The following is a 72,089-nucleotide window of genomic DNA, read 5'->3' as shown; positions in this document are numbered from 1 at the left end:
AAAAAGAGGATCAACAAAGGGAGTTTTCTTAATTTCCTTGCAACTTAATTTGTGTTAATTACCTCTTAATTACGATTTAGACGGTGAGTGTGTCTTCAAGGGCTCAAAGTTTCCAAGAAGCCTCACCTAGGGCCGACTAGTATAGAATTCTTAATTAGCAATTGTTAATTGTTTGTAATTGTCTTTTCTTTTGCTTAGTTAGTGACGCTTTGCATGATTATTTTGTTAAGTTTGTGATAAACCGTCTAGCTTTGTTGATTAGTTAGCATACATTGTTTTCTTGCATTGAAAAAAAAAAGTTTTGATTTCTCAACTTAATTGTGTTCTAAGTAGTTTATTAAGAGGAAGTTTTGTGTGAAGACATTGAGGGATAGTTTTTGGCTAAGGCAAAGGCTTGGTACTTAAGTAGTCCTTTGTGACTCACCTCCTTTACCTGGAAAACTACCTTCTTTGACTTTCCTAAATTTTCTTAAGGTAAAACACTTATATACACAAAAACTTTAGCCATGTCTTCTCCTCCTCGCTCTCCAAAGTCTAATGAAAGTGAAGTCAAATCTATAAAATCTCTTTTAAAAGAAGTTTCACAAGTTGTACAAATGATTTCTTTTAGACAATTGGAGAATGAGAATAAAATCAATGAATTGGCTAACGCCCAAAAGGAGAAATCCCAAAAATCACAAAAATCAAAGAAAACTCATACTCATGCATCTAGGAGTAATGAGTCTCTAGGGGAGGGAAGCCTTAGAATTAATGACTATTACTAACCACCCCCTAGAAGGAATAGGCAAAGGGAGCAAGAGGGGCCAAGGGAAACTAGAGTAGACCTACCTCATTTTCATGGTAAGGAAAATGTAGAAATCTATCTAGATTGGGAGATGAAGGTAGAACAACTCTTTGCTTGCCATAGGGTAAGTGAGGAACGTAAGGTACCCTTAGCCGCCCTTAGCTTCCAAGGGAACGCCATGTATTGGTGGACCTCTCTCGAAAGAGAAAGGCATCTTCATAGGGAACCTCCCATTACATATTGGAATGACCTTAGGGGAGCCCTAAGACGCCGACACATACCTTCCTACTACCATAGGGAGTTGATGGACAAGCTCCAAAGACTCCAACAAAAAAACATGAGTGTGGAAGAGTATAGACAAAAAATGGAGCTCTACATGATGAGAGCCTCCATTAGAGAAGAGGAGGATACCAAAATAGCTAGGTTCCTTAGTGTCCTATCACTTGAGATAAGAGATAGAATGGAGCTCTTACCTTACCAAGACTTGAATGATTTGGTTCAACTTTGCATTAAAGTTGAGCAACAAATTTTACGCAAAACATCAAGTCAAAAGGTGAGCCCTTACTCTAACTTTTATTCCAAGAAAGAATTTAGAAGGGAGGGTAGTACATCAAAAGAAAAACCAAAAGAACCTACCAAACCTTTTACCAAAGAAAACTCCACCCCACCCATCCGAGCTAGAGATGTCAAGTGTTTCAAGTGCTATGGTAGAGGGCATGTGCAAGCACAATGTCCAAACCAAAGGACTTTGTTTCTTAAAGGTGTAGACGAGTACACTAGTGGCGAGGATGAGCCTAGTGAGAGAGAGGAGGGGGGAGAGGATGAGAGGGTAGCTCCACTAGAGGGAGAATTGCTTATGATTAGGAGAACCCTCAACAATCACCCTAGCACATCCATGGAAACACAAAGAGAGAACATATTTCACACAAGATGCAATGTTTTAGAAAACATATGCTCTCTCATTGTGGATAGTGGATCTAGTTGCAATTGTTGTAGTGCTAGGATGGTGGAGAAGCTTAAGCTACAAGTAGTTCCTCACCCAAAACCTTATAAACTTCAATGGCTTAATGAAAATGGGGAACTACATGTAGACAAGCAAGTGGAAATCAAGTTTTCCATAGGGAACTACAAAGATAAGGTTTTATGTGATGTAGTACCTATGGAAGCTTGTCATATCTTATTAGGGAGACCATGGCAATTTGATAAGAAAACCTTGCATGATGGTCTCACTAACGAGATTTCCTTCACCCACAAGTATAAAGAGTTTGTACTTAGTTCTTTACCACATTCTCAAGTGGTAAAAGACCAAATAAAAATGAAGCAAAAGAGGGATGAGGAAAACAAAAAAAAAGAGCGCTAGAAAAAGAGAAAATTCTTAGGGATAGGAAGGCGTGGGAGAAGAGTGTTCCATCCCACAAGGTTGGTCAACAAGAAAAGCCTCTTGAAAACGTTTTTGAAAATTTGCTTCTTGTTGAACAACCAAGCCTTTTCTTTTGTAAAGGAGCACTTACATGCACTGCCACAAGTAGTGAACTTATGAATTTACCTCCTCAAATAGAAAACCTTTTAAGTGAATTTGAAGATCTATTCTCTAATGAGGGTCTCATTGGGCTTCCTCCCCTTAGAGGTATAGAACATCAAATTGACTTCATTCCGGGGGCAAGCCTACCAAATAGGCCTGCTTATAGAACCAACCCCGAGGAGACAAAGGAGATAGAATCACAAGTTCAAGACTTGTTGGAGAAGGGTTGGGTTCAAAAGAGCCTAAGCCCTTGTGCTGTACCTGTCTTGTTGGTGCCCAAAAAGGATGGAAAATGGCGCATGTGTTGTGATTGTCGAGCAATCAACAACATCACCATCAAGTATAGGCATCCAATCCTAAGGCTTGACGATATGCTTGATGAATTACATGGGTCAACTCTATTATCCAAATATGACCTTAAAAGTGGATATCACCAAATTCGAATCAAGGAGGGTGATGAGTGGAAAACCGCTTTTAAGACCAAATTTGGATTATATGAGTGGTTGGTGATGCCCTTTGGGCTTACTAATGCCCCAAGTACATTCATGAGGCTTATGAATCACACCTTGAGAGATTGTATAGGTAAATATGTAGTAGTTTATTTTGATGATATCTTAGTGTATAGTGAATCCCTAGAAGACCATCTAAGTCACCTTAGGGAAGTTCTTCTAGTGCTTAGGAAAAATAGTCTTTTTGCAAATAGGGATAAGTGTACCTTTTGTGTAGATAGTGTAGTTTTCTTAGGCTTCATAGTAAACAAAAAGGGGGTGCATGTAGATCCCGAGAAAATCAAAGCCATCCACGAGTGGCCCACTCCACAAAATGTAAGTGATGTAAGAAGTTTTCATGGGTTAGCTAGCTTCTATAGAAGGTTTGTGCCTAATTTTTCTAGTCTAGCTTCTCCTTTGAATGAACTTGTTAAAAAAGATGTTGCATTTTGTTGGAAAGAAAAGCATGAGCAAGCCTTCCAAAGGCTAAAAGCTCAACTCACCAATGCACCAATTCTATCTCTCCCAAATTTTTCCAAAACTTTTGAGATAGAGTGTGATGCATCGGGGGTAGGCATAGGTGCGGTATTGTTGCAAGGTGGACACCCCATTGCTTATTTTAGTGAAAAACTCCATGGTGCCACCCTCAACTACCCCACCTATGACAAAGAGCTCTATGCTCTTGTGCGAGCCCTAAAGACTTGGGAACACTACCTTGTGTCCAAAGAATTTGTCATCCATAGTGATCACGAGTCTTTAAAATATTTGAAGGGCCAACACAAGCTCAACAAGAGACATGCTAAATGGATGGAATTTCTTGAACAATTTCCTTATGTAATCAAATACAAGAAAGGAAGCACCAATATAGTGGCCGATGCTCTTTCAAGATGGCATACACTCTTTTCAAAATTGGGTGCCCAAATTCTTGGATTTGACCACATAAGAGAGCTTTACCAAGAAGATTAAGAACTCTCATCCATCTATGCCCAATGTCTACATAGAGCACAAGGAGGTTACTATGTGTCCGAGGGATATCTTTTTAAAGAGGGAAAACTTTGCATTCCCCAAGGAACACATAGGAAACTCCTTGTCAAAGAATCACATGAGGGGGGACTCATGGGCCATTTTGGAGTTGATAAGACTCTAGACCTTTTAAAAGAAAAATTTTGTTGGCCACACATGAGGAAAGATGTCCAAAGACATTGTTCTAGATGCATCTCATGGCCTCTACACCTCTTTGCTGATTGCAAATGCTCCTTGGGAAGACATTAGCATGGATTTCATTTTAGGACTTCCTAGGACTGCAAGAGGCCATGACTCTATCTTTGTGGTAGTGGACCGTTTTAGCAAAATGTCCCATTTTATTCCATGCCACAAGGTAGATGATGCTCAAAATATTTCTAGACTCTTCTTTAGAGAAGTGGTGAGACTTCATGGTCTCCCTAGGAGTATAGTATCCGATAGAGATCCCAAGTTTATCAGCCACTTTTGGAAAACTCTTTGGGGGCAAACTTGGAACAAGACTACAATTTTCAACTTCTTGTCATCCTCAAACGGATGGTCAAACCGAAGTAGTCAATAGATCTCTTGGGACTATGCTTAGGGCTATCATGAAGGGCAACCATAAATCTTGGGATGAGTATCTTCCCCACATTGAATTTGCTTACAATCGAGTAGTTCACAAGACTACTAATGCTTCTCCTTTTGAAGTAGTATATGGTTTTAATCCTCTCACACCCATGGATTTGATACCTCTTCCTAATCCACAAGATTTTGTGCATAAGGAAGGAGTAATCAAAGCCGACTTTGTAAAGAAAATGCATGAGAAGATTAAACTCCAAATACAACAACAAAATGAGAAGTACACAAAATACAACATTAAAGGGAAGAAAGAAATAATTTTTGAGGAAGGAGACTTAGTTTGGCTTCACCTTCGCAAAGATAGATTTCCAACTCAAAGGAAGTCCAAACTAAGTCCCCGAGGTGATGGACCCTTTCAAGTCCTCAAGCGAGTCAATAACAATGCATATAAAGTGGATCTACCTCTTGAATATGGAGTTCATGACACTTTTAATGTAATTGATCTTTCACCATTTGTAGGTACCAATGACGATGACGAGTTGGATTTGAGGACAAATCCTTTCCAAGGGGGAGGGGATGATGGAGGAGGGCCAAGCACATCCCACCATGAAAGCCAAGACCCAAAGCTAGACCATGATGAACATCTAGACTCAAGGAAGGAGCGTCTAGGACGTGAAGAGGGGAGGCTACACATGGAGCGTCTAGGGGAAGGCCTAGACCGTCTAGGCCCAATTACAAGATCAATGGCTAAGCACATTCACACCCAATTGAATGAAGCCACAGATGGAAGAGAGAAAGCCTTGTACATGTTACATGGAGGCCCATTAGGGGTGCTTAGTAATTAGAGTAGTGTAGAAAGCATAATTGAGTGAACATTCTAGAATCTCTTTTGTTTTGGCCGGTCATGAGCACATGGCACATGTGCTTGGTGATTTGCATTTCATTTGGTTTTCATTTCATTAGATATTAGCTTAGCTTCTACGACCATTTAGCTTATAAATAGGAAGGCCTACACCTTGTATTTGCAAGTTTATTGTGAGTAAAGTTATGCTGCCATTTTGTGGCAAGCTTTGCTTCTCCCTAGAACTCTAGGCTCTAAACTTCACATCCTTCACCTTTCCTTGGGCTGGCCGAACCTCCCAATATTCATACACACCATGCACCTTCAAGATCAACATCACTTTTAGGAGGATCTTGCACACACACATCCATTGCTTCCGCATCATCTCTTACATGATTCAAGAAGACCTACATGAAATTTGCCATCAAATATGGTTTGCCAATTAAATTCACTCTTGCCCTCACGAAGTAAGGTCGAGAACGGTGTGGCTCACCAGTGTTACTAACAAGGCATGCCTGTCGACCTAAAGAGGGCAGGGACGAGATCAGCAGGGATACCTTTCCCTTATCTTGCAAGAGGAAGATAAAAAACAGTAGGAGGTGTTTTCCTCATCCTCGTACGACAAAGATTAGGCCGGTTAAGGATTTGCGCACATGTCACCAGTGCCTTAAAGACAATAAAGGTCGAGAGAAGTTAAAGCAGATGGAGTTAAGCGCGCTACCTAAGAGGTGAATCTATGTCGAATACGCTGTTAGTCGAAGTTAATGCAAGCAAAGCAGCTAAGACAAAAAGATTAAAGAAAGAACATATGTTCATATATATATATATATATATATATATATATATATATATTCAAGGTACTACCTGTTCATCAAGAAGTTAAGATTACAGAAAGAAGCTACTCTCTGGGCACGAGTTGTCCATCAACAACCCGCTTCGACTTCGCAAAAGGGGAAAGATCCACCTCAGGATTCATGCAGGCAAACTGAGCTATGGAATCTTGCAACCCCTGGCCATAAGTATCAGCGGCGTCGTTGGTGAGCTCTTCTTCTGTTTTCTTGAAGAGTTCAACCTTCTCAGCAAGTTCCCCCTCCACCTGGCCCAGTTGAACCTCGCGTTGGGTGGCCCTCTCCTCCACCTTGGCCATCTTGGCCTGCACCTCCTTTACCTTCTCCTCTAGTTCAATCACTTTGTTGTAGAGAGGTAGGATCTTCAACTCAAACTGAAGAGCCTCCTGGGACTTCTCGAAGAGAAGCCTCTTAGCTTCTTTCTCAGATTGTCGAAGGCTCATCAGCTCTTTGTTGAAGGCGGCTTCGCGTGTGGAGGAGACGTTGGTCAGGAGAGCCAACTCTTCCCTCAGCTTCGCCATCCCAGCCTACAAGTCTTGCACCTTGGACAGGGAGAGGTTGGATGCGATAAAGTACTCCCCGAGGCCTTGCGCCACACAACTTTGGGTGGGGTCCTCACTTAAGCTGTCCACCACCTATTGGTTTTGAAAGCATTTAAGAGCTTATTGGAGGATGGCTGGGAGCTCAGCGGTAGGAGGTGCTTGGTGATCTTCAGGAGCGCTCTCCCCCCTGCCTTTATGCACGATAAGGTCGCGAGGGGAGGAGGCACTTGGAGGGTTGTTTCTTAAGGATGGCGCATAGCCATCGAATGCTGAATGCGTTGGCGCCTCGACATCGCCCACCCTTTGCCTCTTAAAGACGAGGCCTAAGTGTTAGAAAAGATGGCTTTAAACTAGAGGGGGGTGAATTGTTTAAAGAGGGTATCACAAACTTTTCAAAGCTAGAATGAATTTATTTCAGAAACCAATTGATTCAGCAATTCAGTTAGCCAAAACAGCAAGCAAAAACTGTAATACTAGAAAAAACAATCGGTTGTTTCTTCGAAACAATCGGTTGTTTATATCAGCAAACAACAAACAAACTGAAATTAAAGAGTTAGGGATAGAGAGATTGTACACAGTTGTTTATACTGGTTCACTCCAAACCAGAGCTACATCCAGTCTTCTCAGAAACCATGAGGATATCCACTAAGCAACCACACCTTGATCACTTACACAACAACCAAGAGAATGACCTTGAAAACCACAAGAAACACACTCTCCTTGGCCAACACTAAGATTGTTGATCTTGAACATCTCAAGAACACACAACCAATCTCAGCAAAACACACAAACGAATTGTTCAACAGTTTACAAAGATTACACTTCTTACAGATGAATATCGGAAATCAATACAAGTAGAATCCTATTCCAGCACCTTTGATCAATCTCTCAACTCTTAAGCATTCTCAGAACTCTTTGAAAAACTCTTAGTTAAAAAACTTTGTCTCAAGATTCTTAATCCTTAAAAACAGTTTTTCAGAATATATTCAAGAATATAGTTTGTTATCAAATCTTAACAAACTCTTAATTGCATTTAAAATAGATTGGTCAAAGCATTTAATGACTGGAGCATATTCAATTAAAGCATTTAAAGCTCAGTCAAAGAAAACAGTTTTTCTGTTATGGTTTCCTCAAATCAATCGATTGTTTTGTTACTTAACAGATTTCACCATTTAAAAATAGTTTTCAAACTTTCTCAAAACACCTAAGTATAAACATCGGTTATTTCGACAAAACAATCGGTTGTTTCAACTTAGTTTGAAAAACATTTTACTTTGATATAGATTGAGATGCTAATTGCTTGAGATTTAATCTAAGGGTGGATTACAATATTAAACTACCCTAGAACAAAGCTTAAACCATCACAGCAACACACAGCAAAGCAGAGACTTCAACATCCTTCAAAGGATTTGGATTCTTCAAAACATTGAACACCACTTGGTTCAACAATCTGCCCCTATTTGATGAAGACAAATCCCTGATGCTTGTGTTGTACCTGATTAAAGCTGAAGCAGTTCCTGCAATAGAACTTTGAGCAATATATTGAACTTCTGATATTCTGTTAGCATACAGATAAACATTTAAAGCTTAAAACAGTTAATATCAGAAACAAAATACATGTTACTCAAACTGTTTTTAACAAAATGAAAAACAGAGATATTTAAACAAACTGGAAACACAAACACAGCATATATCTCCCCCTATTTGTCTTCACAAATAGACAAAGATAAGAGGTAAAACAAGATATTGTTTCCATTACATCAGAATAAACTAGAAACAGCAGAAGGAAAGAAATTTTAAAACCAGAAAAGAACAGCCCAAAAACAATCGATTGTTTTGTTGACCAATCGGTTGTTTTTCCTTCATTCTTCTTCATCAGCAAACTGAAGATCAAAGATTTGATTCTGGACAGCTTTAATCTGTTCGTCCAGAGTCATAAACCTTGTATCCATGTTGTCAAACCTTGTATCAATCCTCTGAAAGTTACTAACACACAGATCATGAAGGCTTCTTTGATTTTCAGCAAAGCTATCTAGCCTATCCATCATTTGTCTTTCAAAAGATGACATGGTTGACATTCTTTCTCTTTGATATCCATTAGCAGCACTAGGCCCTGCATCTTGAAAATCTCCAGCTGGATCTTCATGTTGAACATCCATATCAGCAGGTTCATCTTGTTCAAGATGAGCAGCACCACTTGATGAGGCACCATGATCACCATCCTTACTTATCCACTTTCCACCTACTTTTGTAAAGCCCATCTTGCTGAGTGATCCACTGTTCAACTCTTGAGTTGACTTGACCAGCTCAGAAGTTTCATCTTCAAGATTAACTTCAAAAAAGAGTAGAAACTTAGATATTAAAACAGCATAAGGATAATGGTAATCGCTTAACCTCATGGCTTTTTGCATATGTTCTTTGATTATGTGAATCCAATTGATCTTCACTTTCTTGGTGATGCAGAAGATGTAAACCAGATCTTCTTCAGTCAGTACATAGTGATTACTCCCCCTTGGAGTTAGAATCCAAGTTACAATGAGAGCAAGCAATCTCTCATCAAGCTTCAAACCTCCAACCGAGCATGTGCTAACTTAAGATTGATTGTTCTTCAAGCAACTTTTGTAGAACTGGATTTTGTTGAAATCTTCCACCACACCAAGGTTTCCCTTGTTGATTCTCATACCAGAGAACTTAAGTCCAGCAACAGCAGCCCAAACCTCATAAGTTATCTCCATCTCCACACCTTTCACATGAGAGACTAGGTTGTTTCCCTCAAACTTCAAGTTGGTGTACAATACCCTCACCAAATTTGGATATATGTTCCCTTTTAGCTCCAAAAATTTTATGAGTGATTGGTCCTTGAGAAGCCTCCTCACTTTGTCAAGCTTTTGACTTTTCAGCCAATCAAAGCACACAACCTTGGGGTTGTTTATCTTCTTGACACTTGTTTCATACCTATACTTCTCAATGAGATCGGTGTCACCAGAAAACCAGCTTTCAAGCCTTCCTCCAGACCTTACAGCTCTGGTTTTGACTCTTTTAGAGGTGGGAGGGGTTGATTCCATGATAGCAGAGACGAAAACTCACTTCACAGAATTTTTGCAAGAGATAGTGCAAGAGATATTGCAAGAGATGTTGCAATTGGTTGTTCTTTATGGAAGAAATCTGCACCTGATTTTATAGTAGAAAGAGAATCAATTGAATTTAATTTTATTAAATGGTTACCTAATTTTCAGAGAGAGGACTTGACTCTGTTCTGCACTGAAAATGTCAGAAAAAGCTGAAAATCACATGGTCTTCACATGTGATCTTTGACTAGTCATTAAGGCTCTTGAATTTCCAAGATTTTGGAATATATTCCTTTATGACTGTTGTAACTTCTTTCTGATCATGCTCAGCTTTCAACACAGATCCTTTGACCAAGATTCTCCCTTTGAAATTGATCTGCAACGGATAGAATTTCAAAAAGCAATTAAATCAATTTCTTCACAGTGCTGTCAGACTCAAAACAATCGGTTGTTTTTCTGCAGCAGTTAAAAACTTGATTTTGAAATTTTTTAACCATAAACAGAAACAGATTAAAGCACATGACATTGATTAAAAGAAAATTAATCATAAGAAAGAACTTTGAAACAGAAATTGAGAACAAATAAAGGAAGGTCTTATGCTTGTGTTTTTTCTTCAATGAGCCAATTGCTTGTTGATCAAGAAAACTTCTTTTCACTGTTTTGACCTTTTTCATAGCATTGATACAGCTTCAATGACTGCCTTTTTCTTCAACAGCTTGATCAGATGGCTCAGTTCTTCTTTTTCTCTTCATTTTTCCTGCATAAACAAATTCAAGTTGCAAGATTTGGTCCCCTTACAAATTTGGGTCCTTTTGACTTTTCTTTGTTGTTAGAAACATCACATCCCTTAGGAATCCATTTCATAAGACCTTTAGGAACACAATATTTTCTAATTTTACAGAATCTAACAGAGTGGCCTTTCTTCATGCAGTAAAAGCATGTAACAACCGGTTGTTTCGTCTTAACAATCGATTGTTTTTCTGATTTTCTTAGAAAACTTTTTGAAAATCTATCTTGCTTGTTCTGTGGATTGAAGCCTAAACCAGCCTTTCCAAAAACACAGCTTTGAGATGCCAAGACATTCTCAAAGTTTGATTTCCCTTTTGAAAGCTTGTCCACATTTTCAACAAGATAGTGAACCTTTTTCTCAAGATTTTCACAATTTGTGCAAATGAGAGTATCACACTTGCAAGAGGCATTTTTAAAAAGATTTTCCAGTTTTTCAAAATCACTTTTTGCTTTTCTCAGATCCTCTTCAAGTGATTTAACTTTCTTTTCAAGCCCACTGTTAAGATCTTTCAATCGATTGTTAGAAAGAACCAATCTATTAGCTTCATCATGTGTTTCTTGAAAAGCTTCAAGTAATTCACTATAGTTTTGTTCATTTAAGGAAGCACATGAACTTACCTCACTTGAACTGCAAGAATCATCATCATCCTTAGCTACTAAGCATATGTTGGCTTTTTCATCTTCACTTGATGAAGAACTTGATGATGACACCTCATTTTCATCCCAAGCAATGTAGGCTCTTTTTGTCTTGCCTTTCTTCTCCTTGTAGCTTGTCTTTTTCTCTTTGCTCTTATTGGGACAATCTGCCTTTATGTGACCTTGCTCACCACAACCAAAACAAGTATAGTTATTTGAATTAAATTCATTGGGTTTCTTGTTTTCATACCTATCCTTGTTGTTGTCTTTGTTGTGGTTTCTCTTTAGAAATTTGCTGAATTTTCTTGACAGCAAACTAAGATTTTCCTCATCACTATCATCACTTGAATCTTGCTTTCCCTTATGTTTGGATGCTTTCAAGGCTATGCTCCTTGTGTGCTTATCTTCACTTTCTTGAACATTGATTCTATTCATCTCTAGCTCATGTTCCCTAAGCTTTACAAACAAAGAAGCAACACTTAATGATGTTAGATCTTTGGATTCAGAAATGGCAGTTACCTTTGGTTGCCATGCTCTATCAAGACATTTCAAGATCTTGATATTCAGCTCTTCTTTGTCAAACATCTTGTCTAGGCTCATAAGGTGGTTGATGAAGTGTGTAAACCATTTCTGCACTTCAGCTATGGTTTCTCCTTTAAGCATTCTAAACATCTCATACTCTTGGATGAGAGCATGCTTTCTAGCTCTTTTCACCTCATTTGTTCCTTCATGAGTGACTTCCAAAGTATCCCACATTTTTTTGATGATTTGCATTGTGAGACCCTGAAAAACTCATTAGAATTTAAAGCAGAGGTTATAATATTTTTGGCAATGCAATCAAATTTGGCCTTTTTACTTTCTGCATCAGTCCATTGAGACCATGGCTTCTCAATGACAGAACCATCTTTTTCAAACTTTGGGATAAAAGGGCCATTTTCAATTGCATCCCAAATTCCTTTGTCAAGAGATTCCATAAATATTTTCATTCTAACTTTCCAAAACTGGTAATTCAAACCACAAAACAAGGGTGGTCTGTTTATTGAGGCACCTTCCCCAAACAGTAGTCTATCAGCCATTTTAAAAGATTTTAGGATCAACTTGAAAGACTTACAAGAACCAAGCTCTTGATGCCAATTGTTAGAAAAGATGGCTTTAAACTAGAGGGGGGGGTGAATTGTTTAAAGGGGTTTTCGCAAATTTTTCAAAGCTAGAATGAATTTATTTCAGAAACCAATTGATTCAACAATTCAGTTAGCTAAAACAGCAAGTAAAAACTGTAATACTAGAAAAAACAATCGGTTGTTTCTTCGAAACAATCGGTTGTTTATATCAGCAAACAACAAACAAACTGAAATTAAAGAGTTAGGGATAGAGAGATTGTACACAGTTGTTTATACTGGTTCACTCCAAACCAGAGCTACATCCAGTCTTCTCAGAAACCATGAGGATATCCACTAAGCAACCACACCTTGATCACTTACACAACAACCAAGAGAATGACCTTGAAAACCTCAAGAAACACACTCTCCTTGGCCAACACTAAGATTGCTGATCTTGAACACCTCAAGAACACACAACCAATCTCAGCAAAACACACAAACGAATTGTTCAGCTGTTTACAAAGATTACACTTGTTACAGATGAATATTTGAAATCAATACAAGTAGAATCCTATTCCAACACCTTTGATCAATCTCTCAACTCTTAAGCATTCTCAGAACTCTTTGAAAAACTCTTAGTTAAAAAACTTTGTCTCAAGATTCTTAATCCTTAAAAACAGTTTTTCAGAATATATTCAAGAATATAGTTTGTTATCAAATCTTAACAAACTCTTAATTGCATTTAAAATAGATTGGTCAAAGCATTTAATGACTGGAGCATATTCAATTAAAGCATTTAAAGCTCAGTCAAAGAAAACAATTTTTCTGTTATGGTTTCAAAACAAACAATCGATTGTTTCCTCGAATCAATCGGTTGTTTTGTTACTTAACAGATTTCACCATTTAAAAACAGTTTTCAAACTTTCTCAAAACACCTAAGTATAAACATCGGTTGTTTCGACAAAACAATTGGTTGTTTCAACTTAGTTTGAAAAACATTTTACTTTGACAAAGATTGAGATGCTAATTGCTTGAGATTTAATCTAAGGGTGGATTACAATATTAAACTACCCCAAAACAAAGCTTAAACCAGCACAACAACACACAACAAAGCAGAGGTTTCAACATCCTTCAAAGGATTTGGATTCTTGAAAACATTGAACACCACTTGGTTCAACACTAAGGAGGTATCCTCATCTTCTGTACCAACGAACACCATCACCCCTTTTAGCCTATCGCCATTAGGGGCTGGGTCAGATGAGTTGGGGGCAGAGGTGGCAGGGGGAGGAGGGTTTGAAGTACTCGCGCTAGCAGCAGCAGCCCTACGCTTGGCAAGCAGCTCGACTAGATTTTTCTTCTTCTTCTCGTTAAGGGCCATATGTTTGCATAGAAACAACAAAGGATAAGAAACTAAACAACATGCAATTGGCAGCCAATATGAAGCAAAAATAAGAATAGTACCAATATAGATCTTAAGAGCTTTGGCACAAAATTCGAGCTTGATCAGCTTAGCGGTGTCAAACACCACTCCTAAGCCCGAAAGGAGTTGGCACATCTCACGATCTTGCGGAGTTAGGTCCTCCAGACTCCTTGTATTTTTTTAGTCTAGGCTTCTCCACTCAATAGAGGGGAAATCCATCTAGAAGGGTGGGGTCGTGGATGCTGCAACAAATCTTCAAGAACTTCTTCTTGAAGCCCTTGTATGACTGCTGGAAAAGGGTAAGGAGGACTCTCTGATAAAAGAGGCCCCAACACCAAAATGTCACTTTGAGGCAACCACTAGAGTTATGGTCAAAGAGGGGTCAAGAGGACGTATTCTACATGTCATAAACTCTAGTGTAGAATAGTTTTTACATTTTTTGTCAAATGTAGCATAGTTTAATTCTTTTGTATTTTTGTTGAAACATGCAAAGTGGCACCTAGAAGGCTAACCTAAGTTTAATTAGAATTTACTACTTCTAATTAAACTAAGGTGATGTGAAAGGCACTTTACTTTAGAATTGGATCAATGTTCTAAATTCAAGAACTCACCAAAACTAAGCACCAACCAAGACTCATATGGAAGTCCATGTATTGTCAAATTGAATCAAAACAAAAGGAAAGAAGAACAAGAATTAAAACTGGACAGAATTTAAAAGCTAGCTACTGAACCAAAACAGAATTAAGAACACAATGCTGGAAACACAAAATTAAACGGTAGAAAAAGGAGTAAACTCTAGGAATCAAAACTACCGAATGGAAAATTGAAGAAAAGGGAAGAAGAACACTTATAGAAGAAGATGCTTGCTGGATTTTGAGAATTGGAAGAAGCCATTCACGCCACTTGGAACCTTGAACCAAGATAAGTGATGGAGTGCCACCACTTGAAGCTCACCATAGCTCACAAGATAAGGCAAAGAAGAGGAAGACTCAAAACTCACAAATTCTCTCCAAAATTGAGTATAGTCTCTCTACTATAAAATTCCAATCTGAATTGTGAAGGACCTAAGCCCTCCTTTTATAGGAGTAAGGGCTGGTCATTTACATAGCTTATTCCCTAAGCTACCCAAAAAACTCCTAAGATCACACCCCCTTACTAAGCTCACTCCCCAAGCTTCTAGAATTTGCTAAGCTAAAGCCTAAAGATGCTTTTACAAAAGAGGTGTCTCATGTTTCCCTCTAAGCACCTTTCTAAACATTATTCTATATTATTTACAATTTAAAAGAAACTATAAAGAGAGATATTTAATATGAAGCCTATTATTTGAGAGTTTGTAGACTTCTTTATCTTTAGGCTTGATCTTCTCTTTGACTTCTTTTAATTTGTGAGAAGACTAGAAGGAAGAACTTCAAATGTGTAGGTGAAAATCCTCTTCCTTCATTAATAAAATCCTCTCCTAGTGGATATCCATCATACTCCCCGAGTTGGAGAGAATTCGTCCACGAATTCAGTACTCCTGCATAAAACAAAGTCAGTTTGCTATTATATAAGAGAAGACAAGAAGAAATGGGCAAACATGACTTATCACTTTGAAATGTTGGGAGTTCAGAAAAAGATGGTCTATACACAGACCATGTTGGAAAAGATTGTTTAGGAATGATATTATTTGGTAAAATAGGAAATATGAAAAAATCATCCTTAACATTCTTTATCCAATATGGTGTGGAAGTAGGAACCTTAGGTAATGAAAATGACAAAGAAGAAGAAGACCTTGTAGGCGTAGCACGAGTCAACAAAAGTGATTGAGTTGAGAAGGTATTAAGACTCGGTTTATCATGTACTTCAATTTCCTTTTCATTTTCTTTTTGAGTTTCTTTGGGATTGGTCCTATATGCTAGACGATGTGGTAAAGAAACCCTGGGCATTAAGTCTATTTGGTGTTCAATCCCTCTTAAAGGTGGTAAGCCTTTAGGAGGATCTTGAATCACATCTTCACAGTCCTTTACCAAATTGTCCAAACATGTGGGACTATCCTTAGCCGACTCACAGTCAATAGTCCTAGGAATAGCTAAAAAAATAGGCTTTTGAGTAACTATTACCCTTTTAACTTGTTGTGTGGACATGAGAAGGCTTCTCTTGGAATTTTTTATATCATTTTCTTTCTCTCTTTTTTCTCTCATTTTAACTTGGTCCTCATGTACTTCCTTTGGAGAGAGAGACTTAAGAGTGACTTTGTGTCCATGGAAGTGAAAAGACATTTTGTTGGTAAAGCCATCATGAAAAACTTTTCTATCAAATTGCCATGGCCTACCTAAAAGAATATGTGTGGCTTCCATTGGGACAACATCACACAAGACCTCATCTTTATATTTACCAATAGAAAATGTAATGAGGACTTGCTTGTTAACAACTATCTCACCCACCGCACTCAACCATTGTAACTTGTAGGGCTTGGCATGAGAGATGGTAGGCAATCCAAGTTTGTCTACCACTCTTGTGCTTGCCACATTCGCACAACTCCCCCCATCCACAATCAAAGAGCATACTCTATCACTAATAAGACACCTTGAATGAAAAATATTTTCTCTTTGAGTTTCATCAAAAGGTTTTAAAACTTGTCCAAGCATGCGTCTTATTACTAATAGGTCACCCTCATGTGGGCTTTCACTTTCACTCTCACTTGGGGATCTAGAAGGTGAGGAATGTCTAGAAGATTCGGACCCATGCTCACTACTATCTACCCCATCATGCATATACATAGCTCGTTTAGAAGGGCAATTAGAAGCAATATGTCCATAGCTTAAGCATTTAAAACACTTCTTACTAGACGATTTAGGTGGTGATTTAGGCCTAGAATTGGAAGTGGAAGGCTTAGACTCTCTAGGTTTGAAAGTAGAGTCCTTAGAAGGGATATTTGAAAAAGAGTTATTTTTATTTTTCCAAGAAGAGTGGTAGTAGTTATCCTTAGAAGAATTTTTGAAAGCATTTTTCCTTGCAAGTTGATTTTCAATTTTGCTAGCAAGGTGCACCACATTTTCCAAAGAAGAATATTCTTGTAACTCTACCACGTCTTGAATGTCCCTTCGAAGGCCACTCACAAACCTAGCTATCTTAGCTTCCTCACTCTCATCCATATTAAGTCGAATTAAAAGCGTGTCTAGTTGTTTAAAGTAATCATCCACACTTAGCGTGCCTTGATGAAACCGTTGGAGTTTCAACATTAGGTCTTTCCTAAAGTGTGGGGGTACGAATCTAGCGCGTAAACATGCTTTCAAATCGTTCCAAGAGACCACGGGAGGCCTCTTGTGTAGGTCAATGTCCATGAGGTATTGATGCCACCATTGCATGGCATAGTCCAAAAATTCTAAAGAAGCTAACTTAACCCTATGCTCATCCCTAACCCCATTTACATCAAAAATTTGGTCAACCTTAGCCTCCCATCCTAAGTATACATTGGGATCACTATCACCACTAAAACTAGGAAGTTTTACATTTGGAGAACAAGGGCCAGCCACATGTTGGCGCCTCTCTTCATGGTGATGATGTCTTGGCCTTGGATTATCTTCATAATAACCATGGGAGTGCCTTGAAGAATGCCGACTAGGAGGAGGAGTTCTTCTCTCACGGTTTTGATGCATTTCTTCTCGGTTTAACTCCAAACTTTGGAGCCGTGCTTCCATCTTCCTTATCACCTCAAGATAGTGAGCATTGGATTGCTTGGCATTCTTTAAGTCTTCATAAAGGGCTGCCTTTTGTGGTGAGCACGGTTTGGAGGACTCTCCACTAGAGAAATGAGCCATGAGCAGAAAATACACAAAAACAGCAAACAAAAACAGTGAAAGAAACTTGTTAAACAATTAAAAACAGTGAGATATAGGTTGCTGGAAAATGCCCAAGAAAGCACTCAAACCACTCCAAGAAAATATTTTGTCCTCAACCAAGCCTTGCTTGTGAATTGGAGTAGCTTCAAGTGAAATATGTTACAGCAAACCAACTTACTTAAGAACAAGTCTCCACACAACTTTAAGAAGAACAAAAAGACAAGCAAGAAAAAGGTGTAAACAATAAAAGCTAAACCAAAAACAGAGAGTAATGTATGACAAACTAGAAAGAATATGAATGAAAGACAATCAAGAAAAATAAGGAACTCAATGAATAAAGAAGGCACACAAAAAGAGTCCTAAAGAAAAGTGCTAGAGTAGATTAAAGAAAACAGAAAACAGCTACTGGAATTTTATTTTTTTTTAAAAGCAAACTGTGCTATGTTTACAGATTTAACTGTACCGATTGAAAGCGAACTGGAATGTGAAAAATTAACCACAGAAACTTCAATGTCTTAACTCAAAAATGGCACTGGAATGAGGTAAAAACAGTAAGCCAATTGAGAGAAATAAATTTTTCAAAATTGCTGCCCAATTACCGTATTCTTTTCGGCAGTATTGTACACTTTTCGTATTTTATTTATCATTTTTTGTGTACTTGGAATTTTTGAGTGATTCTTTTTTCTATGCTTTTGTAACACTTTGAAGTATGTAAATCCAAATTTTCAGAAATTTCCTATGAGCCAATTAATTGCAGTAAATTGAAAACAGTAGCACGTTTGTAAGAAAACAGAGGAGCCTATTTAGGAATGAAAAACAGTATGATGAACTAGCAAAGACATAATGGAAATTGTGTAAAGGAACTTGTATAGAATGAAAATACAAGCATGAACTCAAATCTAAAAAGGAAAATGCACAAAGGATCAAGCAATAAACTCAAAAAACAGAAAGTAAACCAAAGCAAGAAACAATTAAAGCAATAAAAGTACTACTAGAAGTAATGACAATTATGGAATAACATGACTAAGACAAAACTTGACATGATTACAAAATTAAAAGACATATAACAAGATATAACCACAAGTGAAAGGAAGCTTAAGGTCAGCTCTAGGAAGGAGAATGCCATTCCAAAAGAGCAGCCATACTCATATGAACAATGAGTGCTAAAGTCCTTTTCACAAACACATGGTGTAACAAAAGAAAACAGCAAGAAAACTCAAAATAAATCCTAAAACAGAATGGTAAACAACTTGAATTAAAGAGCTCTTGAAAGTGAAGTGCAATACAACTCAAGAATTAAGCAAAAACAAGCCTAGACTCTAGATACCACATGATGTGAATGTAACTACAAGAACACATGATTCTTGACATTCTTAGGAACAACTTGAGCTGGATTTGAAAGGCACTTTACTTTAGAATTGGATCAATGTTCTAAATTCAAGAACTCACCAAAACTAAGCACCAACCAAGACTCATATGGAAGTCCATGTATTGTCAAATTGAATCAAAACAAAAGGAAAGAAGAACAAGAATTAAAACTGGACAGAATTTAAAAGCTAGCTACTGAACCAAAACAGAATTAAGAACACAATGCTGGAAACACAAAATTAAACGGTAGAAAAAGGAGTAAACTCTAGGAATCAAAACTACCGAATGGAAAATTGAAGAAAAGGGAAGAAGAACACTTATAGAAGAAGATGCTTGCTGGATTTTGAGAATTGGAAGAAGCCATTCACGCCACTTGGAACCTTGAACCAAGATAAGTGATGGAGTGCCACCACTTGAAGCTCACCATAGCTCACAAGATAAGGCAAAGAAGAGGAAGACTCAAAACTCACAAATTCTCTCCAAAATTGAGTATAGTCTCTCTACTATAAAATTCCAATCTGAATTGTGAAGGACCTAAGCCCTCCTTTTATAGGAGTAAGGGCTGGTCATTTACATAGCTTATTCCCTAAGCTACCCAAAAAACTCCTAAGATCACACCCCCTTACTAAGCTCACTCCCCAAGCTTCTAGAATTTGCTAAGCTAAAGCCTAAAGATGCTTTTACAAAAGAGGTGTCTCATGTTTCCCTCTAAGCACCTTTCTAAACATTATTCTATATTATTTACAATTTAAAAGAAACTATAAAGAGAGATATTTAATATGAAGCCTATTATTTGAGAGTTTGTAGACTTCTTTATCTTTAGGCTTGATCTTCTCTTTGACTTCTTTTAATTTGTGAGAAGACTAGAAGGAAGAACTTCAAATGTGTAGGTGAAAATCCTCTTCCTTCATTAATAAAATCCTCTCCTAGTGGATATCCATCATAAGGTCCGGCCCACATCTAGACCTAAATGGGCGTAAGTTCTAGATCATCTTGCACATGGAAGGATTCTAGAACTTACCTCACATGTGCTGAATTTTGGAGCCACCTTCCCATGTGCCAACATTTGAATTTCCCTCCAATTCTCTTTTCATTTTCAGCCCGCTCTTGCTATATATAGAGGAGTTTGAGTCATGTAAATTCAAGATTAATTCATTAGTGAAATGCTGCCAATTTTATGCCATTCTCACTCTTTGCCTAAACTCTCTTAGGATTAGGCTATTAATCTTCCGAAACTTCACCTTCAAGAAGAGTAGGCCTCACCTCTCTCAAACCACACTTCTCATGCACCTCCAAGGCTATCATCACTCCTAGGAGAGCCTTGTTCCGCCAACAATCCATGGAGCTTCCGCAAATCACCTTCAAAACCGAAAATAGGAAGGCACAAATCTATCATTTGGTATCATGAGCATATGTTCTACAAGAGCTAAGTGTTTTCTCTCATTTTTATGTTTGTGTTCTTCTTATTTCCGTGTTGTTCTTCATTTCTTCATGTTGTCTTGCTGTTTTTTGCTTTTTAATTTGATTTAGTTGTTGTTTGAAGCAATTCAATCAGTGCAAAATGTTCAAATTGTTCTTGAGCGTCTTATTTTCATATTTTGTGTAGGAATCTATATCTAATTGTGTTGCTTTTTTTATTTTAGGTTGTTTGAGTCTTGTTTGAAATTTTCTTTGGTTCATATGATTTGTCTTGAGTAATTTTAATTTCTGAATCCTATTATGTTTTGTCTAAGTCATGTTTCTCCTAATTTGTCATCAAATCCTTGTAGTCCTGAATTTGTTGATAATTTTGGTTTCTTGATTTGATTTGAGTCCAGATTTATATTTCTGTGTTTGATTGATCCTTTGGTGCATTTTTCTTTTAGTTTGAGTTCGTATTTGTATGCTAGTTCCATAAGAATTCATATACATCTACTCCATTGTGTTTTTGAAGTTTCTTATTCTGTTTTTAAATTCCAGAATTAGGACTCTTCTGTTTTTCAAATTTTGCACTGGCTGTTTTTTTGTTATGAAATTTTAATACGTTGGAGAAAATTTCTGAAAATCTGGATTAATACAGTTTGATGTGTTAGAAAATCAAGAAAAAAAAAGAATCAGATGAAAAGAAAAAATAGAGAAAAAATGATAAATAAAATAAAAAAAAGAGTGCATTCTGGCGCCAAAATATACGGTAGTTGGACAGTGATTTTAAACAAATTATCACAATTATTTGGTGCATGTTTTTGGTGTGATTCCAGCGCCAAAAGTTTTCTAAGACATTGAATCGTTTGTGGTTAAATTTTCAGAAGCAAATTCAAAATAGCCAGATCAGCATAAATATTTTAAGTCACGCTTTCTGAACCTTAATTTTCCAGTAGTGCTGTTTTGGTTTTTTCAAATCAATTCTAGTGCCTTTCTTTAGGTTCCTTTTGTGTGCCATCCTTTATTGAGTGCCTATTTTTATTTGCTTGTCCAATATCATTCTAAACTCTTTCTAAGTTGTGTCACATAATTCAAATCCATTTGTTGTGGTACTGTTTTAAAATTTAATTTCTTTCTTGCTTTCTTTTCTTGACCTCTAAATTGTTGGTGGATAAAATTCAATTGGTGCTTGATAAGTGGAATTGACTTTGTGGTGAGTCTATCTCTACTTAGTAGGTACTGTTTTGGAGAATTTAATTGTCTATTCATAAGAGGTTAAGGCAAGGAGCTGCAGCAAATACAAATACAAATACATACACTTTGTAGAACACATCAAGGAAGATCAACCACAAGCCAAGGAGTGCATCGTTTAGGAAATCTGAATTTTATTTTGTGTAATTCAATTTCTTTGTATTTCTTTGAGTTATAATTACATTCAACCTTGATTAATTAGTGGATTAATTACGTGTAGACGGTGAGTGTGTCTTCCATGGTTCCAAGTGTCTAGAAGCCTCACCTTAGGAATCGTCTAGTTTAAAGCTTTGTAGTTAGCAATCTTTAATTTGTGCTTAGTTAATTGCTTTACTTTAATTACTTGTTTTGTATTGTCAAACTTGATTTGCATTGTTTAATTGCTTTGCATTGTTTTCCTTTGCATAAAAATTGTCTTTTCATTCCTAATTGTGATTTAAGTAAATTACTTAGAAAAATAATTGTGTGAAGTCTTGAGGGATAGGTTTTGGCAAAGAAAGACTTGGTACTTAAGAGATCCTAGTGATCCACCTCTCTTTCCTGGATAGCTACCTTCATTACTTTCCTTTTCTTTCTTGAGGTAAAATACTTTTAAACACAAAGCTTTAGTCATGTCAACTCACTCTTCAAAATCTAGTGAAAGTGATATAAAGTCCATTAAAACTCTTTTAAAACAATTAGCCAAGGACTTTCAATCATTCTCATATAAACAATTGGAGCATGATGCCCAAATCAAGGAGTTGAGAATGACTAAAGAAAAAGATGAGATTTCTCAAAAACAAAAAAATACGTTCTCATGCATCTAGTTCTTAAGATCATGATTCTTTTGGGGAGGAAAGCCTTAGGATAAATGAGTATTATCAACCACCCCCTAGAAGCACTAGAAGAGATAGAAGAGAACAAGAGGGCCCAAGAGAGGTTAGGGTAGACCTACCCAATTTCCATGGAAAAGAAAACGTAGAAGTATATTTAGATTGGGAAATGAAGGTAGAACAATTATTTGCTTGCCATAAAGTGAGTGAAGAAAGAAAAGTACCCCTAGCCACTCTTAGTTTCCAAGGAAACACTATGTATTGGTGGACATCTTTAGAAAGAGATAGGCGTCTTCATAGGGAGCCTCCCATAGAGTATTGGAATGACCTTAGGGGAGCCCTAAGGCGCCGCCATATACCCTCCTACTATAATAGGGAGTTGATGGACAAGCTCCAAAGACTCCAACAAAGAACAATGAGTGTAGAGGAGTATAGGCAAAAGATGAAGCTTTATATGATGAGAGCCTCCATTAGGGAGAATGAGTCCACCACCACAGCTAGATTCTTAAGTGGGCTAAATCTTGAGATAAGAGATAGGGTTGAACTTCTACCTTATCAAGACTTGAATGACTTGGTTCAACTTTGTATCAAAGTTGAACAACAAAATTTAAGGAAAACTTCAAGTCAAAGGGTAGGTTCATATCCTAGCTCCTATCCCAAGAGAGATTTCAAAAGGGAGGGTAGTACATCCAAAGAAAAACCAAAAGAGACTACCAAACCCTTAGGCAAATATACCCTCACTCCACCCATTCACACTAGGCATGTTAAATGTTTTAAATGCTTTGGAAGAGGACATGTGCAAGCACAATGTCCAAACCAAAGAACCTTGTTTTTGAAAGGAATAAATGAATATACTAATTGTGAAGACGAACCTAGTGAGAAAGAAGAAGAAGGGGAAGATGATGAGATAGTGTATCCTTTAGAGGGGGAATTATTGATGATTAGAAGAACCCTCAACAATCAACCTAGTGCAACCATGGAAACACAAAAAGAGAACATCTTTCACACAAGATGCAAAGTTTTAGAAAACATATGTCCTTTCATTGTGGATAGTGGCTCATGCTGCAATTTTTGTAGCACTAGGATGGTTGAAAAATTAAATCTATAAGTAGTTCCTTACCCTAAACCATACAAGCTTCAATGGATAAATGAAGATGGGGAACTAGCTGTAGATAAACAAGTGAAAGTCAAGTTCTTTATAGGTAACTACAAAGACAATGTTTTATGTGATGTAGTACCTATGGAAGCTTGCCACATGTTATTAGGTAAACCATGGCAATTTGATAAGAAAACCTTGCACAATGGTCTAACCAACGAGATTTCCTTCACCCACAAGAAAAATAAGTTTGTACTTAATCCTTTACCACATTCCCAAGTGGTAAGAGATCAAATACAAATGAAACAAAAGAGGGATGAAGAGAAAAGAAAAATTAAAATAGAAAAAGAGAGAACCCTTAAGGAACAAAAGGCGTGGGAGAAGAGTGTTCCTTCCTACAAGGTCATTCAACAAGGCAATCTATCTAAAAATACCTTTGAAAATATGTTTCTTGTTGAACAACCTAGCCTTATCTTTTGTAAAGAAACACTTGCAAGCCTAGTGAAAAAGGAATCCTTAGAGGAGGATTGCATAGACAAAACGGTAGTAAATTATTTTGAATATATACTAAGATATCACCAACAAGTGAAGGTCAAATTATCTATAGGCATCTACAAAGATAAATTTTTATGTGAGGTAGTGTCTAAAGAAAATTGTTATGTCTTATTGAGACAACCATTGCAAACCGTTAAAATTTCCATGATCAATGGTTGTACCAACGAGACTACCTTCACAAATAAAAGAGAAATTCTTCATGAAGGAGAACTCATGGGCCAATTTAGAGTTGATAAAATTCTAGAGCTTTTAAAAAAAAAATTCTTTAGGTCACCCATGAGAAACGATGTTCAAAAGACATTACCTGATGTGAATGCAATAACAAGAATACATGATTCTTTGACATTCTTAGGAGCAACTTGAGTTTGTTATGAAATAACACTTTACTTAGAATTGGATCAATGTTCTAATTCAAGAACTCACCAAGACTTTGCACCAAACCAAAGCTCATATGGAAGTCCATATATTGTCAAATGGAATCAAACAACAAGAATTGAAGAACAACAAATGGAAACCGAACAGAATTTGAAAAGAATGCTACTGCACCGAACAGAATTAGAAACTAAGCTAGAAAACACAAATTTAATCGGTGAAAATGAAAGGAAACACTAAGCATTAAGCAACTATAGAATGAAATTGACAAGGAATGAAAGGAAGAACACTTATGGAGTGAAGCTTGCTGGATTGAGACTTGGAAAATGTAGTCACGCCACTTGGAGCCTTGTACCAAGATAAGTGATAGAATGCCGCCACTTGAAGCTCACCATTGGCACACAAGATAAGGCAAAGGAAGAAGAAGACACAAGACTCACAATTTCTCTCTAAATTTGAGTATAGTCTCTCTACTTCTAATTTCCAAATCTTATTTGTACAAGGGCAGCACCTTTATTTATAGCCTATAAGGTACTGAAATGCAAAGCCAAATGTGCCCCAAATGACACTCAAATTCGGCGCCAACTAGTGCATGAAGGAAGTGTGACTTTCCTTCCTAGTTTGGCACCTCCTAACTCCTATCTACACTCCCCCTAGCATCCCTTACTACTTACACACCTATTTATTACATCCGCACCCCTACTCTATAAAAGAAATAAGAAGAGTCATCCTTTGATACTCTTGTCCCAAAGCTCTTGCCATGCTCCTAGTGATTCGTTGGGCTTGGGCCCCTTGTTGGGCTTGGGCTTCATGGGCTTGAGCCTCCTCTACTTGGTTTCCATCATACTCCCCGAGTTGGAGAGAATTCGTCCACGAATTTGGGAACCTGCAGCAAAAGGAGTGAGATCAGTAATATTGAAAGAATTACTTCCAAGATAAGTAGTAGGCATATCTAACTCATAGGCATATCATTAATCCTCTTGATGACTTGGAAAGGGCCATCACCACGAGGCATAAGTTTGGACTTCCTTAGAGAAGGAAATCTATCCTTTCTCAAATGAAGCCAAACCCAATCGGCGGGCTCAAAGATTAATGCCTTTCTCCTTTGGTTGGCAGTGTCAGCATACTTACCAACTTTCTTCTCAATTTGTAACTTGATGCGGTTATGCAAATCCTTAATAAAAGAAGCCTTTTCAAAACCGTCCTTGCATAGAACCTCATCAAGTACAGGAATGGGAAGAAGATCTAGAGGTGTGATTAAACCCATAAACAACCTCAAAAGGAGAATGGTTAGTGGTGGAATTTACTACCCTATTATAAGCAAACTCAACATGAGGTAGTAAATCCTCCCAAGCCCTTGGATTCCCGAAAATAAAGCATCGCAATAATTGATCCAAAGTTCTATTAACCACTTCAGTTTGACCATCAGTTTGAGGGTGACAAGTAGTAGAAAACAGAAGTTTTGTGCCAAGTTTCCCCATAAGGTCCTCCAAAAGTGACTTAAGAACTTAGAATCCCTATCGGATACTATACTTCTAGGAAGTCCATGTAAACGAACAACTTCCTTGAAGAAGAGATTTGCAATATGGCATGCATCATCCACTTTGTGGCATGGAATAAAATGAGCCATTTTAGAAAAACGGTCCACTACCACAAAGATGGAATCCTTACCCTTCGATGTCTTGGGCAGTCCTAAGATAAAATCCATAGAAATATCAATCCAAGACATTGTAGGGATAGGAAGAGGGGTATATAAACCATGGGGTTGGACCTTAGATTTAGCCTTCCTACATGCTATACATTTATCACAGAAGGTATGTACGGATTTGCGCATGTGAGGCCAAAAGAAATGTTCATGCAATGTGTCTAAAGTCTTAGCTACCCCAAAATGTCCCATAAGCCCACCCTCATGAGCCTCTCTAACAAGAGATTGTCTTATGGATCCTTGGGGAACACAAAGTCTTTTCCCTTTGAAAAGAAAACCATTATGTAAGAAAAAGTCTTTGTGACCTCCCTTGGAACACTCTTGATAGATTAGAGAGAAATCTAAGTCATCATGATAAAGTTCCTTGATGTGATCAAATCCTAAGTATTGAACATTCAAAACATTTAACAAGGAATATCTTCTTGAAAGAGCATCGGCAACCACATTAATTTTACCTTGTTTATGTTTGATCACATAAGGAAATTGCTCAAGAAACTCCACCCACTTAGCATGTCTCTTATTAAGCTTGCTTTGGCTTTTCAAATATTTAAGGGACTCATGCTCACTATGGATCACAAATTCCTTTGGAAAAAGATAGTGTTGCCAATTTTGCAAGGCTCTAACAAGAGCATAAAGTTCTTTATCATAGGTGGAGTAATTGAGATGACTCCCTTTGAGTTTCTCACTAAAATAAGCTATGGGGTGTCCATCTTGAAGGAGAACGACCCCAATGCCTATATTAGAGGCATCACATTCTATTTCAAATGTCTTAGCAAAGTTAGGAAGGGCTAGAATGGGGGCTTTAGTTAACTTATCCTTCAAAGTTTGAAAAGCGTTTTCTTGCTCTTGTCCCCACTTAAAAACCACATCCTTCTTTACTATGGCATTTAAAGGTGCGGCAATTGTACTAAAGTCTTTCACAAACTGCCTATAAAAACTAGCAAGTCCATGAAAACTTCGTACTTCATTGACATTGGTGGGTGTAGGCCAATGTTGAATTGCTGCAACTTTTGTTTGATCTACATGCACCCCTTTATGACTTACCACAAACCCTAGGAAGTCTATATGTTCTAATGCAAAGAAACATTTAGCATGATTAGCATACAATTTCTCCTTCCTAAGGGTTTCTAATACTTGTCTAACATGTGACTCATGATCTTTTAAAGACAAGCTATATATAAGAATATCATCAAAGTAAACCACAACAAACTTGCCAATGAATGCTCTCAAAACATGATGCATGAGTCGCATGAAGGTACTAGGAGCATTAGTCAAGCCAAAAGGCATGACCAACCACTCATATAAACCAAATTTGGTCTTAAAAGCGGTTTTCCATTCATCACCATGTTTAATTCGAATTTGATTGTAACCACTCTTAAAATCAATTTTGGAAAATATTTTAGACCCATGTAATTCATCCAACAAGTCATCTAACCTAGGAATGGGATGCCTATATTTGATGGTAATGTTATTTATAGCGCGACAATCCGTACACATCCTCCATGTCCCATCTTTTTTTGGGACAAGTATGACAGGCATAGCACATGGACTCATGCTATCTTGTACCCACCCCTTAGCTAATAAATCCTCAACTTGTTGAATTTCTTTGGCCTCTTGGGGATTGGTCCTATATGCAGGGCGATTTGGTAAAGAAACCCCGGGCATGAAGTCTATTTGGTGTTCAATCCCTCTTAGAGGTGGTAAACCTTTAGGAGGATCTTGAAACACATCTTCATATTCCTTTACCAAATGGTCCAAACATGTGGGACTATCCTTAGCCGACTCACATTCAATAGGTCTAGGAATAGCTAAAAAAATAGGCTTGTGAGTAACTATTACCTTTTTAACTTGTTAGGAAGATATGAGAAGGCTTCTCTTGGAACTTTGTTTATCATTTTCTTTCTCTCTCTTTTCTCTCATTTTGACTTGGTCCTCATGCACTTCCTTTGGAGAGAGAGACTTAAGAATGACTTTGTGCCCATGGAAGTTAAAAGAAATTTTGTTGGTAAAGCCATCATGAAAAACTTTTCTATCAAATTGCCATGGCCTACCTAAAAGTATATGAGTAGCTTCCATTGGAAGAACATCACACAAGACCTCATCTTTATATTTACCAATGGAAAATGTAATGAGGACTTGCTTGTTCACCACTAACTCACCCACCTTAGTCAACCATTGTAACTTGTAGGGCTTGGCATGAGAGATGGTAGGCAATCCAAGTTTGTCTACCACTTTTGTGCTTGCCACATTAGCACAACTCCCCCCATCCACAATCAAAGAGCATACCCTATCATTAATAAGACACCTTGAATGAAAAATATTTTCTCTTTGAGTTTCATCAAAAGGTTTTAAAACTTGTCCAAGCATGCGTCTTATTACTAATAGGTCACCCTCATGTGGGCGTTCACTCTCACTCTCACTTGGGGATCTAGAAGGTGAAGAATGTCTAGAAGATTCGGACTCATGCTCACTACCATCTACCCCATCATGCATATACATAGTTCGTTTAGAAGGGCAATTAGAAGCAATATGTCTGATGGAAGAGGCCCAAGCACAAGCCCACCAAAGGGTAGATTTGGGCTAGCCATAGAGTTATGGCCAAGAGGATCCAAGAAGACGTTCTTTTACATGTTCAAATGCCATAAACTCTAGTGTAGAGTAGATTTTAATTTCTTGTCAAAATTAGCATAGGAACTTTATTTGTAATTTTCTTAGAATTAATTTTGGCACCTAAAACACCAACCTAGGTAAACTTAGAGTTTCTAAAAAAACCTCTAAATTTACCAAGGCCGGTCTAGAAAGCTCATTGAGGGGGTGAGCATAAAAACTAGACACACCCCTCCCCATGTGCTCATTTGTGCACCCATGTGCCATGTGCACCCATGTGCTTCACATTTACATTTCATTTGACTAGCATTAGGGTTGCATTATGGTCCTCCTTAGCCTATAAAAGGAGGAGCCTGCACCTTGTATTTTCAAGTTTATTGTGAGTAAAGTTATGCTGCCATTTTGTGTCAAGCTTTGCTTCTCCTAGAATTCTAGGCTCTAAACTTCACATCCTTCACCTTTCCTTGGGCTGGCCGAACCTCCCTATAATCATACCTATCATGCACCTTCAAGATCAACATCACTCTTAGGAGGATCTTGCACACACACCTTCATAGCTTCCGCACCATTTTCTTACATGATTCAAGTAGACCTTCATGAAACATAGCTTAAGCATTTAAAACACTTCTTACTAGACGATTTAGGTGGTGATTTAGGCCTAGAAGTGGAAGTGGAAGGCTTAGAATCTCTAGGTTTGAAAGTAGAGTCTTTAGAATGGATACTTGAAAAAGAGTTATTTTTATTTTTCCAAGAAGAGTGGTAGTAGTTATCCTTAGAAAAATTTTTGAAAGCATTTTTCCTTGCAAGTTGATTTTCAATTTTACTAGCAAGTTGCACCACATTTTCCAAAGAAGAATATTCTTGCAACTCTACCACGTCTTGAATGTCCCTTCGAAGGCCACTCACAAACCTAGCTATCTTAGCTTCCTCACTCTCATCCATATTAATTCGAATTAAAAGTGTGTCTAGTTATTTAAAGTAATCATCCACACTTAGAGTGCCTTGATGAAACCGTTGGAGTTTCAACATTAGGTCTTTCCTAAAGTGTGGGGGTACGAATCTAGCGCGTAAACATGCTTTCAAATCGTTCCAAGTGACCACAGGCGGCTTCTTGTGTAGGTCAATGTCCATGAGATATTGATGCCACCATTGCATGGCATAGTCCAAAAATTCTAAAGAAGCTAATCTAACCCTATGCTCATCTCTAACCCCATTTACATAAAAAATTTGCTCAACCTTAGCCTCCCATCCTAAGTATACATTGGGATCACTTTCACCACTAAAGTTAGGAAGTTTTACATTAGGAGAACAAGGGCCAGCCACATGTTGGCGCCTCTCTTCATGGGGATGATCCCTTGGCCGTGCATTGTCTTCATAATAACCATGAGAAGAATGAGAATGTCTTGAAAAATGCCGAAGAGGAGGATGAGGTCTTCTCTCCCGGTTTTGATGGATTTCTTCACGGCTTAACTCCAAACTTTGGAGCCTTGCCTCCATTTGTCTTATCACATCAAGATAGTGAGCATTGGATTGCTTGGCATTCTTTAAGTCTTCAAAAAGGGCTGCCTTTTGAGGTGAGCAAGGTTTGGAGGATTCTCCACTAGAAAAATGAGCCATGATCAAAAAATACAAAAAACAGAAACAAACAGTGAAAGAAACTTGTTAGACAAATAAAGTGAGATATAGGTTGCTGGAAAAATGCCCAAGAAAGTACTCAAGCCATTCCAAGAAAGTATTCTGTCCTCAACCAAGCCTTTCTTGTGGAATGGAGGAGCTTCAAATGAAACAATGTCACAGCAAACCAACACACTTAAGAACAAGTCTCCACAAAACTTTTAGAAGAACAAAAAGACAAGCAAGAAAAGGTATAAACAAGAAAAGCTAAACCAAAAACAGAAAGCAATGTATGAACCTTTTCACAAACACTTGGTGTAACAAAAGAAAAATAGCAAGAAAACTCAAAATAAATCCTAAAACAGAATGGTAAACAACTTGAATTAAAGAGCTCTTGAAAGTAAAGTGCAATACAACTCAAAATTTAAGCAAAAACAAGCCTAGACTCTTGATACCACATGATGTGAATGCAATAACAAGAATACATGATTCTTTGACATTCTTAGGAGCAACTTGAGTTGGTCATGAAATGGCACTTTACTTAGAATTGGATCAATGTTCTAATTCAAGAACTCACCAAGACTTTGCACCAAACCAGAGCTCATATGGAAGTCCATATATTGTCAAATGGAATCAAACAACAAGAATTGAAGAACAACAAATGGAAACCGAACAGAATTTGAAAAGAATGCTACTGCACCGAACAGAATTGGAAACTAAGCTAGAAAACACAAATTTAATCGGTGAAAATGAAAGGAAACATTAAGCATTAAGCAACTATCGAATGAAATTGACAAGGAATGAAAGGAAGAACACTTATGGAGTGAAGCTTGCTGGATTGAGACTTGGAAAATGTAGTCACGCCACTTGGAGCCTTGTTCCAAGGTAAGTGATAGAATGCCGCCACTTGAAGCTCACCATTGGCACACAAGATAAGGCAAAGGAAGAAGAAGACACAAGACTCACAATTTCTCTCTAAATTTGAGTATAGTCTCTCTACTTCTAATTTCCAAATCTGATTTGTACAAGGGCAACACCTTTATTTATAGCCTATAAGGTGCTGAAATGCAAAGCCAAATGTGCCCCAAATGACACTCAAATTCGGCGCCAACTAGTGCATGAAGGAAGTGTGACTTTCCTTCCTAGTTTGGCACCTCCTAACTCCTATCTACACTCCCCCTAGCATCCCTTACTACTTACACACCTATTTATTACATCCGCACCCCTACTCTATAAAAGAAATAAGAAGATCCATCCTTTGATACTCTTGTCCCAAAGCTCTTGCCATGCTCCTAGTGATTCGTTGGGCTTGGGCCCCTTGTTGGGCTTGGGCTTCATGGGCTTGAGCCTCCTCTACTTGGTTTCCATTATTACCCTAGATGCATTTCTTGTTTTAAAACTAAAACTAAGGCAATGTCTCATGAACTCTATACTCCTTCACCTTTTGCAAATGTTCCATGGGAAGATATAAGCCTAGATTTTATATTAGAACTTCCTAGGACAACAAAATGTTTTGATTCCATTTTTATGAATAGGGATAAGTTCTTCTCTAGAGAAGTAATAAAACTTCATGGTTTATCTCCAAGCATAGTATTGGATAGAGCTCCAAAATCTGAAAACCATGTTTTGAGGATTCTTTTGGAAAAACATGGAACTAAGTTGTATTCTTATCATCTTCAAACGATGGTCAAAATGAAATTGAAAACATAACTCTTCCTACTATGCCTAGAGTAATCATGAAAGGCAAACACAACTCTAGAGATGAGTATGCATACAATAGAGTAGTTCACAAAACTACTTATATTTCTACATTTGAGGTTGTATGTGGGCTTAATCCTCTTTCCCTTTTTGATTTGTTACCATTTCCTAATCCACAAGGATTTGTGCCTAAGGAAAACGTAACAAAAACTGAATTTGTTAAAATGCATAAGAGGATTGAAGAACCATACAACAACCAAAAGAGAAATATTGTAAAAAGTTGCCAAAAACAATAGAAAAAAAAAAGAGAATGGCAACTTCATAAAGTTGATTTCTATACAACTGCTTCAACTAACTCATTTGCTTTGTTTGATAATTACCCTAGATGGACGTTTGATCCGGGAGGACGAGCCTAGTTGTCAAAGCAAGAGGCTGCTATCCGAGATCGACCCTGTGGATCTGAGGATAGATTTTCTCAGAAAGGAGGAGATGATGGACACCATCCAGCCATACACATCCACCTACTTTTGACAAGGACGAAGCCTTGGATTTGAGGACAAATCCTTTTCAAAAGGGAGAGGATGATGGAAGAGGCCCCAACACCAATCCTTTTAGAGGCCACCAAAATGTCACTTTGAGGCAACCACTAGAGTTATGGTCAAAGAGGGGTCAAGAGGACGTATTCTACATGTCATAAACTCTAGTGTAGAATAGTTTTTACATTTTTTTGTCAAATGTAGCATATAGTTTAATTCTTCTGTATTTTTGTTGAAACATGCAAAGTGGCACCTAGAAGGCTAACCTAAGTTTAATTAGAATTTACTACTTCTAATTAAACTAAGGTCTGACCCACATCTATACCTAAATGGGCGTAAGTTCTAGACCATCTAGCACATGGAAGGATTCTAGAACTTACCTCACATGTGCTGAATTTAGGAGCCACCTTCCCATGTGCCAACATTTGAATTTCCCTCCAATTCTCTTTTCATTTTCAGCCCACTATTGCTATATATAGAGGAGTTTGGGTCATGTAAATTCAAGATTAATTCATTAGTGAAATGCTGCCAATTTTGTGCCATTCTCACTCTTTGCCTAAACTCTCTTAGGATTAAGCTATTAATCTTCTGAAACTTCACCTTCAAGAAGAGTAGGCCTCACCTTTCTCAAACCACACTTCTCATGCACCTCCAAGGCTATCATCACTCCTAGGAGAGCCTTGTTCCGCCAACAATCCATGGAGCTTCCGCATTCATAAAAAAAAAACCGCAAGAAAGGAAACACAAATCCATCACTCTCCCTGCCACCCGTTGAAGCTCATCCACAACTTCTTTCCCGAGTTCTTAGCCTCAAAGAAATAAAGGAAGACATCTACTGAAGGTGGGTGCCTGAGATGGTTGCAAAGGATTTCAAAGGCTCGCACGAACTCCCAACTGTTAGGATGTAGCTGGGTCGGGGCCACGTTGACCTCGGTGAGTAGAGTGCGCTCAAACCCTGTGAAGGGAAGGCAGAGTTTGAGTCGCTTGAAGACTGTAGTGTACATGAAGAAAAAGGGCTCGCCAGGGTCCGCGCGATCATCAGCGCAAACAGGGATGCCTTCCTGACAAGGCAGAACCTTTAAGTACGCGTCGAGTTCCTTCCCGAAGATGTGGAACTTGTCTTGAGATTCGCCCTGCTTGTACTTATCGATGTTCTGGAAGGGTTTCATTTGGGAAGTCTCAGCCAATAGTTCCTCTAAAGCCCAGTGGTAGAGGGTTTTGTAGTTAACAGGAGGAGAGTTTGGTGTTGTTTTGGTTCTGACCATCTCGAGGAAAGCTAAAAAGGAAGAAGGGAAAGGAAGACGATGGCGTGACTCGAGAAACCCAGAAAAACAGAGCGAAAAACAGAGGAAACGTAAAGTGCAGAAAACCTAAAATGTTGAAAACATAAACAGTTCCAGAACAGTTATAGCATGTTATGGGCAGCGGAATCATAAAGCAGAAGCAAACAACGGGTAAAAATCACACCTTTGATTGAGTAGGGTTTGAAGGTCAGAGTTTTGAAGGAGGAAGAGAGAGCGTTTCGAATGAGAGAAATGCTTGGAAATGATTTGCTTAAGTGAAAGTAATGGAACAGTGAAGAAAGCGTAAGGGTTTAAAGGTTTAAACAGTATACGAAGAAGCGCAAGCGTCGACAAGTGATAGCCGTTGATCTTGCCACATGTACACTGACGTTACTTCGGCATACTGTTCACATCTCGTCACCCAGTGCCACGTAGGTCGCCTAAGGCGATCACTTAGTCTCTTCGCTTAAGCAAGTTACAGCTCGAGACTGTAGGGCTTGTGTCCCGACCAGTCCTCGGTCATCGACTCCAGTGACTGACCTCAGACATCGCACACCGGTGCCTGATAGTAAAGATGGGCCACGTAGGGTGGGCCCCAGATACACATATCAGGGTGTTGGTCAGTCTTCGGACATCGGTACCATGGACCTTGATGTTGGAGATCGACATCAGACCTTGCCAGAAGAGGGAGAGATCGGACGTCGACGGTCTGAACAGTTATATTGGGCCACGTAAGGAGGGTCCTAGAGTTACACAATTATCAGTTGAAAACATCAAATATGAGGAAAGCCTAAGTCACGAGGGGTCCATGCAGGTGGTGTGTATAGCACATTCAAGCGCGACACAAGTAAATAGTTTATGGAAACACTAAGGCCGGTTAGGGTTAGGGTTTCCGAAGGAAGCTGCATGCATGACACGTGAATACTTAGGGCACCCACAGAACAGATGACCCTAAAGACTTGGTGCACAAGTTGGTACCTAGGTGGCCATTTTTTTAGTCGTTACACTCGAGTTAAGGGAAGTTCCATGTGTCAGATTACGCTAAGATTATGTAGTAGCAGCGCATGGACATTCTCCAAGGAACCCTAAACATGGGTGACGGAACAAAGGTAAACCCTAGTTTCAACCTATATAAAGGGTGCTAAGAACCCTAGCAAGGTACACAGTTTCTAAGACTGAAACTACTTTATACACTTAGTGTTTCTTTGCCCTTATACTAACATGAGCGTTAGAGTGCAAACAGTCGTCAAGGCGCCCTTTGTCTTTGCAGGTGAGAGATTCATCAACCAAGGAAGTTCGATTCTCAGGCGGAGATAGGAGGGCCAAAGGCTGCCGTTCGAGTCAACTGGCAAGCACAAAATTATTAAGAGAGTTTCCTAAATATCGATTTCTCGCATATTTATAAAAACTCTTTATCATTGTGATTAGATCTTAATAGCAATCAACATTTCAAATCTATTCCTAGCATTCAGATATGTTAAGTATTACCATTTGGGTCAGAAACTTATAGATACTTTTCAATCAAATCTAAGAATCTAAATCATGATAAACAAGCATTACAAATAAAATGACAATATCAATCATCAATCAAGAACATAATATTATATTTAAATATCACCTCAATACACAAGAGTTTGAACAGATTACTCTTAATCTTAAATGATAGAATTAGTCACTCATGTTGGTCATTACAAACATGGAAAGCAAGAAAAGAAAATCTAGGATGTTTCTCCTAGACGACTGCCTCCTCTAGGGTTTTCTAACACCTCTTATTCTCTCAATTGATGTATAGGGTTGTGTCTCACGCCATATTTAACCTAGTTGGCCTTTGGCTAAGTGACTTCTCGCTTGGGTATGACTGGGTCACTTGGGTGAGTTGGACGAAAATAGGCCCAACGTCTCTAGGTGATCTCGCTTGGGCATGATCGAGCTCGCTTGGACGAGTTTTGGTCCATTTTTATCTTTGTATATTATCTGTTTGCCCTTTCATCTCTATTTTTTCCTATAATCCTGAAATTAACACAAATTCGGGAATAAATTGTTCTTATTCATATTAATATCACAAAATATATAAAAATATTTAAATTTATATTATATTTATTTTATCAATTAATATCCATAAGTGTTTATATTTTAATGTGAAATATTATTGAAATATGACACTTATCAACTCCCCCAACTCAGAATCTTGTTTGACCTCAAGCAAAGTAAATGAATATAACTAAATTATATTTGAATTTAAATATCAAAATAGTTTTATTAAATTAAATTAGAAACTTATGTTGCTTCCAAATTCAAATATAGCAAAATATAGATACAATCAACTTTTAGGATTAAACTAAAACAATAAAATGACAATTTATCAAGGAATTTCTTCTCATATTCTCACAAGTAAGTGTTTCTCTACATTTTTACTGAATCATAACAAATCACAGTTGCGTCTGATTTCATCTTCATATCACAAACATATTAGAAGCATGAATCTTAAGGTCTTTAATATGGTTATAATGAAGTTGAGCTTCTAAAAGGTATTGGTTTTTTCAGATAACAAAATGTATGTTTTAAAGAAGAAGAACATTTACAATCTAATTAATACATCTGTGTTATCTAATAACAATTTTCTTATTTTCTTTTTACTTATTCATGATTTTAATATGATTTTTTTTTTCAATAGAAATAGAGAGCAGGATCAACCTTGTCCTCTCTTGAAAGAGATTGAAAACTATTTTGTATAACAAGATTATTAGTATCTGATTTAGATAAAACCTTATTATGAGCAACAACAAAATGATGAGAGGCATTTGCAACCGAACAAGCATGAGCATCCTTAGAGGAAGCAGTGTCTGTATTGTTGGGAGACTTGTTTTTTTGACTCATGCACACTCTCCAATAGAGACATGTCTGCAAATTCATCACTTGGAGAGCAAACTGAAACTCCCTTAGCTGAAGCAGCGTCTGCAGAAATATTCTGCAGCTCCACAGATTTTTGAGGGATCGAATCTTGGTTTTGTAAAATAACCTCTTTATGTATAACTGTTGCAGGCACAATGTTATTTAAAATAATTTGACTAGAGTCCACATCTTGCTGACCAAGGGAGGTATTATTAGTCTGTTCTTTAGGAACATAAATGCTTTTATTTTCCTTCCTCTACTTTACAACAGGTTTAACCTGCATAGATGAAGCTTTATACTGGGCCGCAACATTAGACGATTCGACTTGAATTCTACAATTTTTCATACTTTTATTTATTCTTGAATTATAACAGGATAATGTTTAAATTTTTATATCAAAAGAGATAATATTAAACGAAAGAATATAAAAGAATTAAACCAGTATGCTATTGGAAATAGATTAAATGATAACAAAATATAAATAAATTCAAAAGAAAAGACAATATGTTATTAATAAAGAATTAAATAAAAGAATAACATGAACAATATATTACTAAAAATAAATTAAATAATAAAAACATAAATAAATAAAAGAACTAGTACATAATTGCAAGTGAATTAAATAACATAAATATAAATTAAAACATAAGACTATTACCATAAATATAAATTAATAAAAATAAATTAAATAAGATAAATATAAATATAAATAATAAGAAAGATGAGTATGTAATTCAGAGTAAGTTAAATAATATAAACAAATTAATAAGATAATCAATATGAAGAACAGGTAAACTAAATGATAAAAATATAAAATAAAATGTAGAAAACTTATGTATTACTGAAAATAAATTAAATAATAGAAGCATCAAAATAAATTATATGTGATTTAAAATAAATTAAAGACGAATAAAATACATATAAGCATATTAAGATTATTATAAAAAAAAAAATCTCACTTTCCCTTAGTGGTCAAACTCCCAAGGAGAATCTATAAATTGGAGTGTTAGAATAAAGAAAGAAAGATGATAGAGAGATATGAAATGGAAAGAGAGAGAGATATTGTAAGGAAGAGAAAGAATATATATATATTTTTTTAAAAAGAGCAGGGTAAGGTATTTATAGAGTAGGTTTTTAATTATATTAATATTTTATTAGTTATTTTTTTTATTTAAGGTGAAGTGCATCACCTTATCTCCTTTATTGTTTTAGTATGATATTATTATTTTTAAAATAATTAATTCTTTTAACTTGGCTTACAAGCTTTTTTATTATATATATATATATATTATATTATTATTTTAAATATTTTTTATTTAATTTATTGTAAAAATTCCAATTCTTTTATTTCTATTTTACTTTACCATACTACTTCTTAAAATTACTTATTTTTTTTTATATTCATACTTTATTTGGATAAAATAATAACTTTTTAAAATATAATTTTAATTATGAGTTAAAAATGTAATATTTTCTAACTCTTATATTTAAAGTAATGATAAAATAAATAATATAGTTATTTAACAGTAAAAATGTTACATCTAACTTGATAGTAAAAAAATTGGGCATAACAAACACTTATAATTTCAAGAATTTATTTCTTGCAATTGTGTACTCAAATGGTCAAATGACACAAATGATGAAAAAGGTCCAATTTGAATGTGTTTCTCCTAATTTTTTTAGATCCATAGTAAATACACTACTCTCGTGAATATGAAGTGGATAGTAGTTTGTAGTGTTCTTAACCATATTGAGGGTAGAAACATCAACAAATTGTATTATTGTCCACCTAGAATCACATAAATGGTCTTGTTATGTATGGTGTGATTAAGTTATTAAACAATGTTTATATACTGCACATGAATGGTTTGAAGATCCAATTTTTTTTCTATGGTTATTGAATTGTATGTTACTTTGATAAGGTCTCGTGATGAAATAATGTTCCTAATGCATCAACATCGAGCAAACACTATTTTAGAAGATCCAATAATGTTCCTTTTATTCTTGAAGTCTCATTAGTCTTGGGAGATAAAATGCTAAAACAAAATAAAGATTATTGAAAACAAATATATTAAGAGATTGATTTTGATATTTATATTTTGAATTTCGTGCACATTTAGAGAAACCAAAACATTTATTATTGTAGTAACAAATTCTTTAATATTATAAAGAGAATAAATATTTAATAACAATAGAATATAGAATGAAATAATTTATCAAAATACAACACTAGAACATCATGTAAAAAAGATAAACCTAAATATATGTACTAATAAAATATTATAAATAAAACCATAAAACTTATCCAGATTAATACGTAAAATTTGGTTTGATTCATATTTCTTTAATAATTAAACCAAATAACATAGAAATTTTATATTTTTTTAGATGTATTTTTTTTATCTAAAAATTGAAACAAATCACATTGCTAATATCCCTAGTATTAGTATCATCAATCTTGTTAACAAATGTGTTAATATGAACCCATAATTTTATCATGGGTTGGAGGGATTTTGAGTAAGGATTATTTTTAACCTGTTTTCTCTCCTGTTTTTTCCCTAACTTATCATTCAAGGAATCCTACTCATGCACCTAAAAAAGAAAGACATCACTCAGGTAAGAAATGAATTGCTATTTTGTCTGTTTTTTCCCTAACTTATCATTCAAGGAATCCTACTCATGCACCTAAAAAAGAAAGACATCACTCAGGTAAGAAATGAATTGCTATTTTGTCACATACAGCCGAAGAAGGACCACCAATCAACTATGAAGTACCAGGGAAGACAAGAATGCAAAAAAATAATAATCCAAACTACAAAACAGTGAAGAATAAGAAGCAGGTAGTAAACAACAAAAAACCAAAAACTCTGGTCAGCTAACAGACTCTAAACAAAATTAATGGAAGAAGCTCATGCAAGCCTATGGAAACTTACAAACAATTATATTCAATCAAAACTACATAAATAAATCGGTATTATAAATGCTTTGAATTTCGACTGTAGAGGGGAAGCATCCTTCTATGGTTTAATGTAAATCATTGAGTACGAACTAACATAGAACTTCTCAACCAATTACCATCACAAAATTAATTTGACCTCTTAGCTTTTGTTGAAATTTCACTCAATCCATCACCAATTATAAGTCCCAAGTAAATTAACCTATTAGCATACAGGATTGTGGAGTACTTACAAACCGGAGATACATCAAATGTTTATGTACCCTGGGTTCGGGGAAGAAGTCAGAACAACGACAATAGCTAAGTGCACTATATGCGTCTTGGCAGAACCGCAACAGCTAAACATCCCGATGATATAATTACAACATTTGGTTAAGATTAATGGTTAATGACGCGATTACGACATTACCCAGGCAATAAGATTACGGAAGCACAAAATCAAAACCTATCCAAATAAATGTTCATCAAAAAAGCTATAAATATAATGAAACAGCTTATTATTGTTCAAACTTAACTAACTTGAGCATGTCTTTCCAGGCACCTACCCCTTATCTCGAGACACTAGCTGAAGACTCTCTGCACCAACATTTGGAGACAGTGGTATTTAGAATGCACCTCTACCCTTGTAAGAACAGTTTATAACCTGTCAAGTGTTTCCAGTCAAACAAAGTAATTACACCTCATTCCCCTAAGCACTCCTGATCTTATTGCTCTTAAGATTATAACAACTGGGGGTAACTAAAGGACTATATTGCTATGAGTTTCCCTTTTCTGAAGAACCCATAGTTCCATTTATACCGTGACATTTCTGCCATTTCTATACTCTGCAAAAAAGAAGTGCTTTGGGGTGACCAGGACCCAAACTTTACCATTGCACCAAGACAACTAAAAAGTAATTATAAATTATAAAATTCAACCAACTAATCCATGTTTAGTTTCCTTTCAGAAGTAAAAGGTGATGAACTAATTTGAAAATATTTTAAATAATTTCCAATTTTTGGTATATGAATATGGATGTGTAGCTCCAAACTAAAAACCCAACATACTAGTAGTCTAGAATGATACAAATTTGATTGGAATTTAGTGACATACCCAATCAATGATGGTACTGGCAATCCAATACCCTTTTCTTTAAGCCTGGACTTCGACTTGCTTAGGTCCACCCTGCTGCCCGAGCAACAATCCAAGCCCTTGTTCCTTTCCAACATCCACCATAGTTGCATTGCCCTTATTCTGATACAAGGGATCCTCCGTTAATATCCTTAACCCAAAATTTCTGCTAATCTCCAAAACCTCAGGCAAACCATCACCACACCCTTTCGACAAACCCACGTCGATCCGAATCGCCTTGTCATCACAAGCGCCGTTAATTCCAACCCTCTGAATGCTGTGCCCCATCACCATCCTCTTAACACCAGGAACCGTGGCCAAAACATGCTCAAGGGCGGAACAATCACATTGCGGCACCTTGCTACGAGAAAATTTCCTCAACCAAAGAAGACCGTCTGCAGACCGACAATACTCGGGCGACAACTGACCAGTCAAACCTTTAACCCAATCGCGAACCTCCTCGTTAATCTTCTCCAAACCGTAAGAAGAGTGTTCGGGCAACAACCCGCCGTGCACGAAAATAGAATCCCCAACGACCAAAACGGTGACGTTCTCAGATAGAAACCTTGTTGCAATTGGGCCGTTGGGCCGCAACGCCGCGACCCGGGCCCGAAACCCATCATGGAACTCCTTCCTCACCCCGCGGAAGGACGAGGGAACGCCTTTCATTGGGTCTTTCGGCTTTTCCAAACCTTGACAGAGGCTCTTGATTTTGTTCCCAGCTCGGAACCATTCCCACCAAACCCTAAATTCCTCGACGCCGGATTCTGTTGCGAAGCGGAAATCGCCCTCGACGTTCATGATCTCGTGGTTGCCGTGCATGGTGACGATTCTGCCTCCGCTCCTCGCGGCCTCACGCTTTAGCTTCTCGAGGAAGTAGAGGATCTTCAGCTCTTCACCGCCGCGGTCCAAGACGTCGCCGACCTGCACAACAGTCGCGGAGCCGCCGATGTAACGATCATGGGCGTCGATGAGGCCCGCGAGGCGCAAGGCCTGCTTGGACTTCTCGAGGTCGCCGTGGAGGTCGCCAACGGCGACCAGGCGCGGCGGCGAGGGAAGACGTGTTGGGAGAGGCGGAGGAGATGGCGGCGGCGGAGGAAGGAAGAGGCCGCTGACTGAGAAATCAACGAAGGTGTCAACAAATGATGATAAGAGATTGGGAATGTCTTTGCAGGATGTGGTCGACATTTCTTCTTCCCTTCCCATTGCTATTCAGTTCACTGCTATTCTCAAATCAAATTCTCCCTTCAGAAAGCCACAGTGACTTGTATGAATGCCGTGACGCTTTGGGATTGCGTGACGGTTTTGGATGCTAATTTATACCAATGGAGGTTGCAGACTACAAAAGAAAGGAGACTCACTTTACTTTTTGTTTTTTTCAGGTCTGTCCCTCTCCTCCTCTTTTCTGTTTTTTTTATTTTTTATTTTTATTTTTATTTTTTATTTTTTATTTTTATTTTTAAGTGCAATCAATCAATCTTGGTCTTATGTAAAGAATTTATTATAACTAAATGAATGTAAGCATATTATGACTTGTCTTATTCTACTACAGTAAAATATTATAATTTTTAAAATTATAAAAAATAAATAATTTTGTGGGGATAAAAGATAAGAACTTATATCTTATATTAAATAATACAATTATTTTAAATAAATAATTTAAGAAATCAGTATAATTAAAAATTAAAATAACTTTTTTATTATACTTTATATAATAATATATAGTTTTGAGCTTATATTGTACTGCAATTTTGGGTGTCACCAAGAAATATAGTGTACACTTATTTATGTTAATACAATATATTACACTACCACTACAATCTATGCTTAAGAAAAAAAATATAATTAAAAATTAATTATTATAATAATTATTAATAGGAAAAAAATTGTGTCTTGTATTTTTTTAATAGTGGGTTTTGTTGAGTGTAGCATTTATGTTTAGTATATAAGTAATTCACAGATATTTTTCTTTTCTTTTTTATAATTTAAAATATAAAGAGATATAATTATAAAATATATAAGAGGATTCTCTATTATTTATTGATATAGATAAATATAATTAAGTTTGAAACATAAATATGAAAGGTGTTCTTATAAGATATGCTCATCAAATTGGATAATCTTTACCATAATTACTGTATATTGTTATAGATTAAAATGAAAAATAATTATTAAAATTAGAAAATAATTGTACAAAATAAATTTATATTTTAGTAACTTTAATGTGGTTGATATAATGGTTAAAAGTTTTATATGTACTCATGCAATTTGTATTCATTCTCTTCGAAGTGAAATGTTAAAAATAAATAAATTTATATTTTATTAATTTTAATATTATAATTATGCAATAAAAACAGTTATAATTTGTCATTAGTAACTTTTGAATTAATTTCAAAATTATGAGATAAACTTAGTGTCTAATTGGCTTAACTTATGAAAAGTTTTCCAAAACATTTTGAGAAAATAATTTATTTTAAAAAAAGTTTTAGAAGCTTTAGGAATGTAAGGTTGATGATAATCACACACTCCATTAGAGTCCTCCGTGTTCTATCTCCTTCATCAAGCTTCTACCAACTCCAACAAAAATCTAAGGAAATTCAATCGATCATGAAGGCAACACCATCATTTGGTATTTAGAGTCGGTTCTTTAAGAGATAAGTGTCTTCTCTTCATTTTATTTTTGTGTGTTCTTCATTTCCATGTTGTTCATCAATTGTTTGGTTGTCTTGTTGTTTTAATTTCAATTGTAGTTCATGTTGTTATTTTAAATATTTTTGTTCATTGCATTTGTGTTCAATTGTTTTAACATTCCGATTTCAATTGTTTTAGGTTCCTATGGAGTAAACTGTTATGTTTTTGCTTTTATTTGAGTCTTATTGTTAATTCAATTAGTGAAAATTAATTGTGGATGAGTCATTTTAATTTTGGAATCTATTCAAGTATTGTCAATGTCATGTTCATCCAAAATTGTCATCAATTCTATGTAATACTTTTGTTGTTGATTTTGGTTGCTTGATTTTAATTTAAGTATAAGTTATTTTATGAATTTGTAACTTTGGTGCCTTTTAACTTTTCTAGATTTGAGTTCATACTTGTTAGTTCCATACAAGTTCATTATCCATTCAATTCCATTATGTTTTTTAACTTTCCAATGTTGTTTTTAATTCCAGTATAGGTTTTCTTCGATTTCACAGTTTCTGTGCTTGCTGAAATTGTTTATCAAAATTAATTGTGTTGGTGAAAAATTCTGAATTTGAGCAGTTTGATGTGTTTAGAAAAAGTGAAAAAAAAGTATATCAAAATTAAAAGTAGAAAAAAATGGTAAATGAAAAACAGATAGAGTGCAAAAAAAATCTAACTCTGGAAAATTTGAATCGATAGTGAATTTGAAAAACTTATTGCAATTATTTGGTGCACATCACCTACATTGAGCTTAAACATTGAAGTTTCTGTGGTTAAAATTTTGACAAGTTAAAAAAATCTTACGCAAGAATTTTGTAGTGCTATTTTGGTTTTATTCATCTATTCTAGTGCCATTCTCTAGGATTCAATTTTTGTGCTACGTTTTCTTGTGAAGTTTAATTTTTTTGCTTGTCAATTTCTTGACCACTCTTTCAAGTCATGTCAATTATCAACTCCATTTGTAGTAGTCCTTAATTTTAAATTTCAGTTTTGTTGCTTTGAAATTGTTTGACCTCTTTTGGTGAAAGTGACCTAATGTGCTTTGGTGAGTTGTGGAACTAAATTTTTTTGGTGTAAGCTACATCACTACAGAGGTAAAACAGAATATCTAAGGTTTAATATCCTAAAGAGGCAAAGTAAAGGACATCAACAATCTCACACAAAAATATACACAAAATACCAAAAGAAACTACAAGTGGTGGAATGCATAAAATAGGCATTTAATTTTTTGTGCATAAAAATTGTTGGCCTAATTTTCTTTGTATTTCTTTGAGTTGTAATTTGCAAGACTTTGATTAATTAGTGAATTACATTCGTTTTAGTCGGTAAGTGTGTCTTCAAGGTTCAAAGTGCCAAAAAGCCTCACATTAGGAAACGCCTAGTTTAAAAGTGTTTTAGATAGTAAACTTTCATTTGTCTTTTATTGCTTTGCATTTTTCTTGCATTACATTTTGTTTTCATCTTTGATTGTGATCTAAGTAAATTGCTTAGAGAAAGGTTTTTGAAAGTGTTGTGGGATAGTATCTGTACCGACCAGTCCTAGGGCGTTGTTGACCACTAGTAATGTAGGGGCCATGTAAGCGGGGTCCCACGAGCAGCGTGGGCCAGTGTCTCGCGAGGCACGTGTGCTAAGGAACCGAAGTGTGGTAAGACATCGGTCACCAGGATGTACCGATATACCATTGAGCAGTGTGGAGAGGTCGGACATCGGGGACTCGAACAACAGAGCTGGGCCACGAGAGGTGGATCCCAGATTACGTACTAGTCATCAGTAAGGGAGAAGCATAGGTCACGAGAGTCCATGCGTGTGGAGTAGATGACATGTTCAAGCGTAACACAAGCATAAAGCCACTGGAAAGATATGACCTGTGAAGGTCACGTTCCAGGGTGAGTTTCATGCATGACACGTGAACAGCTAGGGCGCTCCCAAGGCGGGTGACCCTAGAGATCAGGTGCACGAGGAGGCATCTAGAGGTTGCACTCTAGTTAGGGAACCCTACGCGCTAGGTTATCCTAAGAGTGGGTAACTGCAGCGCTGGGCCCACCCCCTCAAGAAGCCTACTTTGGGTAATTGAAACAATGGAAACCCTAGTTTCAACCTATATAAAGGGAAGTAACAAACTTAGCAAGGTACGCTATTCATTTGCGCCGCTTAACACACACAGTTACAGTCTTACGTGAAACAGTTTTGGTGTTTCCTAGCCCTAAGATTGACTTGAGCGTCAGAGTGCAAACGACCTCTAGGGCACCCTTTGTCTTTGTGTTTTCAGGTGTTCAGTTGAAAGGATAGCACGTCTGGACGCAGGGATTCTTGGGCGTGAGACTCTCGTAGACGCACGGAGGTGTTTTTGGTCAACCGGCAAGAACAGTATCTGGCGAGGAAAGACTTGGTACTTAAGAGATCCTAGTGATCCACCTCCCCTTCCTAGGAAATTACCTACTTCACTCCACCTATCTTTCTTTTTGGAAATTACTTTTATCACATAACTCTAAACATGTCTACTCATTCTTCAAGTCATAGTGAAAGTGATAGAAAATCGACAAAATCTCTTTTGAAATAATTGGCTAGAGATTTTTAATCACTATCACTTAGACAATTGCAACATGTGGCTCAAGTTTTGGAAGAAAAGAAAGAAAGAGATGCCCATCTTGCAATCTAAGAAGAAGAGCTAAAAATTGCAAGAGAAAAAGATTAATACATAAAAAAATTTTAAAAAAAATCTTCACATACATCAAGTTCTAGGTCGAGTGACTCATATGCTGAGGGGAGTCTTAAGAGTAAATGAATATTATCAACCTCCACCTAGAAGAACTAGAAGAGAAAGCCAACCTAAAGAGACTAGGGTAGACCTACCTTTTTTTAAGGAAAGGAAAATGTTGAGGGTTACTTGGATTGGGAAATGAAAGTAGAACAACTTTTTGCTTGCCATCATGTGAGTGAGGAAAGGAAGGTACCCCTAGCTACTTTAAGCTTTCAAGAAAATGTTATGTATTGGTGGACAACCCTAGAGAGAGATAGGCACCTCCACAAGGACCCTCTCATAGAATATTGAAATGACATTAAGGTGGCCTTGAGACGCCGCCATATTCCTTTTTATTACAATAAGGAGTTGATGAACAAGCTCCAAAGACTCTAACAAAAGAACATGAGTGTAGAAGAATATAGGAAAAAGATGGAGCTTTACATGATGAGAGCCTCTAGTAGGGAGGAAGAAACCACCACCATAGCTATGTTCCTAGTGGTCTTAGTCTTGTGATAAGAGATAAAGTGGAACTCTTGCCATACATGGACTTGAATGACTTGATCCAACTTTGCATAAAAGTTTAACAACAAATTTTGAGAAAAGGGTCAAGTCCCATGGAGAGTTCTTGCTCTAACTCTTATCTCACGAAAGAGTATAAAAAAGAAAGGGAGGATAGGATGTGTCTACCCCACAAACTCGTGGTAGAGACATACAATGCTTTAAGTGTCTTGGTAGAGGTCATATAGCATCCCAATGCCCAAATAGGAGAACCATGATCTTAAGAGGGAGGGATGAATATAGTAGCCAAGATGATGAGTCTAGAGAGGGAGAAGAAAAATGAAGAAAGTGAGGGAGCATATTCATGTGAGGGGCAATTATTGATGATTAAAAGAACCATCAACAATCAACCTAGCATGAACCACAAAACACAAAGAGAGAACATCTTTCAACATGATGTAAAGTTTTAGAAAACACTTGTTCTCTCATTGTGGATAATGGATCTTGTTGTAATTGTTGTAGCATTATGTTGGTTGAAAAGCTTGATCTACAAGTTATACCCCACCCAAAATCTTGCAAACTTCGATGATTGTATGAAGATGGGGACTTAACTGTAGATAAGCGGGTAAAAGTCAGTCATTCTGTGGCGAATTATAAAGATGAAATTTTATGTGATGTTGTGCCCATGGAAGTCTGCCACTTCTTATTGGGAGACCATGACAATTTGACAAGAAAACTATCCATAATGGTCTTACTAACGAGATTATGTTTACCCATAGGGAAAAGAAGTTTGTACTTTATCCTTTAACACCTTCACAAGTGGTAAATGACCAAGTACAAATGAAACAAAAGAGAGAAAATGAAAAAAAGAATACTAGAAAATCAAGAGAAAGTCCTTAGGGACAATGTTGAGGCGTGGGAGAAGAGTGCTCCTTCTCACAAGGTCATTTAGATAGAACAAAAAATTGAAAAAAAAAATGAAGTTGAAAAGATACTTCTATCTGAACAACCTTCAGACCTCCTTTTGTGTAAATGAGCACTTACATGCACTGTCACACTTACTGCAGTTAGTGATCTACCTCCTCAAGTCAAAAAGCTTTTAAAAGATTTTGGTGATGTATCCTAAGGAAGGACCCATTGGACTTCCACCTTTTAGAGGTATAAAACACCAAATAGATTTAGTTCCGGGAGCTAGTTTACCAAATTGACCGACTTATAGAACTAATCTTGAGGAGACTAAGGAGATAAAATCACAAGTTCAGGAATTGTTGGAGAAGGGTTGAGTTCAAAAAATTTTAAGTCCTTGTGTTGTAACTGTTTTGTTGGTGCCTATGAAAGATAACAAGTGGAGAATGTGTTGTGATTGTAGAGCCATCGATAACATCACCATCAAATATAGGCATCCAATTCCTAGATGATATGCTTGATGAATTGCATGGGTCCACTATATTTTCCAAGATTGATCTTAAAAGTGGATATCAACAAATAAGAATCAAATAGGGCGATGAGTGGAAAACTACTTTTAAGACCAAATTTGGACTATATGAGTGGTTAGTGTTCCTGCCGGTTGACTCGATTGCCTTCGTACGTCTACGACGATCACATGCCCAATTCTCTCTGCCTTCGTTTGTGCTTTCCTTCGATCAAACTCCTGAACCTGCAAAGACAAAGGGGCGCCTTAGAGGCTGTTTGCACTCCGACGCTCAAGTCAATACTAAGGCTAGGAAACACCAAAACTCTTAGCCGTAAAAGCTCTGTGTAAACTGTGTGTGTATCACGTAAGGTGTTGCGTACCTTGTTATGTTTATTACTACCCTTTATATAGTCTAGGGTTTCCGTTGTTTCTACCACCCACATTTAGGGTTTCTGAGGGTATGCCTTAGCGCCACTATCACCCACTCTTAGGGCAATCTAGCGCGTAAGGCTACCTTACTCGAGTGCAAACTCTGATAGGATGACCACCTGGGTACCAACTTGTGCACATAATCTCTGGGGCCATCCGTCCTGCGAGTGCCCTAGCTGTTCACGTGCCATGCATGCAGCCTACCCCTGGAACGTAACCCTCGCGGACCTTAACTCTTCTAGTGGCTCTTTACTCGTGTCACGCCTGAATGCGCCATGCACGCCACACGCATGGACCCCTCATGATCTAGGCTTCTCCCTACTGATAACTAGTGTGTTGTCTGGGACCCACCTCTCGTGGCCCAGCTTTACTGTTTGAGTCACCGATGCCCGATGTTACATCGTCTTCACTCTGTTGTCGAGGACACATCAGCACATCCTAGTGATCGACGTCTGACCACTCTTCGGCACCTTGGCTCGCGTCGCTTGCGAGACACTGGCCCATGCCGCTCGTGGGACCCAGCTTACGTGGCTCACCATCAACTAGCAGTCAACGACGTCCGAGGACTGGTCGGTACAGTTAGAGATGCCTTTTGGACTCACTAATGCACCTAACACTTTCATGAGGCTTATGAATCATGTCCTTAGGGATTGCATAGGTAAATATGTAGTAGTTTATTTTGATGATATATTAGTATATAGTCAAAGCCCAGAGTCCCACCTAATGATGACATTCCTTTGAGCTCTTCTTTGCGTTTTTGGTGATGAACTTGCGGAAGCTAGTGGAGGAGATGAAGCAAGGCATTCCTAGGAAGTATAGGTGCCTTGAAGGTGCATGAGAGTGGGGAATTGGGGAGGTTCAGCCAGCCCCTTTGAAGGTGATGAAGTGAAGATTAAAACCTAGATGCTAGGCAAATAGTAGTGTATGACACAAATTTGGCAGCATAACAATACTCTATTCAATCTTGCAAATACATGAGTCAAGCACCTCAATTTATAGTGTTTAGAGGGCTGGAATTTGAAGAGCCAAATACAAATGAAATGTAATCTAAATGACATGCAAATGAAGGAGCACATGGAGGCACATGGAGCACATGGCACATGGGTGCACATGGCCTCCTAACTTGCACATGGACGTCCTAGATTAGTGGAGAGCTTCTAGAAACCGTAGCTAATCTAGGTTAACTCCTCCTTAATCCTAATTTGCAGAATTTAAACAAAGGTTCATAAGGCTATGCTATTTACACCACAAATAAGACTAAGCTACACTTTGTTGGGCCTTCTTGGACGTCACCCTTCTTGGATGTCAACTCTCTTAGATGCTCCTTGTGTGGCCTAGACGCTTCTTGTGGGTGCCCTCTATGCAAGGTTGGTCTTAGACACTCTCTTGGTTGCCTTTCATGCAAGGTTGGTCCTAGACGCTCTTTTGGGTGTTATGGCCTCTTCCATCATAAGTCACCTTAAGGAGGTTCTTTTAGTCCTTAGGAAAAATAATTTGTCTACTAATGTAAATAAATGCACTTTTTGTGTAGATAGTGTAGTGTTTTTAGGTTTTATAGTCAACAAAAATGGGGTACATGTTGACCCCAAGAAAATCAAAGCCATCTAAAAGTGGCCAACACCACAAAATGTAGGAGATGTTAGGAGCTTCCATGGCTTAACAAGTTTTTATAGGAGATTTGTTCCTAACTTCTCAAGCCTAACTTCACCACTCAATGAGTTAGTGAAGAAAGACACTCAATTTTGTTGGACGAAGAAGCATGAGCAAGCCTTTCAAAGATTGAAAGCTCAACTCACCAATGCACCCATTCTAGCTTTACCAAACTTTTCAAACACTTTTGAGCTAGAGTGTGATGCATCACGAGTAGGAATAGGTGTTGTGTTGTTGTAGGGTGGGAACCCAATTGCATATTTTAGTGAAAAACTTCATGGTGCAACCCTCAATTACCCCACCTATGACAAAGAGCTCTATGCACTTGTGAGAGCCCTGCAGACTTGGGAACACTATCTAGTCTCAAAAGAATCTCTCACACATAGTGATCATGAGTCTTTAAAATGTTTGAAGGGTCAACACAAGTTGAACAAAAGACATGCAAAGTGGATGGAATTTCATGAGCAATTTCCATATGTTATCAAATACAAGAAGTGCAATACAAATATTGTGGCAGATGCTTTATCTAGGAGACATGCCCTCTTTTCTAAACTTTGAGCCCAAATTCTTGGATTTGAAAACATACCTGAATTTTATAAAGAATATTAGGATTTTGCACCTACTTTTGTTAAGTTCCAACATAGAGCACAAGGAGGTTTTCATGTTTCTGAGGGGTACTTATTTAAAGAAGGAAAACTTTTCATATCTAAATGAGAACATAGAAAACCCCTTGTAAAAGAATGACATGAAGAAGGACTCATGGGCCATTTTAGAGTTGATAAAACTCTTGAGCTTTTAAAAGGAAAGTTATTTCGGCCACACATGAGGAAAGAAGTTGAAAGACATTGTCATAGATGCATTTCATGTTTAAAAGCTAAGTCTAAGACAATGCCTCATGGACTTTATACTTCTTTACCTTTTGCAAGTGCTCCTAGGGAAGATATAAGCATGGATTTCATATTAGGACTTCCTAGGTCACAAAGAGGCTTTGATTCCAACTTTGTAGTAGGTTTAGAGAGATGTCACATTTTATACCCTGCCATAAAGTGGATGATGCTAACAACATCTCTAGACTCTTCAATAGAGAAGTAGTAAGATTACATGGTTTTCCAAAGACCATAGTTTCAAATATAGATCCTAAATTTGTTGGCCATTACCGGAGAACTCCTTGGGAAAAGCTAGGAACTAAGTTGAATTTTTCAACTTCTTGTCATCCTCAAACGGATGGACAAATTGAATTTGTAAATAGATTTCTTTCTACTATGCTTAGGTCAATCATGAAGGGAAACCACAAATCTTGGGATGAGTACTTTGGTGTGTTGTGTGTAATTAAGATTTTGATTACTTAGTGAATTCTCAGTGATTGCTAAGGACTGAATGTAGCTCTTGGTAAATAGTGAACCAATATAAATATCCTATGTTAATCTCTCTATCCTTACACTCTTTAAATATGCTTTTGCTTTGATTTCAACATTCGTGATATGAACAATCGATTGTTTCGCAAAAACAACTGGTTGATTTTTTGCAATCAAGTTAAAAACACTTTTTTAATTGGTTGAACTGATTTCTAATTGATTGATTCTTCATTGTCTTTCAATATACCTTCAATATTTGAGAAAATCTCTCATAAACAATTCACTTCCTCTTATTTAAGGTCTATAATTCTAACAACTGACATCAGGAGCTGAGTTCTTGAAAGTCATTCAAGTTTACGATCCTTAAAACCTTTTTAATGACAGAAAAACTACCCTCTGGGGAGGGTGTTTCAATAAACAGGCCACCTCTGTTTTGTGGTATGAATTATTAGTTTTGGAAGGTCATAATGAAAATCTTTGTAGAATCAATTGATAGAGGAATTTGGGATGCGATTGTAAATGACCCTTTTATTGCAAAGTTTGAAAAAGATGATGTTTTCATAGAAAACCTTGGTCCCAATGGACTGAGACTGAAAGCAAAAGTGCTCAATTTGATTGTATTGCTAAAAACATCGTCACATCTACTTTAAATTCTAATGATTTTTTCAGGGTCTCACAATGTGGTTAAGCAAAAGAGATGTGGGATATTCTTGATGTTACATATGAAGGAACCACTGATGTCAAGAGAGCAAGAAAGCATGCTCTAATTCAGGAGTATGACATGTTCAGAATGTTGAAAGGGGAGACCATTGTTGATGTATAAAGAGATTCACTGATATTGTAAATCATCTCTTAATCCTTGGAAAAATCTTTGAAAGGGAGGAACTTAACATCAAGATCCTCAAATACTTGGACAGATCTTGGCAATCCAAAGTCATTGTTATATCTAATCCAAGGATTTGACAACCTTGACTACAATTAGGAAATACGAATTATAGATGAACAGGCTAAATGATCAAAAGCATGAAGAGAAGCATGTGAGGAGCATTGGTTTGAAAGTTGTTGGTTATAATGATGGTAAAAAAATCAAGTGATGACAGTGATGGAGAGAAACTCTTAACTTGCTTACCAGAAAATTCAGCAAGTTCTTGAAGAAAAACAACAACAAGAACCAATCCTCAAATAGGTATAACAACAAGAAACTCAATGATTCTAATGCTAATAGTTATACCTGTTTTGGATGTGGTAAACATGGTCATATCAAAGTTGTTTGTCCTAATAATTAAAGCAAATAGAGAGGACCAAGCAAGAAATTTGAGAAGAAGGGAAAAGCTAAAAGGGCCTACATTGCTTGGCAAGACAATGATGTATCTTCCTCTAGCTCATCATCAAATGGAGATGAAGAGGCAAATTTGTGCTTGATGGAAAAGAGAGAATCAGATGCAAGAAGTGTAAGTTCCAGATCCTCAATTAATTTTGAAAATTACAACCAGCTTTTTTATTCTTTTAAAGAAACTCATGAAGAAGCTAATATGTTGGTCCTTTTGAACAACCACTTTAAAGGCATGAATAATTGGCTGGAAAACGGAGTCAAGACATTGGGAAAAGAGCTAAACAATTCGAAAAATTATTTTGAAAATCTAGAAATGAATTACAAAAACTCTTCTTGCAAATGTGACTTTAGCTTTCGTGAAAATTGTGAATCACTTCAAAAGAAGGTTCACTATCTTGTAAAAATTGTGGATAAGTTTTCAAAAGGTCAGTCAAACTTTGAAACTGTTCTTGCATATCAAAAATGTGTTTTTGGCAAAGCTGGATTGGGTTTTAATCCACACAACAAGAAAATATCAGTTACAAAACCATTTTCAAGCTTATTTGAAAAACAATCGATTGAATTGTCGAAATAACCGATTGTTTCATGCTTTTATTGTATGAAAAAGGGTCACTCTGTTGGATTCTGCAGAGTTAGGAAATTTTTTGTTCCTAGGGGTGTTTTGAAATGGGTTCCTAAGAATTCTAAAGTTTCTAATGATCCAATTAATGCCCATGGACCCAATTCACCAGGGGACCAATCTTGTCTCTTGAATCTTTCTTGTAGGTACTCTTGAGAGCCAAAAACCATTGGTGTGAAGAATGAAGCCTCAAGGGAAAAGATCTGAAGTGAATTCTTGAGTGCAATTCTCAATTGCACACAGATTTCTTAATAGTTAAGTGACATCCTTGACTCGTGTACAATGGTCGTTTAAAAGAAAAATCTTCAAAAGCTAAGAACTATTTGTATTTTCATTTCTCAATTTGTGTATTTGGTTTACATTGATTAAATGAAATCTCAAAGGATTCTTTTTCTTGATTAAATCTTTTGTGGTATATCTCTATGCAAAGGTTTATGTAATCAACATTATGCATTTTCGTCACTGTGAAATATCCTTGGTTTGTGAAATTCTCAATTGTTGTCTCAGTAAAACAATTGATTGTTTTCACGAAACAACCGATTGTTTTACCTCTGGCAACATTGTATTAAAGCTGTTTTGAATTTATGTGCATGGGTACAACTGTTTCTTTTCATTCAAAATTTGTTATGAGTCAAAATTACATTAATTGTGGCTTTGAATACAATCTTATTGGGAGCTATTCTAGTCATAATGGAATATATTCCATGGCTTCTTGGAAATTTAAGTCCCTTTTATGGATGGTCAAATCTGGACTGTGTTGTCACTGGCAATTCTGTTTGGGGCTAACGTATGGCATATTCCCACTACAACAGATGATTTCTTTGTTGAAAAACAACCCATTAAATGTCAATGTATCTTGGTTGCATTTTCTGCTTAAATACATGTGCTGGTTCAACTAATTTTTCACAAGATCAACCCATTGTTTTCCTCTGTTATATCTATTGAATCTACTGGGTTTTCTTCCTTCTCTGAAATTTCACCTTTGTCTCATGGATTCAACATCTCCCTCATAAAAAAGGATGAAGACTCATTTAGTAAAAAGGCGTGTGCACCTTGAAAACTGGTTTTCAGGGGATGATGAGAAGATAGAGAAGTTCCTACATGAATCTAGTAGGAAAGCCATCAACAACCCAAAGCTAATCACCTTCAACTGGATGAAAGGGTAGAACCTCATTGAAGTGAGGAATGTCTTGAAGGAGCAGCTGCTGAAACGGTTTCTAGAGATGTCAGAGAATATATATCCTGATCCAGTGAAAGTTTTCTATACAAATCTCCATATTGTTGGTGATAATCTTTGCTCACACGTGAAAGTGATTGATGCGGAGATAACTCCATAAGTGTGGTCTGTTGTAATTGGGTTAAAATATGTTGGGCTGAGAATTAATAAAGAAAACATTGGTGTTGTAGAATAATTCAACAAGATGCATTACTATAGAAGCTGCCTAAAAAATCCTTAATCCAAAGTGAGAAATTTTTCTATGGGAGGCATGAAGCTAAATGAGAGAATTATTGCTTTCATTGTATTTGGATGTTGACTCCAAGAGGGAGCATCCATTCGATCCGGACTGAGGAGGATCTAGTTCTTATCTACTACATCATGAACAAAATCAAGATCAATTGGATTCACATTTTCAAGGAACACATGCAAAAATCTATGGGGTTAAGTGATTACCACTATCCCTATGCTATTCTTATCTCTACGTTTTGCATTATTTTGAAATTGATTTTAAGGAGGAGCTATATGAGGTGGTGAAGCCATCACATGAAGTTAATAATGGTTCACTCAACAAGATGGGATTCACAAAAATTGGAGGTAAATGGGTCAGCAAAGATGGTGACCAAGTGATAGAGATCAAATAAGAGAGGATTTTACTAATGGAGGAAGAGGTCATTCACCCAAAAGTTTGAAGTTCTTCCTTCTAGCCTTCTCAAAAATTAAAGAAGAATTTAAATAAAGAGAGGACCAAGCCTAAAGCCAAAAGAAGACTACAAGCTTTCAAGAATGGGCTTCAATTAATATCTTTCTTTATAGTTTCTTTTGTATAAATTTGTAAATAATATAGAATAGTGTTTAGGTAGGTGCTAAGAGGGAAACCTAAAGATACCTCTTGTGTAAAGCATCTTTAGATATTAACTTTAGAAAAATCTAGAAAGGTATCCCTTCCTTCTCCACTTTAGGCGCTAGAAGTGGAAGAGTTGCAAGGTAACCTTGGTTAGCTTCCTTTGTAAGCTTCTTGTACACTCATGACCGGTCCTTCTCCTATAAAAGGAGGGCTTGAGTCTTTCTAATACAGATTTGATATTTTAAGTAAAGAAATTCTCCCAAATTGGTGAGTGATTGAGAGACTTGTGTCTTCTCTTCTTCTAGTCTTATCTTGAATGAATCTTGGAACCTCAAGTGGCGGCATCTACACTCATCTTGGAGCCTTACATCCTTCAAGTGGCGTGTTCATCTCCTAGAACTCCAACCACATAAGTTCCCTATTTCATTTCATCTTCTTCATCCATTTTCCCTTCATTCCAAATTACCCATTTTTGTTCTACTTGTTTGTTTTCACTTCAATCGGTGCAATCTCTTCCTTATGATGTCCTCTTTCATTTGCTGCACTTATATTCAATTTTAATCGGTGCAAATTGGTTGTTCTTGTTTTTTTTGTCACGTCCTCCATGGGTATAATTGCTATATGTTGTGTTCTTGAGTTTCTATCCATGGGTTTGTTGTTCAAAATGGGTTTCTATGTGAGTTTGGCTTGGTTACTTGTGTTTTAGTGAGTTCTTGAATGTTAAGAACATTGATCCAATTCTAGAAAAGTGCCTATTCATATTCCAACTCAAGTTGACTTCATAACATGTCTATGAAACATCAAGTTGGACAAAGAGAGCAAGAAAATGAAGGTTCAAGTGCTAGAAACATGGATGAAGGTATCACACTTCCATGTCACCCTTTGAAAGGTTGATGATAAGCCACATGGACAACTTTGCATATGATCAAAGAAACCATCATGAGTTTTGTACGACAAGATTCCAGGACCTGGATGAATATATTGAGGTTGTTCAGAACCAGCTTTTTGAGCTTCAATATGGCAAGGATGATTGATGAATTTCATGATTCAATGTTTATTTTGCCTAAGCTTGATGAACAATTTTTTCTTAATTATGTTTTCATCCCTTTTCTCAATCTATTTGTGAAGACAAATAGGGGAAGAATGTTGTTTTTGGTGTTGGTATTGTATTTGTTGCTATGGCTCTGGTTTATTTTGCTGCTATGACTCTGGTTTATTTTGCTGTTACTATAGCTCTTATGTATCTCTGATATGCACCTCAATTCACCACTACTTTCACACTGGTTTTCATACTTTGTTTTCTGGTTTTCTTGCTGAAAAGCTTATGCAGAAAACTGATTCTTGGGTGCTTTTCAAACCTGGGTTATCCTGCTGCTATGTATGCCTTGTATGTGCATAATTTCTGTTTTGCAGAATCCATCAAATTCAAAAACGACTTGCCTTCATCAAATAGGGGGAGATTGTTGAACAAGGTGCTTTGATGTCTTCAAATCCAAGTGGAATGCATGAAGACCCTTGCTACTGGTTGTGTGTATGTATAGAGTATTTGAATTTGTTAATTCACTCTTTGTGATGATTCAGGGTTGTTTGATTTCAATCCTTTTGAAAAATATATGTTTTCTAAAGGAAGTGAAAAATCAAACTGTTGAAATTTTGATTCAACCGGTTGTTTTACACTTAGTGTTTTTGAAAAAGGATTTGAAAAAGCTTGACTTTGTTTGACTTTGTTGTCAAACAAATTCAATCGATTGATTTGTGTTTTCAACCGATTTCTTTTCTGAAAACCTTAACAAAATTCTGTTAAGTTGCTTTTATCTGTTTTAAATGATTAAAACTGATTCTGATTATGGAATTAAATACTTTGGTCAACTGTTTGAAGTTTAAATAAGTTGTTTTATGCTCCTGGTTGTTAATCAACTAAGAGAAATCATTCTAATAAGTTTTTAAAGACTTCAAAGAGCTTTGGGTCATTCTTAAGTGTGGAATAGGATTGTCTTGTATTCTCTGTGCTTTAATCTTTGATTGTATCCAGGTGTATTTCATTCCTTCCTTTATTGATCACTGTAATTTTGTGTGAACTGATGTTGTCCAGTTTCAGAGGTTGTTCTGAAAACTATGTGGTATTTACCAAAGGTGGTGTGTGTTCGTAAAGGGTTCAAGATCACCACTTTGGTGTGTTATGTGTAATCAAGGTTTTGATTACTTAGTGAATTCTCAATGGTCGCTGAGGACTGAATGTAGCTCTTGGTAAAGAGTGAACCAGTATAAATATCCCGTGTTAATCTCTCTTTCCTTATACTCTTTAAATCTGCTTTTGCTTTGATTTTCAACACTACTTATATAAACAACCGATTGTTTCGCAAAACCAACCGGTTGATTTTCTGCAATCAAGTTAAAAACAATTTTCTAATTAGCTAAATTGATTTCTAATTGATTGATTCTTCATTGTCTTTCAATCTACCTTCAATATTTGCGAAAATCTTTCATAAGCAATTCACCTCCCCTCTTGTTTAAGGTCTATTATTCTAACAAAATTTGTAAAGAAAATGCATGAAAGGATTAAAAACCAAATACAAAAACAAACAGAGAAATACATTAAACATATCAATAAGGGGAAGATAGAGATGGTTTCTGAAGAGGGACACTGGGTTTGGCTTCCCCTTAGAAAGGATAGATTCCCTAATAAGAGGAAGTCTAAGCTTAGTCCCCAAAGAGATGGTCCTTTCCAAGTCCTCAAGAAAATCAATAATAGTGCATATAAATTAGACCCGCGTGAGGAGTATGGAGTACATACTACCTTCAATGTTATGGATCTAACACCTTTTGCAGGTAGTGAAGATGAAAAGGCAAATACATGTGATTTGAGGACAAATCCTCTTTAAGATGGAGGGGATGATGGAAGAAGGCCAAGCTCAGGCCCACTCATTGAGTCCATGGTAAGGAAGATACAAGAAGACTGAGACTCTGCTACTGATGGTAGAGACACTCTCTTATACATGTTAAAAAATGCCATAACCTAGTGTAGAATTTTAGAGTAAAATTTATTTTCTTGCCAAAAGTAGAATAGGGATTTTACTTATAATTTTTCTTAATTGTAATTAGAGTTGAATGAGGCACCTAAAAACCAACTTAGGTTAAATTAGGATTTCTAGAAGACTCTTAATTTAACCTAGGCCAGTTATACACTTAAAAAGAGTCACGTGAAGCACACCTTGGCTATGCTTGCCTTGTGACTCCAAAATAGGCACCAATTTCAAACCTGTTGCTTTTGAATTTTCTCACCCATTTTCTTTGTACAATGGTCGGACCTCATCACTTTATATTGAGGTGCTTGGCTCATGAATTTCTAAGATCAATATATGAGTGAATTGTTGCCCAAGTTTGCAAGCTTTCTCAATTCCTTGTCTAGACTCTCTAGCAAACCTTGATCTTCTTCTTCACCTTTCTAAGTGATATGGCCCAACCAATCACTCTCCCTACTCTTCATGCACCTTCAAGGAACCCAAAGCTCCATTGAAGCCCTTCTTATTTCGTCTCCTTCATCAAGCTTCCACCAACTTCAACAAAAAATCCAAGGAAATTTAATCGGTCAAGAAGGCAACACCATCAAGACTAATGTGTGGTTTTTTCTTCATGTTAGGTTAAGACTGGTCTTCATTGATTTGGACTGAACGAGGTCGACACTCCACCCAATTAAGACTGGTGTGTTATTTTTTTTTCATTAAATTCCTTGTTCTCAACAACTTTATATCATAAAATGGTAAATCATGTCTCCACTCAACTTATTCCATTATTATAAATGAATTAAAACATCCGAAAAACATAATTTTGTATCACAACCAAAGAAATAAAAATTCAAATATTTAATTAATTGTAATCAAAACATAGATTAGTCACGTTCCATGTTCTTGGTATAAGCCTCATATTCAATAATTTAGAAACAACTGAATGAAAGCTCTCCAACAGAATTATCATGGTAAGAGAAAATGTTCAAAATCATAAATATTTTGCATTTTTTGTAACTTAATATGAGAACATCCAAGCCCAAGGGCATGGTGAGGAGGAACTTGACCAAGACATTCCAGACTTAGGTGGACCCATAACAAGAGGAAGGCTTACAAAGGCCCGAGAGACATTGCAGCACAAGGTGACTAATCTTTTGGAGGCCCAATTTTTTAATGACCCACAATTTAAAAAGACTAAGTTGATTACATGCACAACATGCTTGGAGTATTAGAATAAAATAATATTATTATTTTTCTTGGAGTTAGGACTTGAACCCAAAACTAGTTAGAAAATATAAACTTAACCACTGGGACAAATGATCCTTTCTTTAAATATAGGGATTGTATTTTCATTTTATTTACTTACAGACGAGACAAGACATATAACTAAATTTGTATTTATACACTTATGGAATTCATAACGAGGAGGAATGTTTTTGACAATTTAATAGAGAAAATATATCTTTGTTAGGGTTCTTCCCTGCATCTTGCGATCTTCTCGAGAATTCACCAATTCTTGTGGCGATCATTCTTAGGTTTATCAAACTTTGTCTCTGGCGCCTCCCTCTATCCAGGTTTTCATTGTTACTATTTTTAATTGATTTCGTTTCGTAACCCAAAATTCCTAATTCTAGTGTTAGTTCTATTTGGAATCATATCACTTAATTCCTAAATTTCAATATTTGTTTTTAATTTAATAAAACTTTTATCCATTAGATTTTGAAAATTAATTTGTAGTCGTATAAATTCTCGCTCCTATAACTTATTGAAAAAAGTGTGGCCATATTTCTTTTCCAATGTAACATAATCTTTCCAAATTATTACTATGGCATCAAATTAATTTTTTTCTTAATTTCTTCAATTATTTAATTAGTACTTAAATTATTTTAATCAACTTAATAAGTAAAATAAGATGCTTATAAATTATTATCGTAATAATATTTCATTAACTAAACTATTTCTTAATATTTTAAAATATAAAATAACATTAATGTGATATAACCGTGTATGAAATATAAGTTGGTCTACCCATTATAATAACATAACCAAATCTATGAAAATAATTTTTATTATTAACCAAAGTGATTTGAACGCTCCAAATATCTTTGATTATGCTTCTCACGAAATTTGAACGCTCCAAAGATTTGAACGAAATTTAACCAACGAGTCATCCTTAGTTGTTATCATGAAAATAGTAAAATATAAAACAAAATTTAGAAAGCGGGAGAATTATCCTTGTGGAATAAAGAAAATTTTACATATATATTGTGGAGGTAGGAAAAGTTTTACCTAGCCCCACGGTGGACGCCAAATGTTCTGGCCAAAAGGGATGTCTCTCAACCAAAGCATGTAGTTGAGATCAGTTAAACTCCGAGATGGTCACAGGATCGTATCCTTCTAAGCTTTCATGAATTGGCTCCAAGGAAATGAGGGGGCTCCACGGTAGAAGATACTCTGACACTCAAGTCAGTAAGAGCATAAAAACGCTTAAATAAGTAAGAGCATAAAAATATAATAAGCATAATGTGAAATATGTGTTGGAATTACTCCTTGTGAGTTGTTGTTCTCACGTTGTTGTCATGTGTTGGAGTTGTTCCCCTTGTCTGAATCTTAGTTTTATCTTCTTTGTTGTCCTATATTAGGTCATCTTCTTTTCCTTATATAGGATAGTGCTCCCCTTCTCCTTATATTTGGTCTTGTTTTAAGCTATATTCCCAAATTAATTACAATCTCACATAAACCGTCAATCTCATAATTAACACCCTCCCCTCTTTATGAGAAATAAATGATATATTTTTCATTAACTCTAGAGATCGGCATTAAGACCATTTCACCATATGATTGGGCTCAACACATGACCTCACAACCAACCCCTAGCCTCATACGTAAGCCAATGAGACTAATAAATTCATAACCATTAAATTCAGATATCGGTATCAGATCTATTTACACCTTATTATTAGGCTCGACCCACAACAATGATAACCAAAGTGCCATACATTTATTTTATCATTAAATTTACAATGGAAGGACTAAACTCATTAATATAAAATTGCGAAAAGATTAGAAATGTTGTAGAGTTTAAAAAGGTCAAAATTGTAAAAAAAAACTTTGAAGAACAATTATGCATATTTATGAAGTTTTTATTCAGATTTAAGTTCAAATGTTATTTGAATTTCATTATAGTTTTATTTTGCAAATAAAAAATAATAATAAAGATAAATTCTTTCTTGATTTAGACTCTAAGGTGAAAAATTGTACAAATAATTATAGATCAAATTTATCTCAAGAAGGATTGGAAAAACTATTTATTAGAATACTCCTTAAACGATCTACTAGACTACACATTCAACCATATAATCTATACCTATATATAAAGGGGATTCCTCATTATAACCGGTTTTTGCTGTACACAAATTTCTTTCGATTCTACTATTATTTAATATATCTCATTTTATTAGTATAATGGAGTATTTGTCATTTTATATGAATTACTTAAAAAATAAAACTATTTTTTAATTTAATATTAATGTACAATTTTTATGTGCAACCCCACTCTTTCCTTAATTCCTTATTTTAAGGCAACAACACGAAGAAAGAGAAAGCATACTCACATTTTCACACCAAATCTCACATATCAAATAATAACCTTCATTTTCAATTACTCTCTTCACTCCAAAAGCATAATTCTTTTGCATCTACCATCAAGTCAATCCTAACTTTAACATGAACATCATCGCACTCTCTGATTCCAAAACTACTAATGGAAGAAGAGAAAAAACTTGAAGGAAAAAAGAAACTCAATCCGAAAAAGAAAAAAAATGGTTGTTTAATCAATTCATCATTTTTCTTTTACATATTTTTTTTTCATTTTTAACTCATCCAAAATTATTTTTTTATGAATGTTTTCTATCATCATGAAAATTAATTAAAAAAAAATGCCGGTACACCGGTGCTGTTGTTACTGTGTTTCCGCTAATAATAATAATAATAATAATAATAATAATAATAATAATTATAATAATAATAATAATTATAATAATAATAATAATTATAATAATAATAATAATAATAATAATAATGTAAGTTAGAATATCAATTGATATATAAATAATACATACGGTAATGTCTTAAAGATTTTCTATGACTTTATATATTTCGTATATAATATCAATGTATGTAATTTGATAATTTAATACTCAATATACTTTTTTATACATAATCTCATTGTGTATGATTTGATGTCTTATACAATACACACTACAAAAAAACGTGTATGTAATGGTGGTTATTTTTGCATAACCTGACGTTTATCACCGCCACATTTTACATATGTGGCAATACCGCGTACCGCCAGCATTCTTGCCGCCACAAAGTTTAATGTGGCGGTCAAGTGAAAACCGTTGTAGCAGACGCCATATAATGCATTGTATAAAGTGGCGGTTTTAAACGTGTAATTTACGTCAGTTATAAATGTCGTAATTTTCAAACTGGGTAAACTAATTCCAGTGTAAATAGTGGCAGTTTTAAACGCCACTTATTACAGTATAGTATGACGTTTATAATACCCTTTATAACTGTCATAATTAGAATATTAAATATTTAATTTTATTTTTAATATTTTTAATAATTTATTTAATTCTATTTTATAATTTGATTTCATAATATTATTTAATTTCATATTATAATTAAACTTTAATTTTATTTTTTATATTTATAATAATTTATTTAAATCAATTTTATAATTTGATTTCATAATATTAACTAATTTCATATTATAATTAAACTTCCATACACACAGTTATGTTTGATAATATAATTAAATTATAACATAAACTAATTTCATAATATAATTATACTTCATAATATAATTAATATTGATAAATATAATAATCAAAAGATGAATAAATTTATTAATTGATAAAACAAAGTTGATAATGTCAAACTAATCCAAACAACAAGTAAATTAAATTGTTAAAATATAAATTGTTTCACTTTCTAAACATATTACAACTAAACTCCCCATCCTAATTTGTCTTATTTCCTCCATTTGATATATTCTGTGATTGAGCACCACTTCCAACATCATTCTATGCCTGAAATAAGTTAAAATATATTTAGAGTTAATTGAATTTTTTTAAAAGATAAATGAAAACAATATTATAATAAAAGCACATAATACTGAAATGAGTGTCTGAAACAAACACAGAAAAATCAAATATAAACAACTCCAATACAATAATGTATACTAACAATTGATGAAAAGCACTTTAAAGACACTATCTGGATGAGGTAATGTGGCAAGATTAGACCCCTGCATGATAATCAAATAGACCAAAATTATAAGAATCAATGAAAAATAAATGTATAAAAGATGTTGCACGCTATTCACACAAGTTAAGAGAAGTAATCTTAAGCACATGTGATGTGACAAACACATTCTCAAACAATTATACCTCACGACAGTGGTAGTTTGGACCAGAAAGTTGAGTAGAATAATAAGACATTCAAAAGAATCCTTGAACTATGTAAAAGAAAAACATCTAAGAAGGTAATATTCACATTAATTACTTACCCCAACTTTTAATCATGTAGTCGTGGTTCCAGCTCCACCATGATGCACCTGTAAATTTTTGAAAAAATATCTTTCGGTTCATACCGTGCCCCCCTCTTTCTCTTAGTTTTCTCTTCGAAGAACTTATCACAACTAAAATTTGAATTGTGAAATTAAGAATCAAAATAAAAAAAAGTTTTAAACTAGCATTGAGTAAACCACTATGACAAAATCCAAAGCATCTTCTTCCTTTTCCATATAAAACCCACAAGAAACGATAAATTCAGACTCACCACCACAAGAACAAATTTACAGATGAGTTAATTTCTTATTCAATGATTCCATCTCTCTACTGTTACAAAGGACTTCAATTTCCTACACATTCTAAATTTGTGGACAAATATTTCAATAACATCTTAATCTGATGGTTAAAGGCTATCCAGATAACTCTTTTAATTTTTTAAACCAAAAGTTTTGGAAATTAAAAGATTTCTTCTTTTCTTTCACCCTCGGGCCTTATACCTGAACTAAATTTTATTACCTAATTTTACAGTAGTTAGTCAATTCTAACATTCTTGTCGTGTTTAAAATAAGGTCAAACAACAGAAATAGAATAGTACCTCTCCAACGAATTCTTTGTCATTTCTCTTCTTTCAGTTTCATCATACCACATGCAACAAGATTAATTTCATAAGCAAATATCATTATCAAAGTATATGCTAGGGGCAGTCAGATATATACTCCCTCATGTTTAACTTATTTGTAACGATTGCAAGCATAAAAATCTCTCATCCTTTCACCATGGTTTGACCATCCACCAAGCCGTAGCCTATGCAGAAAAAAAAAATATATCAAGAAAGGGGTTCACATCATTGGGATCAAGAGATGACCGACAGATAAGCTGAGTTAACATTGCAATAATCATGAAATTAAGCAACTCTAGGTGTATGAGAAATGTTTCTGAACTATAATAATAATATTAAATTATCAGAACAAAGTAACTCGCTCAATAACTTAACAAGAATTAGCACGTTAAATTATTCATGAGTAATATATAAACATTCTGCATAACAAAATTTCCAATGGTTTGATCTGTATTAAGTGAAAATTTAAAAGCAATTAAAATATTTGAATTATATTGGAAATACACGCATAAAATACAAAAAAGATTTGAAATTGGAATATCACATAATTCATAAATTAACCAATAGTACATGCCACGAATTGAATAATTCAAACATCTTCAAATCATTATCATTCTAAGATTTAAAAAATATCAAATAAAGTAATTAGAATATGGAAAACCTGATATCTCACAAGCTTGTCGAAAATGTTGAGCCGAACATTGGACTTTGAGTGGAAGCTTCAACAATTTCTGCCAGAACTCTGATGAGAGAAGGGAGAGCTGGTCATCGACAAAAGTTTCAATCAGAACTATGAAAGAAAATCCAAATAAAAGGACACATGGTAAAAACTACATTCATAAAGATTACTAAAAAAATGTTACAAAATATTTTTGGCACGTAAGCAATTTTGTAGAAATTTGGCACGTAAGCTCTTACATTCTCCTTACAGCAGCAACTTCAGTATGTGATGCATCTTGCAGTGACTTTTTGGTGCCAGTAGGATGCTTCTCCTTACCCTTCTCTTTTACAAGTGAACCCACCTTTAGAATGTTATCAGTGGATTCATAGAACTGCTCAACCTCAGTCACTTGTTTCTCAAGCTGTACAAGACACAACAAGATTATTTTTTTCAACTTGAAATTTCGTAGTAACAAAACTAACAATAAGCCCACAACTTCATGGCATTAAATTTGAACTTAGCACCAAAAATTTAAATTTAAATGTTTAGAGTCATATCAAACATTGATAAAAAAAAATAAACTATATATATTCCTTCCCTTACATATCAGCTAGGTAGTAATGGAAGTATGATGCAGGGAAAAAATAGGAACACCAACTTCTTCATAAATTTATGGTTAAAGACTATTAAAAATGACAGCAAGAACAAAGCATAAAGTCTAGGTTAATAAACAGTTCAGATTTATAAATAATTGTATAACAGATCAAAACAAAGTGCCTCCAGAATGTGATGTTATAAGGTGCCTTCAGAATTCCTGATGTGATTCCACTAGCCATATAGAGAAAGGTTCTTGACCTTCTTAGGAATCACCTTGAGTTGGACATTATAGAGGCACTTTTCTTAGAGTTGGATCATTGTTCTAAGACAAGAACTCACCAAAAACTAGTACCAAATCCCAAACTCATTTGGATGAACCAATTGTAGTCAAATTGAACCGAACAAATGAGCAAGAAAAGCAAAGGAACAAGATGAATGGACAGAATTATAAAACTGTCGAACCAAAAACTCATAAAAACAGCAAGAACATCTAACCAAAACTCAAGAACACAAGCTAACACAAACAATAGAAAGAGGAGAAAGGAAGGAGAGAAGAAATGCTCATGAAGATGGAAGGAGGATGGATGATCTCGCCACTAGAAGTGTGGAATGCTCCTAGATGAGAGTGATGCTGCCACTTGAGGACTCCATTGATCCATCAAGATAAGACTAGAGAAGAAGGCTCAAAGCTCTCCAAAGTTCACTCAAAATTTGAGTAGAGTTTTCTTAGATTAATTCCAATCTGAATTTTACAAGGAGAGCACCTCTATTTATAGCCTAAGGTGCTGAAAAATAAAGCTAAGAGAATTCAAAATTCCCTCCTAAAAACTATTCAAAACCGACGCCTATTCCATGCATGAGGAAGGTGTGACTCTTTCCTTCACTTTGGCACCTCCTATTCTACTTCTACACCTATCTACTAATACACCCCCCTAAAGCTCCTAACTAAAGCCTAAAAAGATGCTAAAACAAAAGAGGTTTCTAATGTTTCCCTCTAAGCACCTTCAACTAAAGAAATTACAAAAAGAGAAAATAAATGTCCTCTAGCTCCCAAAGCTTTGAACATGCTTCTTGTAATCCTTTGAGGTGGACTTTGACCTCCATGGGCGTCTTCTATTTGTGCCTCCACCTCCTCTTGATCTTGTTGATTGGCCTCCATGTCCTCTTGGGCTTGATCTCCATCAATTCCCCTTCTCTCCATATATATTTTCAACAAAAAATTAGTTCGATACACTTAGGTCATCAATACAATACATAAGCTTAGAGTTGAACCAGATAAAACAAACTAGATTTAGTTTGAGAAAATCCAAATTCATTATATAAATATTGGCTAGCAAGAAAGAAAATGGAATAAGAGCTCATAAAAAAATTTACGCACTTTACAGAGACCATAATGCACATTAAAATAAAAACCCAATTTGAACATGAGTGAGGCTGACAGTGAGGGAAGCTTACCTCTTAACGTCGTGTTTGAAGCAAAATCAGTGAGACCAACGGTGAGTCTAATAGTGAGGCTGACGATTTGCGGTCAAGCTAATGGTGGGGAATCGTCGTAAGAAAATATTTGTGAATGAGGCTGACAAAAATGGATTGCGATGAAGGTGCAGGTGATGGCTAGGTTAAACAAAGAAAGGAGATTGGGAAAGACAAAGAAACAAAGGATTCAAAGGATTTTCGAAACTTTTGGGGAATGAGGGAATGGAGATAAGAAAAGGGTTTTGGGAAATAAAAAATTTGAGGAAATGTGGGAAATGTAGGAAACGAAGGAGGGACTTGCAGAGATGATGGAGAGTGGAGAGTGAAACAAGAGGGAGAAAATAAGTTTGTTTTGGAAAAATCCAGCGGGGACGGTGATGTGGCGGAGAGAAAATGGTGAGTGGCGAAGAGAAGACGGTGAGTTGCGGAGAGAAGATGGGGGATGTGCCAAAGAGAAGGAGAAGAGCGGTGGGGAGAAGATGGTGAGGGTTAGAGAGAAGAAGAAAGGGTTTCAAAGAGGAGAGATTTTCAACGGTTTTAGGGAATAAAATTTGGGAATTATGTGCCACATTTTGAAGGACAATTATGGCAGTTATGAAGGTGTCGTATTATACGGATAATTGTGGCGGTTTTTAATAACTGTCATATTATAACCGCCACCACATACACGTTTTTTTGTAGTGACAGTATAATACTTTTATTTTATTTTCCTTCTTTCGTATTTTTTATTTATTTTTGCTAACCCATCCATATGGATAGAAACAGTGAGGATATTTTGGTCAAGTCCCTAAGAAACTGACAAAGTCTAAGGTATCAAATTCACTAACCAGTCACAAGAATTTTCTAGGAAAAATATGAACAAGTCTAAAGTTTTGTTATTTCATTATTTAAGACTTTGGGAGCTTTTAAGAGGCACGTAAAGGATCCGAACGTTTATTGAATGTGTTTGCCAGTAATTTTATTTAGGGGCTAAACATTTATTTCTCCCTCAACAAAATGAAAAAAAAAATCGTTTCCATTCTTACTTTTAAACACGTTTTTGTCATCTATTTCTAGCACGTGTTACAGTAAACCTAGTTTGCTTGTAAAATTCTCATGCAAAAATTGCATTTTTCATTCAATTTAAACACATTTTTATGAACAATTTATTTTATAAGAATGAATAACTAAAAATGGAGTTTATCGCTTTTCAGTACAAGTTTTGATCAGTACATGCTATATCAGTACAACTTTCCAGTACTCCTCTCTTTCTCTCCCTCTTGGCCAACGAAAACATCAACTTCAAATTATTTATTTGCTTAATTCTGTTATAAAAAAAGAATAAAGCATTTTTTAATACAGAACAAAAATATCTGTTGCATATTTGGCTAGAACCTTGCATTTTGAATGGCTTGTATTAAAATTGTTCAACAAAAGGTGTTGAAACCTAAAACCAGCTATCCATGATAGAAACATCATAATTTGTTTGCTTCTGCGTTGTTGTTGACGTGAACCCAATAGCCTCGAGGTCGTGTGGATCCGATAAATTGCGGACTCGCAGTTGTGGCCCATTAGTAATGTGTGCCTAGACTTTGTTTCAAATTCTCCCTATTCCTCAATACCTTCTTCCTATTTTTTGTTTTTAGTTTCAATAAAAACAATTCCAAAAATAATCTTTTGATATTCTAATAATAATCTTTTCTTGATTATGGTGGAGAATGTGATGTTTTTTTTAAATATTTTATAATATTAATAATTTTTTTATGTGATAACTAATATGAATCATAATTTTAGTTTATATTAAATTTAATTTTTACTAGAAATTAATTTTGATTTGGTCACTTTTAAATATAGTATAAAATTAAAAAAAAATTATTTTTCACTGTGGTAAGAAAGTTTAACACATCGAATTTTCTTGACAATTTTCTTATACTTGCTTAAATAATAGATTATTTTCTCATATATTATGAAAAGAAAGAAGAGAATATTATAACGAAATAGATTATTTTCTCATATTATGAAAAGAAAGAAGAGAATATTATAACGAAATGTATATTACTGAAAAGATGTATAAATATGCAAAAGTGCATATAAATTATTTAAGAATATGAGATTATTGTTCTTACAAGGTCGGATACCTCTCAGAATGACTCATGTAGTTTCCGTTTTCTCGTCCTTGCAGCTCATGTATTTGGCGTCTCCGTCTGGCAAGTCCTCCAAGAACGACGGGGTGGGGTACCTGCGAAGGTGCTCTGACGCTCAAGTCAGTCTGGGTATAATATGTAGGTATGCTAGAGATTAGAAGATTACCTATGGCACAGGGTTCCTTCTGATATTTATAGCCTTGTGTTCGGCTTCGGCAGTTATGGGCCTTCTTTTGAGTTCACGCAAAGGTCTATTTGTGCTTTAATCATGGTTTATGATTAACTGGCTTAATTATGGTTAATCCCAGTTTATCATCAGCTTCCACGTTCGTCCGGTCTTACCGACTATTCGGCCTTTCGACCTCCCGGTAGTACATTTGTGGAAATGCAACGTAGAGTCTAAGAAAGAAAATTTACTTTATCTTTGGATGTATGTTTATCCTTAGTCATATGCCCCCTAGGCTCAAGTAAAATTGTGAATGTAATGTAGTCACAGATAGCCAAGAAGCCGAGAGGTTGTGAGCTAGTTTTGAATGTGTTCTTCATATTCGTGGTTTGTATAGTCTGTTTATGTCCTGGAGGCCGAATGGAAAAATTGTGTTTACTCAAGGTATGTGGATGTGACGTGATGTTAGGTGAAGTGAGTTCGCGTGATCTGGTTCGTTGATATTGAGTTGATCCAACGATGGGGATCGAGTGTGACAGTTCGTATTCTCTTTTTCCTTCCCCTATAAATAGTGGTGGTGGTGGGTTCCATTTCTCACGTGTTAACCGTGAATTAGCTTCAAGAATCCGAGAACCGAATACTTTTGAAGAGTTTCTCTGAGGTAACCATGTCTTCTCTTTCTGTAACCACTTTATTTTCTTCGGATTTTGGGAGTTTGAGTAGGGAAAGGCCTCTGGCTATTGATGTTATGCCTAGTGATGCCGAGAGTACTGAGGGTTCTTCTCAGGCTATCAACCCTTCAAGCCAAGATAACCCTGAACCTGCCATGTCATCCTCCTTGAGTGCATATCATGGAGAGGAAACTCGAGAGGTCGAATATGTGTGGGTGGACAATAGAGTTCGTGAGTTTTTTTCTAAGTATACTAATGTTTCTATGCTTCATGATTTTGTAGAGAGTTTTGATATTGTTTTAGAGGGTGTGCCGAATGGTGCGTTTGCATTGCGTAAGTGTCACGAATTTGAAACCGTTTGTCTGGGTAGAGGGAAAGAAGCCAAAGATTTTTTCTATTTTTATTCTTGTTTGATTTTGGACATTCATGTCTGCTTTCCTTTTGATGAGTTTACCATGGAGGTTTTGCGTGTCTTAAACGTAGCTCCCACGCAGTTGCATCTGAATAGTTGGGTTGCGCTCCAGGTTTTTCGGTTGCTCTGTGAGGTGCTTGACCTTCAGCCCACTCCTAGGTCTTTTTTGCATTTTTTTGGTACAAGGCCAGGAGACCGAATAAGTTGGGTATCTTTAGTCAGCCAATCAAATAATAGCTTCCTACATCATTTTACCACTTCCTATAAGAGATTTAAAGAAGGTTTCTTCAAGGTTGTGATTGAGGAGGAAGGTCGACCATTTTTCTTTGATGGTGAGACTCCCAGGTTCCCCTTTTATTGTACAAAGGATCCGACACGTTTCTATATGTGGCCGAGAAGCCTGATGACCGAGGACGACCTGGAGGTACTATCTGTTCTAGATGGGCTTCCCCGCCAGATCCCAACTCAGGCTCTTGTCCGTGCCTACTTGTCTTCTGATAAAATTGTTGATGTTGATGGTATGTGTCTTTTACTTGTCTCGGCTCTTTTTTACTTTGACATTTGACTTAAGCCTGGTTATTCGCAGATATCATGGCAAGCCTGACACTAGCAAGTGGGAACAAGGACTACTTCAAGGAGTTGCACTTGAAGCGGCAACAAAGGGCTCAAAATGTTGAGGCGGGTGCCGGGAGCTCCACGCCTGCCGTAGAGGCGGCCATTCAAATAACCGTGGTGTCGGAACCAGATACCTCTCGTCCTCATTCCACGCCTGCACGTTTGCACTCTCAGTTAGAAGAGTCTGCTGTTAAACTTCAATTGGCCCTTGAAGAGAACAACAGCCTGTCGGCCAAGAACAAAGACCTTGAAGCCAACATTAATCATTGGAAAAGTCTTTGTGCCGAGGCCGAGAGGACTGGGAGGGAAGTGGCCGAGAAGGCTGATGAAGAGATCTGAGGGCTCAAAGAAAGCCTTTCGGACATGGCTCTCACAAACTATCAGTCTGAGGAAAAGATCAAAATGCTTTTGAAGGACCTGAAGATTGTTGAGAATAACGTCATAGATCAACATGAACTAGGCTAACAAAAGTCTCTCAACCAGGCTGCCTATTTTTACAACATCCCTTTGGACGAAGGGAAATTCGATGTCGACAAGGACTTTCATGAGGGTAAGCTCTTACCCTTTGATGAGATTCCGAATACCCGAGAGGTCGTGTCGGCTCCTTCAGAAGCTCTAGAGGCCTTGAGGATAGACTTAGATGCTTAGGTGTATCTTTGTTTTTAGTTGAGCAAACGTATTT

The 72,089-nt window shown here is 36.1% G+C and overlaps 1 protein-coding gene and 1 long non-coding RNA gene across 4 annotated transcripts; both read right to left on the bottom strand.

The window, feature by feature from the left end:
• Positions 1-39,779: 39,779 nt before the first annotated feature.
• On the bottom strand, positions 39,780-42,024 carry LOC137835307 (shewanella-like protein phosphatase 2). Of its 3 annotated transcripts, none has more exons than XM_068643755.1 (2): positions 40,679-42,024; positions 39,780-40,410 (listed from the first exon to the last, which is right to left on the bottom strand). In XM_068643755.1, the coding sequence occupies exon 1, from the start codon at positions 41,900-41,902 to the stop codon at positions 40,718-40,720; it is 1,185 nt and encodes a 394-aa protein (XP_068499856.1). In that variant the 5' UTR covers positions 41,903-42,024; the 3' UTR covers positions 39,780-40,410; positions 40,679-40,717. The 3 variants fall into 3 exon arrangements, with proteins under 3 accessions (XP_068499856.1, XP_068499855.1, XP_068499857.1); XM_068643754.1 differs by having other exon boundaries at positions 39,780-40,229; XM_068643756.1 differs by lacking the exon at positions 39,780-40,410 and adding an exon at positions 40,453-40,471.
• Positions 42,025-63,373: 21,349 nt separating this feature from the next.
• On the bottom strand, positions 63,374-67,989 carry LOC137834456 (uncharacterized). Its single transcript, XR_011084886.1, has 7 exons — positions 67,400-67,989; positions 65,605-65,768; positions 65,348-65,447; positions 64,663-64,871; positions 64,064-64,111; positions 63,742-63,802; positions 63,374-63,584 (listed from the first exon to the last, which is right to left on the bottom strand). It is a non-coding gene; the product is annotated as an uncharacterized lncRNA (long non-coding RNA).
• Between the last annotated feature and the right edge of the window lie 4,100 nt (positions 67,990-72,089).

The sequence above is a fragment of the Phaseolus vulgaris genome, chromosome 5 (genome assembly GCF_000499845.2).
Source record: "Phaseolus vulgaris cultivar G19833 chromosome 5, P. vulgaris v2.0, whole genome shotgun sequence".
Taxonomy (NCBI): domain Eukaryota; kingdom Viridiplantae; phylum Streptophyta; class Magnoliopsida; order Fabales; family Fabaceae; genus Phaseolus; species Phaseolus vulgaris.
This window is presented reverse-complemented; position numbering and strand designations above follow the sequence as displayed.

Coding starts and splice junctions, on each gene's coding strand:
- LOC137835307 (XM_068643755.1), bottom strand. CDS start 41,902: ATGGGAAGGGAAGAAGAAATGTCGACCACATCCTGCAAAGACATTCCC.